Below are 68,893 nucleotides of genomic sequence, written 5' to 3' on the forward strand. Positions count from 1 at the left end.
ATGGATCAATGGCGGTGGTAGGGTTAGAATGTTGTGACAGACTGGTAACTGATTCGTGTAAAAAGAAGTAGTCAAAAAAATAACCCACGCCCGCGCCCAGGTGAATAGCTGAGCAGGATCCGAATATTATCCGCGTGCAGCCGTGTGCCGTGACATGTGTCGCGCTGAATTCGACCGAAACATAATGGCCCCACCAACCTACGCGCCGAGACTGATGTGCCCCCTCCCTGGTATGAAGATGGTATGAAGATCATGTACCGCGCCTTTGTGTGACGAAGAAAGCGTAACAAGAGCACACCCTTAAGACGATGTAAAGACGAGCACACACCTACAGTACCGTGGAGAATGCTACTCTACTACAAAACAGGTGTGTGTTATTGAAAGACAATCTTATGTTGGTGGTTTGTTAGAAACTATGCTGCTGTAGTTATCAAGAAAACTTTGATTATATTTATACGCGATGCTCAGATTTCAGCATGCTGACCCACATAAAGGTCAGCCTGCCCACGGACAGTGTATAGATGCCACAGATGCCCGACCGTACACTGTACGGGACATGGTTGAAATCTAATATCCTCCCCCCCTATTGGTTATATCGCTCAGGGTACGCTAATGGGTTATGGGCCACCGTACCACCGCGTGCTGGGCAACGTGTTACTCCTCTCTGCAACGTTGGAGGCATCATTGTGTAATTGTTGTTTCATCTCCCCCTTCTGTGTCATTAGATAACTCTAATGTGCTGATGTAACGGGAGCAGTGTACGTAATATTATGGTAATTTGATAAAGACGAAATGTGTTAAAGGAAATAATTCTGCAATATTTGACTTGCTGAAGATGAGGTTGCTTTTACATGACGTATGCTACAGCTAATATAACATGAGTAGCATTGCAATAAGCTAAAATGGAATGGCTAACGTCTCTCAAACCAGGGGCGGTCCCGTGGTACAGTCGTCAACTCGTACGACTTAATAACATGCCCGTCATGGGTTCAAACCTAGAATGGACCGTCTCCCCCCGTAGCAAGGATTGGCTATCCTATCCGGCTGTGTGGTAATGAATTAAGTCTCGAAAGCCTGTACAGGCCGGCATGTTCGCGTAGGACGTTACGCCAAATCGAAGAACGTCTCTCAAAGCCAGAGTAGGTTCTAGGATTTCTTTGAATTTCTGCAAAAGGTCCAAGTATTTCGAGTATTTCGTCGCGAGGTGGTTACTGAAAATAAAAGCAATATGTTCAGTTATTCTTCTTTTTGAAGCAACAACCTACATGGTCATACCATCCTATACAAGCTTTCGAGACTTCTTGGCAAGTTCACACAGCCGGATAGTTTTTTTTTTTTGCTACGGTTTATTAAAAGATTAAAAGATTTATTAATCTTTTAGATTCATGAATCTTTGAAGATTCTTATATCTCTTGAGATTCATAAATCCTTGGAGATTCATGAATCTTAAGAGTTTCATGAATTTTTGAAGAGTCAAATCGAGATTCAAATCACTCATCACTGAAGATTCATATGAATAAATCTCATCGAAAGAGTCATGAAAACCCAGCACTAATGTAGAGCTCTAGAGAGTTTAGAAGAGCCACATTAGCAAATATATTATTGAATGATGAGAACCATACTAAAGATATATAATTTTGGCTGAAGAGATTATCTTCTCGTCATCTGACCCGCCATATTGTATCAATAAACTTCTGCAATCTGTTGAAGAACCTCAATGAATCTCGGTTTGAGATTTGAACTCAGTGCAGACATGTTGGCGATCAGTGCATTTAACGGGTAAGCTAAGTGGAGAGCTCTTGTTGAGAGCTACTAATTGGCTTCACTTCTTAGCGTAGAATACGATATTAAAGAACTTGAAGTATTTATGTGAGTTGTGTTGTATTTCTACCCAACTCTTCTGCACTTTAGACGTCAATTTCTGAGCACAATGCCATCCGAAACGAAATAACACTAAAAAGATATAGCTCATTCCGATCGTTAAGTGGAAGAGCGTACGGAGCCGCGATTTCCAATTTCCGCCAAATAACTTCTTTTATATTTCATCCCATTTCACCCTGCCCCAAAAACTTTATGAACCTCGTACACCTTCCACTCCACCCACAATTTGGTACCACCAATCATAACTATTAATCTTCCAACGCAGTGGAAAAGGTTGTTGCCGTCGATCGTTCGCTTTTCCCCCTGTGCACTCCTTCGAAACAATGGCCACAGCCACTAATTAAATGTGCTTGATGTCGTATTACTCGTAAAAATGTGGGAGTAGTAGCTTAATTTTCCTTCCATTTACCAGCCATTTATTATCGCTTCGGCTGTGTAATTCGGAAATGACTTGCACATTGATGACACCGGCACTTAACTGGTCGGCCACTAAAGCTTCATCGCCATTGCCTCCCGAATATTCCCGCCCCGTAGTTACTAAGCCGGCGTGGGAAGTTGGGAGCCCAAACCCTCACCACCATAGTGCTGACCCAATTCCTCGTCATTCGCTCAACATAATAGCTATTCAATCATACTCGGTGTGCCGTTGATGAGGAAGGAATGCGAATTTAATGCGCTTCCCACTTCCCAATTGCACTCAAATGCCATTTCCCTTGTGGGGTTTAGCGGTAGAAATTATTCTGCAGTTTATGCTGTCGCCGATGCAGCTAGCTAGGATGGGACAGCTTAGCTGGGTTGGGGCGGTTCGTTCAACGACCTGGAACGAGGAAACTGCACAACGGAGGAACCGCTTCCAGAACGGAACCAATGACACCGGGGAGAGGGGTGGGCAACTTCCACCCCGGTCGCAGTTGTGCAATATTTATTAACAAGTCGCGGTGGGTTGAATTGATTTTTTGCCATTCTCTGCTTGCCGTCAGCGTCACTCCTAGGGGCAGTTCGGCAAGGGGATACACAGGGGATCTATTTTTAAGCAGTCACGGTTTGAAGACGCTCGCTTTTACTGCTCCTTTGGCACCACATTTAGGACACATTCCAAAAATCGAATCAATGGACCACCATCCCATTTGCACACACCACCAGCAGCAGCAACGAAAAGCTCGCCGATCGCATAAGATATGAACTCAACACACCGTCAGTCGGATTCGTTCGGGTTGCAGTTGGCAAACACTTGGTCACCGCAGCTTCGAGCGTCTCTGTATGCTCTTTCGAGTGCGTGTGTGTATTCTTCCATTCTAAAATGGATGGCAGTCGTCCCCGGCCAACGACAGTAGCCTTCTTCCTTCGTCCTGTAGAATCGGTAGGAAAAAAACGACAGAAATCACAGCATGAGCTCATGTTCCGTGCTATTCTACTTTCGGGTTCCTTTCTCTCTCTCCCTCTTACTATCCTTCCTTTGCCACCCAACCATCCAGCCGATGATCATTGCATAGCAATGATGGCAAATGCTCTTGGTGACAAAACTTTTGCGTCAGTCAACTGCACGACTTCAGACTTCCAGGAGCCGTGATGGTGTAGCCCTTTCCCTCTCCCATACTCGGGGGTAGGAATTTTATACACTCTCGCGCCACATCGCTGTTGCTGGCCGGCGTGTGGCGTCTTGCACAGCATAATCCACGCCACACACACACACACACACACATGTGCACTCGCACACATAAGGGACACGTACACGCAAAACGATGGGGGACATAACGAATTCATTCAACTTCCGCGCGTCGCCAAAATGGAATTGATTTCCGAGGGTTGCTTTCCACCAGTGCTGGGGTTTCTGTTTTTGCGACGGGACTTGGGGGTCGGAATGAATTGATTTGTCGTTACGAAAAGCTCACAACTTATTAGAACCACTTATTCGCTTATTTATGGGTTATTATTATCAGAGGAAATGCTTCAATGAGGGATGAATTACTAATTATTTTCGGCTTTTTTACAGTGTTGGTCCTTCGACCATGGTGCATTACGACGTTAAATAAGAGTATATTTTATTTTAATATGTATATGCAATCAAAAAAACGTTACAATTGAGTTTAACTTATTAGCAAATAGTTCAAAATTAAAAAGTGCACCAAATGCGTTTCCTTCCCTAACTGTGGCTCTGTGAGAAGCTCAAAACAACAAAATGCACACCTGCCTGTGGTTGACGGGGGGAAATCTAGTTCTTGCGGAAGCTTTGCAAGATTGGGTAAATGTTTTCTAAGCTTTCGTGAATCTCTCGCTGATTTTTAGCACCGGTAAAAACGATCTTGCCATTCACGAATATTAACAGCACGACGCGCGGTTTCACCATCCGATAGATAAGCCCAGGGAACAGTTCCGGCTCGTACGAGCTGAACTGCCCGTGCACCTGGTTAAGGTTTTCCAGCCGGATGGGAAATCGCAGGTCCGCCGTCGCTACCAGATTCTGTACCTTAAAGTCTAGGAATTTGACGTCGAACCCGAGCTTCTGGATGATGCGGACAAACTTGCGCAGCCCGAGATGAGCCTGCTGCTCGTTCTTCGCCCCGGTGCAGATGACTTTGCCGGAGCGGAACACCAGTGCGGTGCAGCGTGGGTCCCGTATCCGCATGACGACACCGTGAAATCGGGACGGGTTGTACTCCGAGTTGCGCGTGCGGAAATTGATCGTTTTTAGGTTTAGCTCGCAGCCCACACTGACCGTCGCGACACAGTTTCTGTTTAGGGGTGGGGTGGGATTTTAATATCATATCAGGTTTATTTGGAGAGGAGTTTACGTGTAGTGAAGGTATTGCAAAACGGAGATAAATTGGAAAGGGATCCATAGAAAAGGAAGCATTATGGCTGCTGTTCATGGGAAATGGTTAGAGTTATGTGTTTAACACATGGTTTTGTGATTGAAGATGTTAGAAATATCTTAAAAATGCTCACAAAACAGTGTAAAACGATTTTATAACTATTAGTACTTCAGCAAAGTAACCAGAAATATTACCTTACAAGCACCGAGTTGATTGCTTCCTGCGGTCCAGTGGGTACGGGAGTTTGCATCTGTATGCCCGCTTGTGGAGGTTGCTGCAAATTAAACGACAGATGCAGATTATAAATGCTCGAAGGAAAAACCATTCAATTTTGGAGTGTTTTTCACTCAGAACATGCCACTTACTTTCACTGTCTGCCCGATTGATGTGCCAGCCTGGCGTGGTGCCGAGCTGAGCAGCATCTTCAGCGGAGATTCGGGTGCCGATTTATCCATTTCCGATTGGTAGAATACTCCGGCCAGTTTTCCGCAAGCTCGATACCACCTGTTTTCTTTTATTGCACTAAATTATTAGCAACATTTAACCGGCGAGCGTACAAAACGAACGCACGCACGGTTTTTTTGCTGTGGTTTGTTTATGTCGTAGAGAAGAAAACAACTCCAAACGTCAATCATGCAGCGGTGTCTACACGTGCATTGGCGGGAAGTGGATAATGTTGTGGAAATGTGTGCAATTCTTTTTCCTGAAAAAATTGAAAAATTTAGCTCTTTTGTCGAAATATGATAAATCCTTGCTTTAAGTATTCATTAAATTACGAATTCTTTCACATTTTCATAAATGAGCGCTTCTACAACTGTCAAATTCATGGCACCGTGTAACTGCACATTAACATCACCAACTGTCAAAGGAAGAAAAGCAACAAAAAGAAAACTTGTGACGAGTTTACTGCCACGACGATTTCTTCTCGGTGAAAAATCCGTGCTTTCCGGTATTTACCATCGGAAAAGCTTACCGCCGTGCATTTTCGTTTGTGTCTGGCAGCTGGCACTACTGTTGTGTTCGTCGTTTCAATCCGCACAGGACTGCACACCCGTTTCCCGGCCGGGCAATCACGTGTCGGGTAGTTGGCAGCAGCAGCGATTCTCCCGGGAGTCCGGCGTACAGCGATGGTTCGGTTTTAGGGTTTTTTTTATCGTATGTGCGTGCGTGTGTGATTTCGACTCCCCACCGTCGGAGCAAATCCTTCAAAACGTCGAGGTTGTGACAAAAGTATTCATTTCCCCTCAAACCCACCGTGTTAGCACCGGTTGGCGGACGGGGCTAGTTTCTTAAGGCGAAGGTGTCCGCACCATCTGAAGGAAATCTCACCTGCCAAAACCCACGGAAGGACCACGTCACGTCCACCATGGGTACCGGAACGAAGCGTCTAACAGCCGACAGCGGCTCGCTGGATGAGCTGGTCCAGTATGCAACGATACACATCCCGCTGCCGGTGGTGCTGAGCGGTGCCGTGATGCCGTTCATGGTCGTGTACGCACTCTGGCTGTACCTGTGGGTGTTTGTTTACGGAATCGAGGAGTACCAGGATGCCGGGCTGCTGTTTCTTGCCGGCATTGGCTTCACGCAGATCTTCGTGTGTCTGTGCTGCTTCTGGAGCGTGCACGTGCAAACATTCCTCAACTGCCGCCGAACGAAAGTGCCGTGTGCCGGAGCGGTCGTGAAGGTTGTGCCGACCGAAAACAATGGCTCCTCGGAGTTGGTGCGCATTCGCCAGACGAAGGCGGAAGGAGATGCGAAGCTGGACGGCGAACTCACGTACTGGTTTTTGTTTCAAAAAACCAAATACATCTGGGACCCGAACAAGGCCCAGTTCCGGAGCGTCGAGTTTCCCATCCACAAGACGTACGAGGAGTACTTCGAGTCGAAGGGCCACCTGGACGATGCGGACGTAACGCTCGCGCAAGCCACCTACGGCGACAACGAGATGGAGATGGTGGTGCCGGAATTTCTCGAACTGTTCAAGGAGCGTGCCACGGCACCGTTCTTCGTGTTTCAGATATTCTCCGTGCTGCTGTGGTGCCTGGACGAGTACATGTACTACTCGCTGTTCACCCTCTGCATGCTCGTCATCTTCGAGTGTGTGCTGGTGCAGCAGCAGCTCCGCAGCCTGTCGGAGATCCGCAAGATGGGCAACAAACCGTACCAGATCAACGTGTTCCGCAACCGGCGCTGGCGTCCGATCAGCTCCGCCAAGCTGGTGCCGGGCGATCTCGTGTCGGTAACGCGCTCGCAGGACGAAAACATTGTACCGTGCGATCTGCTGCTCATACGCGGCTCGTGCATCGTGGACGAAAGCATGCTTACCGGCGAGTCGGTGCCGCAGATGAAGGAATCGCTCGAGAACAACACGGACGAGCACGATAAGGTGCTCGACATCGAGGCGGACGGCAAGCTGCACGTGCTGTTCCGCGGTACGAAGGTCGTACAACATTCCGCCCCGAGCAAGGGTGCGATGCGCTCGCCGGACAATGGGTGCATCGGGTACGTGCTGCGCACGGGTTTCAACACATCCCAGGGCAAGCTGCTGCGCACGATTCTGTTCGGTGTGAAGCGCGTCACCGAGAACAATCTCGAAACGTTCGCGTTCATTCTGTTCCTGCTCGTGTTTGCGGTTGCCGCCGCCACGTACGTATGGATCAAGGGGACGGAGGATCCGGAGCGCAACCGGTACAAGCTGTTCCTGGAGTGTACGCTCATCCTTACGTCGATCATTCCACCGGATCTACCGATTGAACTGTCGCTAGCGGTCAACACGTCCCTGCTACAGCTGTCCAAGGTGTACGTGTACTGTACGGAGCCGTTCCGCATGCCGTTTGCCGGCAAGGTGCAGATTTGCTGCTTCGACAAGACGGGAACGTTGACGAGCGACAACCTGCTGGTGGAAGGTGTTGCCGGTCTCAAGCAGGACACCTCGATCGTACCGATCGGTGAGATTCCGGAAGCGACGGCCCACGTGCTCGGATCTTGCCATTCGCTCGTACAGCTCGACGAAGGCCTGGTGGGTGATCCGCTTGAGAAAGCCACGCTGACGGCGATCGATTGGAACCTTACGAAGGGCGACTCGTGCGTGCCAAAGCGTGGCAAGTTCAAAGCGCTACGAATCTACCATCGGTTTCACTTTTCCTCCTCCCTGAAGCGTATGTCGGTGCTGGCCGGCTATCTGATGCCGTTCTCGAACGAAACGTGCTACATCGGCACGGTAAAGGGAGCGCCGGAAGTGATCGTGAAGATGCTAAAGACCGTCCCCGAGCATTACGAGCGTACGTATCTGGAGTATTCGCGCCGTGGTGCCCGCGTGCTTGCGCTCGGCTACAAGAGCTTCGGCACGCTGGACAACAACACCGTGCGGGAGCTGAAGCGCGATGATGTGGAGCGTGATCTTGAGTTTGCAGGATTCATCATCATCTCCTGCCCGCTGAAGCCGGACTCGAAGTACGCGATCAAGGAAATCATACAAGCGTCGCACAAGGTGATGATGATCACGGGGGACAATCCGCTGACGGCGTGTCACGTCGCGAAGGAGCTTCGATTCAGCCGGAGAACGATCGTCATTCTTACGCCACCGGAAGAGCTTAACGGAAGCACGACGGGCGCGGGCGAATGGCACTGGGAGTCAATCAACCGGGAGCTACGACTGCCGCTAGATTCACGAACGGTTAAGGAGCTGTACAAAGAGTACGACTTTTGCATAACCGGCGAAGGGCTGCAGTATCTCGGTCGCGAACGTCACGCGTACCTGCAGCAGCTCATACCGTACGCGACGGTGTTTGCGCGCTTTGCCCCGAAGCAGAAAGAGTACGTGCTAACGACGCTGAAAAAGCTAGGCTACTATACGCTCATGTGTGGCGACGGAACGAACGATGTGGGAGCGCTCAAGCACGCGCACGTCGGCGTGTCCCTGTTGAGCCACATGCCCTCGCGCTCGGAGCGCAAGCAGCAGCGCGAGCAGCAGGAGGAGAAGGAAGAGAAAAAGAAGGCACTGAAAGCGAGCGGGCCGAATGCGGGAGCGATCGAGGATGGTAGCAATAATCGGCGGCAGCTAACACCGCGCGAACGGGCGATAATGCGTGCGCGGGAAAATCAGAGCGCGGCGCAGGAACGGCTGCAGAAGGCGCTGAAGGAGATGGACGAGGAGCAGGTGCAGATAGTGAAGCTGGGCGATGCGAGTATTGCGGCACCGTTCACGAGCAGGCTGACATCGATCAATTGCGGTAAGTGCGGATGGTAGTAGAATGGCATGGCAAAAATGTGCGTTTTTTTTTTTAATACAAAAATTACTCCCTTCCAGTGTGTCACATCATCAAGCAGGGACGATGCACGTTGGTGACGACGTTGCAGATGTTCAAAATCCTTGCACTGAACGCGCTCATCTCCGCCTACTGCCAGTCGGTGCTGTACATCGACGGTGTGAAGCATAGCGACGCTCAGCTCACCCTGCACGGCCTGCTGACGGCGGCCTGTTTTCTGTTCATCACCCGGTCAAAGCCGCTGAAGGTGCTGTCGAAACAAGCGCCCCTGCCAAACATCTTCAATCTGTACTCGGTGACGACGATTCTGGCCCAGTTTGCGGTCCACTTCTCTGCCTTGATCTACATGGTGCACGAAGCCAATGCGCGAACACCTCCACGGTAAGTTTCTGTGCAATAGATGTCCTTTACAGATTCTAATTAATGATTTATGTATTGTTCTCTCCACAGGGAAGGAAAGGTGAAGCTAAACGTGGACCTAGCACCGGACGAGAAGCAAGAGTTTGAGCCGAACATCGTCAACAGCACGGTGTACATTATCGGCATCGCGATGCAGATCGCTACCGTAGCGGTCAACTACAAGGGCCATCCGTTTATGGAGAGCTTGCGCGAGAATCGTTTGCTGTCGTACGCGATCTTTAGCTCGAGCGCAATCGTGTTCTGCCTGGCGTTGGGCATTGTGCCCGATCTGCTCGAGATGTTTGAAGTGATTGACTTTGATGCCGATGTGAGTGCTTTTAACCCCTGCAGTACAGGGCTTTCCAAGCCAAGCTTTCGAATGTGCACATCATTATGCATCACCTGCAAGATGTTTTTCAACAGCTCTCAAATCGGTGTACTCAACTGTCAAATTCAATCCTGCTTGCTGGCGTGTTGAAAATCCCAAAAATACAACATTTGACATCTGTTGAAAAACATCTTGCAATCAATGAAAAATGTTGTACACATTGGAAATTGAATCGCTGGAAAACCGTGTAATTCTTTTTGGGACTGCATTTTTAACTGATTGTCGTCTTTTTTCTTCCAGTTCCGGCGGATACTCGTTGGCGTGCTGATAGCGGATATGGTGCTGGCGTACCTAGTCGATCGCGTTTGCTCGTTTCTGTTTGGTGAAACGCGTGGAAAGACGGACATTATTACTTAATGCGCTTGCCGTTGCGGGTAAATAAGATATGGCGGCAATTGGGGAGGCAGGATGGATCGACGACCATTCAAAACATCTCCTGCCCCCCCCCCACCTCATGCCAAGAGGTTGCACAAGAGTTCACAGCAAATACTGCGCACCACCCGATCGTTGAAGAGCAGAGTTTGATTTTGCAGCCAGGTTTAAACAACATTGGTTTCGATGTTGAAGAATCGTTCGTTAATATGTCACGAGAACGGTCGGGAAGGAGAGCAATACGGAGCTAGAATTCGAATCGAATTGCAATGTAGGTAAGACAGCTCCCGGGGCACATTAGAATAGTTTACTTTAGTTGCATTTACGTACCCCTTCTAAGCTGCTTGTTGGTGTCACGTGGGTTTAAACGTTTTAAGTGATTTGTTTTATTTCTCCATTGAATCCATTTAATTGTCGAAACTAGACTGCATCCAATCATTGCGGGAGTGTTTGGAGTGAAAAAAGGGGTTCTTCTCTATTCACAAGCCAAACCGCGGAACCATTTTCAATCATCATCGGGAATGTGTGGCGAGGGGTTTAATTCATTAAATTATTCTTGAGGCCAAGACGAGCTTCGGGATCGTGTCGTATGTGTTTGACCGGTTAGAATTGTGTGCAGGGAAGAACAAACAAAAAAAGACTTATCCAACATCCCATTGCGTGAACGGTATCGAATTCAATGATTAGGGGACGCAAACGGAGACTCGGTCAAGGGAGCTAGTAGTGAAAATGATAAGCTAATGATAAAACAAACGATACAAAGTTGTGCTCCGTTTTCTTGCAGTGTGTGTGTAAGTTGAGCGGAACGAAGGGACGCGACAAAATAGACACAAATTCCAAAAATAGATCATTTCTTCTTTGCTTTACGAGAAAAAAAACAAACACACAGACATTAGATTATCACGACATGACCCATACAAACGCACACTTCCTCAGTGTCGCTGTCTGTAAGGATACGGTATATTTTCAAATCTTGATTCTGAATCTGTTGTTTCAACCGAAAAAACGCATCGCAAACTCTAGCTAAAATCATAAAGGCTGGAAAATACAGAAAGTTGCAGTTTGGTGGTGAGTCTAAGATTTGCCTAAACGATGATGGAGAGATGTCGCTTGGAGAAGGCTATCTATCGAAACAGCGTCAACCGCCGATTGCCCGGAAACCGTCCCTCGTTTGCCAGTGCCGAATGGATGTCCTTCACCTCCGGAATGCCCTTAATCTCACCGCGGGCGGCCAGTGCCGGTGCAGAGGAAAGCATCTTGCGCGCAACGTTCTGTACGTCTTCTGCGGTGATTTTCTCTGCAAAGAACAACACACAGTTAGGTATCCTGTTCATAGGGTAAAAACTTGGGGTTTGCTGCTTACCAATTTCCTGTATGAAATGTTCCGGTCGACGACGCTCTCCGGTCGCTAGTACCTGCCGGCCAATATCCTCAAACACGACCGGTCGCGCCTCCAGGTTCATCAGCAGCATCGACTGCAGTTGCGTTTTCGCACGCCGCAGCTCCTGATCGCCAGGCCGGGACTGCATCGTGAACAGTTCGCGGGTAATGACCTCCACCAGGCTGCGCACGTGCGTCGGCGGTGCGGTCGCGTGGATGCAGAACAGTCCCGTGTCACCGTAAGCGTGGTTGTACGCGGTCGCACTGTACATCCAGTGGTACCGGTTCAGCACGTTCGTGTAGAGCCGCGTGTACATGCCCTTGCCGGGACCACCGGCCGAGAACGAACCGCCGCCTCCCATCATCATGTTCAGCACGCAGGCGGCAATGAAATCTTTGTCCTGATGCGAGCAACCCTTCAGCCCAATCACGACGTGTGCCAACTCGGGCAGTCCTACCGCCGCGTACACCGGGATGGCACATTCTTCCAGCTTCGATCCGCCGGTATACTGCGCGATGGATGTGTCCACGCTCTTCGGGTTGGACGAACGGCTCTTTTCATTTTCCCACGTGGCCGACCCCTGCACGAAGTAACGCTCAGCCAGCCGGACAAGCTCATCGTGCGGCACACCGACGCCGGCCAGCACCATCCGCTCCGGGGTGTGATGGAGTCGCAAGTACGACAGCAGCGTATCACGATCAATCTTGGGCACGTTGTCGGAAGGGCACAGCTTGGGAAAGCCGAGCGTATTATCGCGGTAAGCGGCCGCGTGCACCATATCCATCACGATCGGTTCCTGTTCCGGGCGCATTCCGAGCGTCTCCAGATCGAACTGTACCGCCTGCCGGGCCAGCTCCACCTCATCCATCGAGAGCTGCGGCCGCAGCACCACCTCGGACAGGATGCGCGTCACCGACTCCAGCCCCCGGCTGTCCGCGCTGGCCGCGTACACGAACGTATCGCGCGTGCTCTGGCAGTCGCAAATGCCGCCGTGCCGTTCAAGCTCCCGGAAGATTACATCACGCTCCCCGTACTCGGAGGTTGACTGAAAGGCGAGCTTCTCCAGGAAGTGGGAAATGCCGCTCGGGAAGGCGAGCTCGTACCGCGGCCCCGAGTCAATCACCACACCGACGGTGCAAAACTGTCCGAAGCGGTTCTCCGACGCCACGCGCAGCCCATTGCTGAGCCGTGTGACTTGCGTTACGTTCTTCTGATCACCCGGCCGGGCGTACTGTACCGGTGGCAGGTCGGGAATGGGCTGCGATAGGGGCGGGAGTGGCGTGACGATGTCTTTCGACGGCACGTTCACCGTCGTGCCGGCCGGGTCGCTTGCCCGGCCGCCCGCCGTTTCGCTCGCAAACGTTCGCCACTGTGAAGCGATGCTGTGCGGGGGAAAAAAAGGAAGCAGAAAACATTATCGCATCATGCAGCCCAGGTGAAGTGAGTTTGGAATTCCCCTGCCCCACACACACACACACACCGACTGTGGGGACGGACGGTGTTGTCGGTTACGTTACCATTTGTTCAGCAGTAGCCGTTTGCCAAGCGCACGCAGATTGTACGGAAGAACCATTTTCCGGCTGTTGCTGTTGCGACCGTTCGGTAGGGTGATGTATTTTCACCGCAATTAGTAGCACAATTGCACGGTCGATAACGTGCGCAACTTCTGGACTTTGTTTTGCAATTTCAAGTGCTGAAGTCGGGCCGGTATAAACGCGCCCGACCGAGCTGTCAAATTGTGACGGATGTTGGGTTTGTGTGGGGAAGCCTTTTCACCGGGGTTTGTTTACATTGCTGCGCAGCGCCGGCATGCTTCGGCTGGCTCCGTGTTTTTGCAAAAAATTAAGAAAACTCGCGTTTTTTGGGATAAAAGTGGTACAGTTTAAGTGCTACAGATTTGCTTTAAGTGTTTAAGTAGCAAAATAGTGGAATTTCATTTCTCAACGTTCCTATACCACATCAACAATGAACCACCAAAGACCGCCGAACTATTCAGCACCGCCACCACCACCGCAGCAGCGACAGAACCATTATCTGCCCCGGGGCGGCCACACTGGTATTCCTCCGCCCGGGGAAATCGCAAGTGGCCACAGTAACGCTGGATTCACCATGCCAAACTTTAACTTTCCACCGCCGAGTCTTCCGCCTGCCATGACGCGACCACCTCCACCAGCACCGTACTACGCCCGGGAACGGCCGGAGAGGAGCCACTCCCCAAACACTAGCTCGTATCATTCCTCCTCGCAGCAACACGCGTACAAGCGCCATCCACCACCGTACAAAGGCACGGGTGGGTCACAATACCCCCCGCAGGGCAGACGCTACGGATCACCGAGCAATAATCCCGTTCCATCGAACACTTCCGGTGGGACTGGGTACAAACATCCCGGCCATTCGTATTCTTCGGCAGGACAAAAAACTGCCTCGTACACGCGCCCTTCCGCACCATCCAGATACGCACCGTCGGGAAGATCACACTCTGTGCCCAGCAACACGGACCGGTTGGGCCGACCGCCTCGAACGGATCGTTCCGCTTCCTGCCGGCGTGATTCGGACAGCAATTCTTCATCGTCGGAGCGTGCCAGTTCGAGACATTCTCGTTTTAAAGTGGTAAGCCATTCGCATTCATTCGATTTCAAGCACCATTATGACGCTCCCTTTCTTTTACGCAGGACACGGAGAGGGCTGAAATCCTATCAAAATGGTGCCGCAACTACTGCGAAACGTCTGAGGACATCGCGCGCAAGCTGGCCGAAATGGCCAACGATGAGGATCGCACACTTTGGGTACGTTCCTCTCCGGCCGAGCTGTACTACAAGCGCGTCTCGGACAAGGTGGTCGAATCGACGGCCCGACTCGACGCCCTTTGCACGCTGTTCGAGGAGGAGTTGATCAAGCGGGCGGAACGCATCCGTGCCACTCAAACGCCGTACAATCCGCCACCACGCAAGCGCAAGATGAAGATGTGCCGCCACAAGCACGACAAGTGTTCGTCCTCCTCCGAGTCGTCCGACGAGGAGATGGAGTTTGAGGATGAGTGCAGCATGGAGGAGCTGACGGCTAAGATTAAGCATCCGCTGCGACTGCACGTGGATCTGTGGTACAATGATCCGGGGGAGATGAACGATGGACCGTTGTGTCGATGTTCGGCACGATCGCGGCGGACCGGCATCCGGCATGGGAAGTATCCGGGTGAAGAGGGTTTCCCCAAGTGCATTCCCAATTCCAACAATGCCGATAAGCTGTATCATTACCGGTAAGGTGCTTTACATCCGACCACTTGATCACATTCTTAATTGTCCTCCCATTCTCCCTGGTTGTAGCATTACGATCTCTCCCCCAACGAACTTTCTCACGAAAACACCCACCATCATCAAGCACGATCAGCACGAGTTCCTGTTCGAGGGCTTCTCGCTGCTGGCACACGAACCGATCGGCGAGCTACCCACCTGCAAAGTCATCCGGTTCAACATCGAGTACACGATCCTGTACATCGAGGAGCAAATGCCGGAAAACTTTACCATCCGCGAGCTGAACCTGTTCGATCGCTACCTGTTCCGGGAGCTGCTCGAGCTCGTTGACTTCACGGTGCAACCGTCTGAGTCGGGTGAGGACAGCTCCTGCCCGTGCTATCACTTTCTGCCCCGGTTTGTGCGCGATCTGCCCGACAACGGGAAGGAGGTGCTGGCGATGAGTGAAGTGTTGCGCTATCTGCTGGACAATTCGGGACCACTGGTACCGCCCGACATGCTGAAGGAGATGATGGACATGAGCCAGAACGAGTGGCAGGACTATGTGGACTACGTGAAGGGCATGGTGGTGTCGAATCCGGGCATGAAGCCGTGCTCGGTGCGGGTCGATCAGTTGGATCGCAATGTGGGCGATGTGCCAGAAGCGAACGCAATCGACGAGAACGGGTTAGTTCATCCGGTGATTGTGCACTTTGGTATCCGGCCACCGCAGCTCAGCTACGCAGGCAATCCCGAGTATCAGAAGGCGTGGCGTGAGTACATCAAGTTCCGCCATTTGATCGCAAACATGTCGAAGCCCTCGTTCGAGGACAAGCGGAAGCTGGAGGCGAAAGAGAACCGTCTGCTGGAGATGCGCATGCAGGGACGGATGAAGCGCAACATAACGATCGCGGTCAGTGCGAAAGCGTTCCATCGCACGGGCATTATGTGCGATATGGTGCAGCACGCCATGCTGATACCGGTGCTGACCGGGCATTTGCGGTTCCACCGGTCGTTGAATGTGCTGGAGCGGTACATTGGCTACACGTTCACGAACCGTTACACGCTGCAGCTTGCGCTGACGCACCCGTCGTACAAGGAGAACTTTGGCACGAATCCGGACCACGCACGGAACAGCCTAACGAACTGTGGCATCCGACAGCCGGAGTACGGTGATCGTAAGATACACTATATGAACACGCGCAAGCGGGGCATCAATACGCTCATCAGCATTATGTCGCGGTTCGGGAAGGAGCACGAAACGGACAGCAACATTACGCACAACGAGCGGTTGGAGTTTCTGGGCGATGCGGTGGTAGAGTTCATTACCTCGATTCATCTGTTTCACATGTTTCCGGACCTGGAGGAGGGTGGGCTGGCGACGTACAGGGCGGCAATTGTGCAGAATCAACATCTGGCCGTGCTGGCGAAGAAGCTACATCTGGAGGAGTTTATGCTGTACGCGCACGGGTCGGATTTGTGTCACGAGCTGGAGCTGAGGCACGCACTGGCCAACTGTTTCGAGGCGTTAATGGGAGCTCTGCTGCTCGATGGAGGTATCGAGGTGGCAGATCGTGTCTTTGCGTACGCACTCTTCCAGGAGGATGACACGCTGCGCGGCATATGGGTGAACTATCCTTCTCATCCGCTGCAGGAACAGGAACCGCTGGGTGATCGGCATCATATCGATTCGTTCGAGATGCTTAAAACCCTCACCCGTTTTGAAGATTCCATCGGTGTACAGTTCAATCACATTCGTCTGCTGGCACGTGCTTTTACCGATCGTTCCATTGGGTTCACCAATCTAACGCTCGGGTCCAATCAGCGGCTCGAGTTCCTGGGAGACACTGTGCTGCAGTTGATCTGCAGCGAGTATCTCTACCGGCACTTCCCTGAGCATCACGAGGGACATTTGTCGCTGTTGCGCAGCTCGCTGGTAAACAATCGTACGCAGGCCGTCGTTTGTGACGATCTCGGCATGACGCAGTACGCCGTCTACTCCAACCCGAAGGCCGACCTGAAGACGAAAGACCGTGCCGATCTGCTGGAAGCGTTCCTGGGCGCACTGTACGTCGACAAAGGGCTCGAATACTGCGAAATGTTCTGTCACGTGTGTCTGTTCCCGAGACTGCAGGACTTTATCATGAACCAGGACTGGAACGACCCGAAGTCGAAGCTGCAACAGTGCTGCCTAACCCTGCGCACAATGGATGGCGGTGAACCGGACATTCCCGTGTACAAGGTGATCGAATGTACCGGGCCCACGAACACGCGCGTTTACTCGGTGGCGGTGTACTTCCGCGGGAAGCGGTTGGCGTGTGCCGACGGGCACAGTATACAGCAGGCGGAGATGAACGCGGCGAAGCAGGCGCTGGAAAACTCGAAGGATTTGTTCCCCCAGCTCGACCATCAGCGCAGAGTGATTGCGCAGAGTTTGAAGCGTCAGAAGGTGCCGCGCTCTGCCGGGGGACCTGGTGGTCGCGGTGGACCAGGAGGTGGGGGTGGGGGTGGTGGTGATGGTGGTGGTGCCGCCGCTGGAGGTGGATCTTCCGGAGCGAACGGTGAGCAGGAACCGGGCGGAGAGGATGAGCTGGAGGAATTCGAGGGCACCGGTGAGCAGCAGGCGGAAGGAGCGGCAGCAAAGCGAACACGGGAGCAAAAGAATGCGTCCGTCTTTTTGCCCGAATCGGCCCGGCTGCCGAAACAGTACCAGATCAACCGCCGTTCACGGTCGTCGGATAGCAGTAGTAGTAGTAGCAGCAGCAGTAGCAGCGACAGTAGAAGAAGGTCTCCCAGCAAAGAACCTCCCGTGGCCGCCAACGCGGTCGAGGGAAGTGACATTAGCTCCGATTCCGACGTATCGATGACTTCAATCAATGGGGAAGAAGATGAACGTGAGATTCGTGGCACCGAAGAAAGACCTTTGAAACGAACCCACAGCGAGATGGAACGAGAGGAACAGCCCAGAGCGGAAGCGGCGGACACACCGCTGCCGGAGGTGATAAAAATGGAACCGCTCGACATCAAGGAAGAACCGTTGGATGCGTGCGATTACAGCTCCGTGTCGGAGGAGGAAGACTTCGGGCTGGACGACATTTCCGAGGGCGAGGAACAGTTTACCGCCGATATGACCGATGATATTAGCGAGGAAAGGGATGAGGACGTTAAACCGAACGTGGAAGAGTTAGAGGCTGCTGTTCTGAAAGAGATTAATGACGAGGGGAATCGCACTAACGATGAACAGGATCCACCGCCGGGTGGTAGTGGTACATGCGGTGCCTATGTAAGCATACTGCAGGCGTATCAGTTGAAGGTAGAGGGCACGGATGAGTTGTCGTCCGATTTGGAGGCAGGCGAGATTGATTGAAATTACTATTCTTGTGCGTAATAGGAAATATCCGCAAATAGCTTCTAATTATTATAAGTATTGAGAGCAACTAAAGAAATTATCGAATTGCTGTACCCATTGGTCTTGAATCTATAATAGCTGACTGTATGCCATAAAAAAGTGTTTCACAAGTTTCTTTGTCAATTGCATAAGTTGCAAAATATGCGAAATAGAATAAAAAAGGAGAAAAAGTACAAAACTCCGATTTGAAAAATCCGTTACATCTTCGCCTTGTTAACGCATTGTCCAGCTGCTGCCTTGTCGCCTGGGTACTGTCAGCAGAACTGTCAGTTGAATAAACGTAAACAAAGCAGCTTTGGCGGCAACCGTATCCAGCTGTTTCCAGGAAGTCCTTTCAGAATCGTAGCCTTCTACGATCCCTTGCCAAGCTGCATGTCCCTCAGACAGCTGCTACAGTGGCTACGTGCACTACCGGGGATGCCTTTCTACGCCGTTGCCAAAGGACGCCAGGTGGGCATATTCTCCACATGGTAAACCATCTCTCCGCAACAGCATTGCTTGGAGTAAAAAGTGTGTGTATTTTACTAAATGGCTGACCCATTTTCATTCCAGGCCCGAATGCCAGGCACAGGTAACCGGATTTACCGGTGCTCGATTTAAGAAGTTCCCGACCGAAGCAGAAGCAAACGCATTTATAGACAACAACCGTGATGGTGGTGGTGGTGGTGGAGGCAGTGTTCTCACCAGCAAAAAAACACCGACAGCGCCTAGCTGGAGCGGGAAGCGGAGTGCATCTACGAGCTCGACTGGCGGAGCACTTCCACCGCCTAACAAGCAGGCGAAGAAAACCATCCTACTCGACAAAGCTCCTTCGGCGGTGGCTAAGATGGTAAAGTACGGCGAGTACAGCTTCCTGCAGGATGAGGACGGATTTGTGCACGTGTACACGGACGGCTCGTGCGAGGGCAATGGGACGGCCAGGGCCGTTGCCGGGCTGGGCGTGTATTTTGCCGAAGGACATGCACTGTAAGTCTTCCAACGTTACCAAATTGTTTGAGTGTTAAGTACAACGATGTTCCTTTCATTGTAGAAACACAGCCAAACCGGTCAGTGGCCGGGCGACGAACAACTGTGGTGAAATACAGGCCGCCTCGCTAGCGATCCGGCTCGCCCGGCAGCAAGGCATCCGGCGGTTGGTCGTTAACACGGACTCACAGTTCCTGATCAACGCCATCACCAAGTGGCTGCCCGGCTGGAAGCGGCGCAACTGGACGCTGGCCAGCGGTGGGCCGGTGAAAAACCAGACCGATTTTATGGAGCTCGAGCGGGAGCTGAGTGCGGGCGATATCCAGATCAAGTGGAACCACGTGGACGCGCACTGTGGTATTTTGGGCAATGAGCGGGCGGACCAGCTGGCACGCAAGGGTTCTGAGATGTATCGGATGGCAAAGCGACAGGGATGACTGATTAGTAGAATTGTTAAAAGTGCTGAGAGAGCAACTTTGACTGAGGAATTGAAAGAAAGTTAAATTGGATAACAAAAACGTGATAATACAGTGAAAAACAAACACTACACACCAAAAGGCAATGAGAAATTGTAGTTAAATTTTATTAAATAGCGCCTTCACCCAAACCCCCCTTTTAATGTTTCACAAACGCTGCTTTTTCCCCCTTTCTCCGTCCCTCTCTCTCTGCAGTTCCCGTAGAAGTAGTGTTTCCATATTTAGCTTATGTTTAAATGTTTTTTGTTTTGCTAATAATTACTTAATTAATGCTTTTTGCTTTGCTTGCTTATATCTTGTTGTATGACGATACTTCTGCTCTCTCTCTCTCTCCGGTTTGCGAGCGTATTGATCTTGACCAACTGGAGGAGAGAAGCTGCACACTTTTCTGCCTTCATTTTCCACGTAATCATATGCTTAAAACAGCACATTGGGCTTTTGTTTTGTTTAAATTTTATGCAAAAAAGCGTTCCATTTTTGTTTGCGTGACTCTTAGTAACTATTAACTTACTGTGTAGTACGCAGCAGACTACAACAGCAGCAGCATGAGCAGCAGCTTTTCTTCCTGTGGTGTGTTGTTGTTTTCTGTTCTCGTTTACTACTCTTTTGCATCACTCGCTTCTCGTCTTTTGCTTCTTTAGCTTATTATTGTGGTTTGATTATTTTAAACTGTTCTGTTATAGGTTTTCTACTTTCCCTGCAAACTTTTGATCTTACTAACTCTTCTTGCATACTGCACCTGGTCCTGGTGGCTACGTTCTGGCACAAGTCTCTTGTTGTGTTTGTTTTGTTTTTTTTTTTTTTGTTGTTCCGAACCACTTTCCAAAACAAGCCCTATGACTTTTATTGTTTTTTTTTTTAATAAACTGGATTTTAAATATGAAAAGCATCGCATGATGGCATTTTTGAAAGTAGAAAACACCGTATCGTTTTAAACACACATATACAAAAACACAACTAAATGGATAGTGGATCAATGAAACTCGCCTTTTGCATGCACGACGGTCTTTCTTAATTCTTTCTTAAAATGTTAAAAAAAAAAACAAATACCCAAGGAAGCTATCATTCGAGGTGATTCATTTTGTTCGTAATAATTCGTCCTGGTTAGAAATTATTGTACGTCGATCGGAAATCGTTACTGATCGGAAAACGCAATTGATACGCATCCCGCCTTCCACTATTACTAAACGTTATTACTGGCTTTGACGCACGCGCACTGCAACACGTCCACACGTGTGCTAGGCGCCTTTGCTGCACCTCGCACATATCCTTCCCTCCGCTTTGGCTTGGTTTAAGTTTAGCTTTTTTGTTTTTGTTCAGTTGCGTTTTTTTTTTGTTCACCCTGATCGCAATTCCTGCTTGTGTTAATGATCTTATCTTACTCCTAATCTACCCACCTAATTCCTCCCCTTTTTTTAAGCTACCTTTATGATGATCGAGCTACGCTAACGAAACGCTTCGGTCGTTGTTTTCGGTTGTCCAAAACTGTTTCTTTTTCAAATATCCGTATATTTAGAGGGGGGGGGGGGTGTTTTGTTGCTGTCTGCTTAGCATTCTAGAAATCCGACCTTACCTCCTCTCTCATTATCCACCTGTTTTCGTCCATTTTGGGGGGGTTGTTTTACTTTTTAAACTTTAATAACAAACTGGTCCGCCTAATTTTCGTTTTCTTGTTCTCTCTTTCTCCCTCTCTCGTTCTCTAGTGCGTGTTAGGGATTATAAACTTTTTCTTTTATAGTACGTTGGCTAGGGGCAGCTAAAACATGTGTAACACGCACATACATCATCATCATCATCATCATCATGGGTTAAATTTACGGCAGGGGAATCCAAAGAATCGTCTCTTAATCGTTCCGCCAGACTGTTGGTAAGAGATTCTTCTTGTTTTCTGCGATTTTACGTTACTTTTGTTTGTAAATGCTAACGATAAGTTAATACCTCCCCCGCCCTTATCCAAACCATCCAGGGCGTTCTGTTTTGTGTTGGTGCTGTTTTCTTCTATACCAAATTTGCTTACATATCTAACTTGCGCATTCATTGTTTAGGGGGTATTATTGGTTTTGTTTTTCCATGTTTTTTTGTTTGTTTGTTTGCTTGTTTGTTTCGTTTAAGCTTTTAACCTTTTCGTTTGTCATTTTCACTTATCGGGGGGCTCGCTTTAATGATTACTTTCGAGTTTTCCTTTTTGTTCGCATGTATGTTTGGCTAGTTTTTCACGGTACGGTAATCTATTACTGTTTTGCCTTTTCTTTTTGCTCTTAATTATTAAAGCTGATTTAATTAACATTTCCTGTGCTTTTATGTTGTTCTTATTATTTATTATTTTCTTCCTTTTTCGTCTTGTTCTTCTTTGTTGCTCATTGTTCAATAGTGATACTACTGTAATGTCTACCTTCGTCGGTTGTAGTAGTAGTAGTAGTAGATATGTTGAATGGTATGTGTGCATTTTCCCGGGTTAGTGGCTTTAAACTAATTCAATGCTTCTGTTTTCCTGTAACATTCGTAACGCGAGTTGGTAAGTTTTCATGGTTTGGGGATCAATTTTTACGTTTCTTCTATTTCTTTTTTTTCTCTGCAACTGGACCTTATGAGTATTTTTCAATAGCGAATGTACCACACATTGCAGTACGTTGTTTGTTCGATACAGGAGCAAAAGCAGTGAGTAGCAGCAAAACCGAACCATGACGCAAAACTTATGCATTTATCATATTCCTCCTCTCACAAGAGCTTGGTCGTTTTTGTTTATCAAGTAGATGTAGAACACTAACACTTTCCGGCTTATATTCACTTCCCGATCACAACTCCGAGCACCCTGTCCCGATAAAACGATAAACGAGTTGCACAGTACCAGTACCCACACGGAATCGAGTTCTTCGCACAAGGACGTAAATCTCCTGGACCCCGCTTCTTTTGTATAGTTTTAGCGTTTAAGTAAAGAAATTCGAACAACACAAAAAAAGCACAATAGCACGATAAAACCATTAAAGCAAAGCGCATAGAAGAACGTTGGAGAAGAAAATTGCAGCTGGAACTGCACCGCTTCCTTCTCGAATTCTTCCTAAGCTGGAGTGTGCTGGACGGTACCACAATCAATAATATTAGTATGTATCACAGGAAACCGGTAAACCTGTTATCCATCGTCGAAAAACCATTGCACACGCACACACACGCGCGCACAAGGGTGAATGTGAATCAATGCTTACGATATCTGGTGATGATGAAACCCTTTTTCAAAAGCAGGAATGCGCGATCTGTGGTGCCCTTTTACTAAACCGGGTTCGGGCGATCATGACTAGACAATATTACTTATGCTGATGCACAAAAACGCTTAGGCGGCAGCAAACCCCAACCCAAGCAAGCAAGCAAAAAAAAAGCGCGCTCACTACACCTTTATACACTACTATCGGGAGGATAATATCGCTGAAGAGAAGCCAAACACGCACCAATCAGCAACAGAACGAACGGGTGTGCTTTATGATTATCAGAATGAATGTTTAATGAAAAAAAAAAACAAACAGAATGTATGATTTTACAGCATGCAGCAGCTGTGCGGACGCGACGTGCGAGAAGTTTAGCCATAATCGGTTGAGTATTTCGATAAAATCATGCCCTAATTACATGCTGCACCACAGAGGCTCTACTGGCACCGGGGGTGGGGTTTGTTCAATGTAGCGGCTGTCATGAGTGTGAAGCAGAAACGCGCTGGGAGGCGTGTGTTGAAACGGTTCAAAATGATTGTCAATTAATCGGTGTACGTACGTAGGATCCTTTGGAGGGTGAGAGGATGCGTGTAGACGACATACGACGACGAGGATCGACGACTATCGCTGGGGCGGATCTGAGAGTTTGTGATGTGTTTTTATGGTATAAGCATTTTAAAACAGTGTTTGCAGTTACAACTAACGAGTGAGAAACTAATCATTATCCCTTTTACTGATTCCAATCGATCGATCCTCGTTACGAGTGGTTCAACTTTTTGCCACTTCCTTGTCTTTCCGTGTTTTCCCTGTTTGGCGCGACAGCTACTCTTAAAACTGCAGTTTAAGCCATTTCCTTAGAGCGATCTACACTTGATAGCTGTGATTTTATAGAAAAAAAAAAGATGCAAATGTTGTCTGTAATTCCTAGCGATAGTGTAATTCACGTACTTTCAATGCATCATTTACTGCAAACAGTTCCCTTTTAGTACCTGCCTGGAAGCTGGAACCCGCGACAGTGACTTTCTTCACGCTCTCTAATCACGATGTTATCACCACCTTTACCTTTCTATCCTGTTCTTACACATTTATTCTCTTATCATAGTATCGCATTTTAAGACGCAATGCAATGCCTTACGTTTTGCTTACGTGTAAACGAGTAAACGCAACAAAAAAAGCAGGGAACGTACATACAAAGCATATACAGTTAATTATATACATATTCAAGCCGCGTTCGAACGAATTATTACTGCCTACGCTCCCAAGGGTAGGGGACAACAAAAAACAACAAAAAAGCTATAAGACGGCACCAAAATCACATTACATCCCCATGGATTGGAAAGAAAAACCCGTACCTAAATTCTACTACCACTGACCAATGCATTGGCCGAAGCTCGTAAGCTGATTCGTGTGCGAGAAATCCTATCTATTCCTGAATTCATCCGTCACTGCTCTCTGCTACAGAATCCCTTTTCCATCTGCTACAGTATGTTTAGCTCACCCAAAGAATTCAAACATGAGAATACATAGAGTCGTGTCGTGGAGTAGTGGAGGCAAAACAAACTCTCAAGCACATTGATTGATATTTCCTGCACGGAAACAATGGACCAAACTACGCACACAGCGCGCATATCATAACAACTATAAAGCACAACAAAATTCTTACAAAATAATAAGCAACTCCTTCTCCCATTTTCCCCTACCTTAAGATCCGTATCCCCTCCTCGCGCCTTCTATCAAGTAAGTGGTTGTGGGTGTTTATGAATTTGTGTGTGTGTATGTGCAACGTTTAAGGGGATACAAGTGCAATTGAAGTTGTGCTTTGAACGTATTTACAGCCACACATTGAATATCGCTTACGTATCACCCTTCCCTTCCCTCCCCCCACAGGTAGCCTCCCCCCCCCCACAGCAAGTGATGTATTTTTAATGCTTTTTGCTTTTATATGTTGCTGCGGGCACGGTTTCGTGACGTGATGTTATCATTTTTGCTCCCAAAATTAATACTTTTTGTTATTTCTTTTCCATTTTCTTGTGTGTCTGTGTGGGCCGATTGCTTTCGAGCAAGCATGCAATCACGCACCATCACGTACCTATTTCCTTGGGAAATTTCTTATTAATTGTTCATCGAAAAAAGGTCCAACGTGTTCTTCAGTTCAGCAGCAGCTCGTAATTGAATATTGGAAATTGCTTTCTGAGCGAGTGTGTGTGTGGGTATGGCATTTGTTTGCCGCCACCCTTCCGGCGATATCTGTTCGAAATTTCCTACAATTTGATGAGATACCGTGACGTGGCTGGATGGTGGAACACTCTGAAAATGCTGAAAATCAAATTCGAGGAAAAAATGCGTTCCTGCGCTATTTTACACGCTATATGGTCGTTTTGCTTTGACGGTGGTGGAGAGTATGATGAACAAAAATCTACCTCAGTACGACGTACCCACAACAACAGACAAAGGGGCAGTGACGGGCAGCGCGGCCTCCAAACACGCTTACTCCTCCGTGAACGGATGCTCCGAGGTGTCGCTGATGTTTTTGCGCCGATTCTCCAGTATCTTGGTCGCCTGCTCGAGCGTTTCCAGATAGTACAGGTTGGCGAGGTCCAGGTTGGAGTAGTTGCTCTCGTCGTACCCGAACGTCATGCCGAGGATGATGTTGAACGCGCACGTGTCGTACTCGTGGCAGCCGGAGTACCGGTACAGCGGCTTCTTGTTGTACTTGCAGCCACCGGTTTGTGCTCCTGCAATGGAGGAATTACATTTTAAAGAAAGGAATTCTTTACCGCTTCCCACAAAAACACACACACACAGACAGAACGACCACATACCAATCGGATGCAAGCACTCCAGCGTCAACGCGCAGCGCACCCAGGGCAGCAGCACCTTCTCGTTCACCGTCGCACTGTTGCGGAAGAACACAAACTCGAGCGACGTCATCGGCAGGAAGTAAAAGTTGTCCACCGCAATCTCGAAGTACTCGAACATCTTCGGATGCGTCCGGCTCGTTACTGGCTGCTTCGTCGCACAGCCCAGCACCCCGGAGGTACTGTTTTCCGCCCGCAATCGCACATCCTCCAAGTCGCGCACCACATTGCTGCTACCCCGCAGCCGCACACTGTTCTCGGTGAACAGGATCAGCTTCGACCGGGCCAGCGCATCGTGGATGATGATCGGCCGAAACGCGTGCATGCTCCGGTCGGCCACGTGCGCCGGCAGCCGGCTCATATCGTACGTTATCACAGTGCAGTGCGTGGCCGCGGTACTGTTGCACGAACCCTGCAGGGTGTGCAGGTCCGCCTCTGCCAGCCCGAGATCGTACACCAGCAGCGGCTGGGCGGGCAGCTTCATAGCCACGTGCTGGACGTACAGCAGGGCGGACGCAATGTCCCCCGGCAGGGCGTACGTGACGATGGTGAAGTTGGCCCTCGCGCTCGCATTGTACAGCGGTTGAGTGAAGCCGAGCTGGGCGAGATACTTCGGGTCGACCTCCGGCCGCGGGTCACCATTGGATTCACGGAGATTTTTCTACAATGATAGGGAAAAAAGGAAGAGAGATTTTGAGTAACGTCAAGGGGTTTGTGCTCCAAAGCTTACCTTAAAGTTGCGAAACTGCTGATGCGTCTGGGAGACAATGTTCTTGAGCGAATCATTCTGCTGACCGGCGGAACCAAACAGGATCAGTAGAAAGGTGGTCATAAGCACGCACGTCAGTATCAGCAGGAATGGTTTCGTTCTCATGGTTCCTGCCGCGTTGATGCCCCGTTTCTACAGTTGCCCTCTCTAAGCACACGTCCGGTCCTGTCCGTTTGTTCTTCTTCTGTTCGTTTTGTTGGCGTTTTTCGTCGAGTTTCGCTAGGAAATTTGTTCTTCACGCTTCACGGGGATGTTGTGATGATTTCGATGATGCGCAACACGCGCTTCTCTACGACGGCTGTTTCAGTTTTACAAAACACGATGACGACGATGACGGCAACGACAACGCTTCAATTGTTGCAACAGCAAACGGATACTGCAGGTTCGGTTTTGGTGAGTGAGAGAGAGAACATGGAAATAGACCAAAATGGGGTGAGTAGAAGCAAAAATCACGGCGGTAAGCGTAACGATTAATAAAATCAACATTTACACTGTATATCAGCAGGCAAACACAACATTTGGTGATAAAGGCGTGGAAGCGCAAAATTTCGGAACTCAGAGCATACGCAGTGAAGCATTGAGGGTACATTGGACGGATGGATCATTGCTTTGAAGTAAGAGATGGTTACTTTGATAGGAAAAATGGAAATGTTTTAAGTTTTAGCTGCTGAGCCGTTTATTTGACGATGCTCACACGACACGTGTCAATGGCGAGACGTGTGAAATCCGTGACAAGACAACTTCATGCCTAGAATATCCACAACGGCATTAGCGGGGGAAAAAAAACCCCGATAACACCGCATCGGAACATCCTCCCACCATCGAGCGATCATGCAACCAACAACATCAGTTGTGTTTATCCTCTTAACCACCAACAGTGCACACATCGCAAATGCATTTTTAAAACAGTCCCCACCATACTAAAGCATCAATTGTCTCATTCTAATAAGCACATCGGGCAACATTGTTTCCCTTTGCACCATCCTGGCGCTTGTGTCGTGCTCCCCTAAATCACGGCACAACATCGCGGGTTGGACTTTCCCTGTTGGTAGGCAGAGACAGGCACGACCGCGATGTATCGGAAAATTGTAGGTGCGTGTCAACCCGTCATCGGGTTTCATCATCATAGGGCACAAATAGACAGGACGGGGGGGAAAAACAACGACTTAGGCAGGTTGGTGTTGGTCTCCACCCCGTCTATTAACGCTTTAACAGACTCGGCGGCCGCAGACTAACAGTCCATTTCCATGTGTCTGGGAGGAGGTGGAGGATATCTAGTGCCGGCAGCCTGGAGGACGTGTCGGAAAATGGCGATTTAATGTTACATTATCCGATTGGAGCGATTGGCGCGCGGGCGCGCGTTCGACACGGTGTGAACGAAGGGCTTTAGTAATGCTTCTGTCTGCCTGCCTGCCTGCCTCGACTAGTAGGCGCTGCCGGCGATGAGATTGAGGTGAAAGCGATATGATAAGACGAGCCAGTGTGCTTGCTGCGGTCGAACCAAGCAATCGCAGTATGCGGCCTTTAAGCGCGACCCGGCTAATGGTAATGTTGTGTTGGATTTTTTAATGCACACAAGTAGTATCACCAAACGAACGTCGGAAGTTAGCACGCGTATCTATATTAAATGAAGCTCGTTCAAACACACACACACGAACAGTTTGATCCAGCAGGGGTGTGTTGTCGTTAATTAACATGAAACTGAACTATGATAACAGGCAGGCGCATCATCATCTTCCTCACAGTTGCTAAGGTCAGAGCGGCGGGAATTCAACACCCATAAAAAGCTAAAGTTTATTAGAAGAACTACAACTTCATGGCTTCCTTCTCTTCCCCTAACCACTTCAGTACTAAGCAGAGCGATGCAAATTGGACACGTGACCCCCCTCTTCAACCCAGTACAACCTTCTCGGGACGGGTTGATTTGGTTTCAACCTTTGTTTTCTCCCTCCTTCTCCTTTCGGGGGTGACCTTACTCCGTGTCTGGGCTGGTTGGTAATTGATCTAAGGGTCTCTCCCTCCACCTCGCTGCAGTGTACGTTACTCTCTAGCCCGGATAATTAAATGGCAGCTAATTCCGAACTCTGTGTCGCAGTCTGTGTGCGATGTGTCGCATTCTTTCAATAGTATAAGCTGCTCGCTTTGTGCTCGGTGATAGCATCGTTAAAATAGATACTAACAATTTATTGTTCAGTTTTTTACGGAACGACCGCATCACCATCGGGTGTCACACAGAAGAATGAAATAACTATTTTTAATAATGACACAAATGCATCTCCCAGGGAAGTGCAGTTTTGCAGCTGCTTACTTGCCCCTTCTTTTGTATGCACTTCAGCTCCCAGATATGGCACAGGTTTTTGGGGGGTTTAGAGTTGGGACGACCCAATTCTACTGATAAAACCCGATACAAAGCGTCGGGAATGCTACTTCGCTGCTCCAAACCCTCGTCAGCCTAGAAGGATTTTATCCAAGTAAACCGGAATTTTCCAGGGTCTAGACGCGATAAGCAAATTCCAACCAAATGCGCCGTGTAGCGGAATTTGGGGCAAGTGTGCCATACGGGGCAAGAGTGCCACCAAGCATTTTTCCTTGAAAACTTTAGTTTAATGATCAATTTTGTATACAGTTGGTTGCTTTCCAATGACTGGGTATACTGAGCCAAATTTTATATAGATCAATCGATATTTCCCATTGTTTTGAACTGATTTATGTTGAGTTTCAAAATTGAGCAGAATATTATAATTTTTTAATCCAACCAAATAAGCTCTTAAAAATCATGCGAACAATCAACCCAGAAAATATTTACACCACCGCATAGCCTAGAAAACGTGAAATTTTTTGTGGGGTTAGTTGAAAAAAACTTTCTTTTTGTCACTGAAAAATTCAATTTCAAAAAAGTTACAACTTTTGGGGCAAAAGAGCCATCTCTGTTTGGGGCAAGTGTGCCACCATCTTTCATAGGCGCGAGCTGTCAAAAATGTAAACATTGTTGTAGCGTGTTGCGGTATGGTGCGCTTTTACGAGCGGATTCTACTCCGGAAAAACAGACCAGCAACAACCCATATTGCGATACAGTTTGTGATGAAAAGGGGTTCATTGGTGACTTAAGACATGTAGGAATACATACACTAGTGGTACAAACGTAATGATTTCCAATTATCTAAGAAATACGGTTATTTTAACCAGGTGGCCGTCTTGCCCCATACGAGTGGCACTCTTGCCCCATACGAGTGGCACTCTTGCCCCATAGCCCAAAAAACAACGTCTTTTTGGACCCTTTTTAAAACGCTTCAAAAACTGTTTTGTTTGCACTTTTTTCAAGCGAAACTCAGTTATAAGTGAGGAAATAGATGTAAAATGGTTATGAGATTTAAATCGGCTTTTGAAAAACACGTTTTAGTGAGTTATAACTTGAAATGCTTAAGGTGGCACACTTGCCCCAAATTCCGCTACTCCAATACTTATTGCCTGGGATAACACACAGGCTTTGGTGGATAAAACTGTAACCACAGGTGTAGGTAACATAAAACGGCACACAGCAAAACACCCGTTTGTACCGGTGTTTACCTGGTTCCCTCCCCTCGAGCGAGTTAATTGACTTTTTATCGTACTACTAAACGACAACAAGCGCCCCGAGCGAGACCACACCACAATGTCCCAGAGTTCGGGTCGGTGTAGAAACAAACGCATATTTGAAATCCCGCGTAGCTTATCAGCTGAGTGGGAATGGTACGTACTCGTGCCGGCCGACGAGACTAAACCCTTTAAAAACATGTGTTTTGCGCTTCCGACCGTGGCGCTTATCTGTATGGGGTGGCTGGCTGAGGTGTACTTGGGAGTGTACCTCATTTGCTGGCCGAATTCCCGTGCACTGATACAATAATCTGGACGCGTGTACATATCGGGGTAAACAAACAGTTAAGCCTGTTCGTTATTCCCAAGACAAATTGTGAAATTTCGCTTCAGGAAATAGCATACTCTTAGTTTTTACCCCTTTTTTCATTTGTAGGAAGCGAAAGGACGTCCCAAGTAGCATTGAAACAGTCCTTTTTATCCAACACGACGACAGTATGAATCACACAAACCAGACACAATGTTATGGCTCCGCTTCTGCCTCTGGCAAGCCGGCTACATGGAAGACAGGGGGGCAGAATTGATTTCCAACTGCGGCAAATGAAACAATATCTCCGCTCCCCCTTCCAATCACACCGGGAGGCCCGACCAGTGCGCCTCCGGGGGGGCTGGTACACACGAAACACCCTCCCCCCCCCCCCCCCCACCCAGCCGTCACAAGATGTCACAACAATCCGGGGCCCGAAGAATATCCGATATCCGGTGGGTCCTCCCCGCCCAGCGTGAGGCATCCCATTACAACAACAAAGAGAAAATAAGCGGGCCAAACCGAAACCGTATCGATTGACGGCGAAAGGATTATGTAACTCCTCCACATCATCAACATCATCAGCGTCAGCAAGCAGCATGTTCTCCCACCCTTCCAGCAGCGCCGGTTCTCCATTCAAACCCGGGGGCGCCAGAGGTGGTCTTTTGGCCTCGCAGGAACTACTGCACACAGCGCCCGGTGTGCAACCGAAAACAGCCACTATACGAACTATACGGAAGAGAGAGAAGGAGATAATATCCTTTTTCTGGTTGGGATGTAACCAAAGCAGGCAACATATTAAAGAAGTGACACGGATGAGACCGGCGAGGATGGAGAGTCGAGAAGTGGGGGTTTGCTTTTCTCCAACAAAGCACGCCGCGGCCGCTTCCTTTACAAACTATTGACGGGCGTAAAAGCAATCTAAGCCAGGCGAGCGAGGACAAAACCACTAAAGATTGCATGTTGGCCTTCCTTTCGGTGGTCGGGGCCGTGCGCTACCTGATGAAACGTTCTACAACGGGACGTTCTCGTGGCACTTTCGTGGCCGTCCAATTTCACTTGACTGCAGTGCGTCAGCGAGCGAGCGGGTAATTGAACTGGGGCCCGCCAAACCGTCGCCCAAACAATGTTTCCGTTTTTTTTCGCCTACTTTGCCATCCTTCTTCTCTTCTGCTTCCCCACACACACACACAATCATACACACACCTGGTGCCGACCGATTGCTGGTCCTAGTAGGCCGTGATGTAAAATGGAATTCGGTATTAGATTCGGTTTTTTTGGTTTGGAAAGTCACGAAAGGCCACGACATAAGTGGCACCCGACGAACCGGTGATTTCATTTATTTTTATTCTCACCACTAGTAACCGCGATTTAATTAGGTCCTCATGTCCCACCGACTGACGATGAAAGAGGGCGTCGGTGTGTGTGTGTGTGTGTGCTGGATTGACAGGGTCGCAACCGGTGTGACCGGAAGATGTCTGTCCGATCGAGCAAAGGGACAGTTTTTCGACAAGCATCCCAGTAGGCAGTTAGTCAACAAGTAGTGCAAAGGCAAAGAGCCCCGGGATCAACGGACGTGTCGTCTGAACTTTGGATCAACTTAATTAACACTTTCCTGTACACACACACACACACACCACAACGGTGTACACGGGCCGTTTTCTATCTCTGCACAGCTTCCAAACCCTCAAACCTTCGCCTTCCTGTGGCCGGATGCGATGTAGGGTTGGAGGAGCAGAAACAAAAAACTCTGAAGCGATGTTTTCTACTGTTGCTCTAGACTCGGCGGTGGTTGTGTGGCGGGGGAAGCTAGCTTTGCGCGCGAGTGCAACGTGCCTTGGCGGAGGATGGCGTTTTGTGGACTCTTCTCCGTTCTCTATCTGATATTTCTGACGCCACAGATAGGCCCACACTGCCCAAACACACGGAAACAGGATCAACACAGGCCCTGGTGGGTGGGTGGTGAGCAACTTCCAGTGGCAACAAGATTTAATTATCGCGTTGTGGTAGGTGTGGAGGAGGCAGCAGTATCCCTACCACCGGGGCTGTGCTTATCTGTCCTCTCTCGTCCAGCGTGACTCAAGTCGTGGGTCCAATAAAAAGGCAACACTGTCGCTCGTTTTCATTTATTGCTATCATGTGTGTTTCGAGAGGGTTTTTTGACAGTAGTACTTCAAGCCTACTTTGGGTCGGGTTGTATGAAAGATGCTTTGGGTTTGATAACTAATCTACGGAAGGAGGCTGTTCAGTGTGTGTGTGTGTGTCTTGCGATTAGAGGAAGCGATTGACATCTTCATGCGTGTAGCGTGAATTGACAGGAATTTCTTCGAGTGTGTCCTATGATTAGACGACATTTTACAGCTCCCGAGCATGCAGAGAGATAATGATGATGCAGTACGAAGCATATTTTTATGTATGTTTCAGATTAAAACTAATCCTGTCAATTTAAACCTAACTGTAGACATTACGTAAACCTTACAGGGTTCTCCAGGGGTTCTCACAGTTGTGGGACACCTTCCTTGACTCTTTCTTATGGGAAGTGCACTTCATATGATGGATATCGCACTCTATGGCAACCTTGTTGGAAATTCTTATTGGATTTGTCCAACAAGGGTGCTATATAGTCCAATTCCCATTACATTAAGTTCATTTCTTGTAAGAAAGAGTCAATAAAGTGCTCTACAGCTATGAGTACTCCTGGAAAACCCTGTATTTTAAAGAAAAAATGAAAACTCAATGCCCTAATCGAGACTTGCCGTTCTGCACAATATCATTCCGCCCCACTACAACAGCGAGCTGAGCGAAAAATTAGAACGCAGTTTTCCTTTGTCCAAAACCACCCACCAAAGAAAGGTAGCACGAGGGGGGATGAAATGGGGGGGGTGAAAAAAATGTGCTAATCATCGACTGGTTCGAATATTCTCCACCGTCATCGATGGGGATTATGTAAACATACACACACACACCCGGCCCACGCGGTTTCTCGCTTCTCGGTGTCTGATTATGGTAACATGTTCTAAGTGATTATTCACATGCCCTTCTCTCTCTCTCTCGTTCTTTCCACCAACCCTCGGGCTCAAAACAATCGCACAACCCACCACCCGCCCCTTACAGTACATATACCAGGAAGCGCTGAGGGCTGAAGGTGAATCACAAACACACATCAAGGCAGCCCTGCAGCCGGTTCTAGTTAGCAGCGTGCGTTGGGGGCTCTACTACATATGTCGCCACGGCTACCGAGAAAAGTTAAAGACCGACACCGACCGACCGACCGACCCACATGGGTGGGGGAGGATGGTGAGTAAAATCTTCTGCTCGTGAGGAGGCAGCAGCAGGCTCATGCAGAAAGATAAGAAAAAGCTCACCATGCTGACCTGGTCGTAGAAACAGACACACAAAAAGTGAAACCACCTTCGCTGCTGATGCTGTGACAACACACCGACGGGGGCGGTGGAACCTTGGGGTATGCTAAATGAGGTCGGCGGTTGGGTTGAGTCGGTTTTGCAGCAGGTGGAGAGTATAATCTCACCCCCCACCCTTCCTTTAATTAAACACCACCACACGAGCAGGGCCGAGGCGCGGGATAGAGAATGGTGACGAGTCTCAGGGCAAGCCATGAAACGACCTGGGCGGTACAGCAGCACCGGTTGCTACACAGCAACCGATGTCACCCGGGGTTGACTGCTTGGTTCTGTGCGATGTGCCCGAGTTGACAGAAAATCGTACCCACCGCAGCACGGCAACCGCACGTCGTCGTCATCGTCGTCGTCGCTTGCACAATTCACAATCATGTGGAAATTTCTTTTACGCCCCGGGCATCGAAGCTCGGTGCACGAAAGGGGTAGTGGGTTGTTGGGGGGGAGAAGGGAGCCAGGGAAGGTATAACACACTGGCTCTCGCAGTGTCTAAATCTGTGCTGCGAGCTGGTGGAAAGGAAGGATAAACGCACTCAAGGCTGAGTTTTAATGTGACCGTTTCCTACGGCGAGATGTAACCCGGGTGGGAGAAAGAAGAAGGAAAAAAATCTACAACGCCCCCTAATTGCGCCCTACCTCAACTGCCCCGTTAGTGGACCTACCTGTTGGTGGTGGTGTTGGTATTGCAGCCCTCGGTGAAAATCTGGACGCTCCGTTAGGCACTGCATAGTGCCGCAAACCCGAAACCGACCGCGAAAATGCTGCTATGCGCTCGCGTGTGTGTGTGTACGTGTATGTATGTATGCGGCGGCGGCGGCGTTGGTGGTGGTGTGATTTTCCCCCAAAATTATGCTTTCCGCTGCGTTTGTTTCCTTTTCTTCGCCGTTTTTTCCCCGTTGACGGCGGAGGGAGGTTTTCTCTAGTTAGCGTATTTTCACTGCACTTCGAGCTTCACCAAAAAAACACACCCACAAAACGGCCACATTTATTGCTTTATGCTGCTGTCACCTCGCACCCTCTCTCTCCCTCTCTTTTGACCGATAATGAAGATGATGATATTTTCCACTTTTCGGCTTTTCCGCTTGCTCGCGCGCTTCAAATGACACGGATGAGACGAACAATCACACACACATACAATGCACTCACACACTTACACAGTGCACCACCACCCAGCAGCGTTTGCTACGATGGGCGACGAAAACCGCGTCGATGCAACACACCAGCCGATCACCTGCCTCCCCCGTCCGGCCGAGGATGCTATCGTTCAGCCTCGAGCTTTCCTTCAAGCGCCTTTTCCCCGCTCATCGGTAACGGCGGCGGTGCGCGGCCGGGACGACGACGGTATTACGGCAACCAGTAGCGGCGGAAAACACCAGAAGCATCATCGTCGTCGTTGCGTGCACTATCATTTTCACTATCACGGGCGGGTTTGCGCTTATTGGTTTCCCCCCCCCCCGGGCCCCAGCCCAAGCCGAAAGTGGGGTGGAAAAACAGGTTGCTGCGATTGCAATGTGTGCAATCTCCCGTCGACCCCAGTAGCACTCGTTTCACCTTTAGCGAGATGTTGCAAAAAACGGCAATTCACCCACACACACACACACGCACACACCGAGAGGAAAATGGAAATAACGCAACCTGTTCACCAGGCGATCACGAGCAGGGCGGCACGAAGATTTTCCGCGATAACCAGCGGCCGACGGATCACGGCCGTTCACGGTCACGGGATTTTTTTGTTGTTGTCTATTCTCCCTCCTTTCTTCCCAGCTTTCGCTCGAGTGCTCGCTGGGGCTTGTTGGCTTTCCTCTGCAGGAACAAGCGAATGCACTTCTGTTGGTCTCTGGCACGGTGAATCCTGTGATGCTGCCGTTCCCACGGTAGTGTGGCACAGCTCTCGGGCTCGCTGCTACCGTTTGCTGTGCGTTTTTCTTCGCGGACCGAACACCAAATGCAGCGCGAAATGGGGGAAAAGATGGAACAATATAAAAAAACTGTACGGCTCGCTTGCGGCGTTGACAGTTGGGCGTGTGTTTGGCCCGTACAACATGGTGAGCGGTTTTGACATTCGAATATTGCTGCATCTCGCTCATTTTCTCTACCCGTCCCTTTACTTGCCTATTCGTGCTCGTTTCAAAGTGAGCCCCCCCTCTTCCACTTCACTTCGAACGCTTCGTCCACCCTTGACCATATGCCTTTCGTTGTGTTGGTGACCGTGGTGTATGTGTTCTCGCTCGATTTTGTGGTGCCGTCTCTTTCGCGCATGTAGACGCGTGAAACAATGGAAACAAATCGTGAAGCTGATGTGAATTAAAAGTGCTCAGTTTTGTTGATTATTTTATATGATATCATTCAATAGAAAATCGGTACACGTGTTATTTTATCAAAATCTGAAAGGGTTTGGATTACTGTGCAACGCATAGGATCGTCGTTCAAATCGGCCGCACGCGTTCAGCAGCGCGAGAATGTGGCCAGGCATAGCCGTTAAAAGTGCTTTACCGGCTTTACTCGATTCCCTCAGCGGTAAGGTCACCAGCGAATGAAGACAATAAATGAAAAGGTACTACCGGCTGATGCTGATGCAATAGCAAGTGAGACAGTCGAGCGAAGATGATAATATGGCACACATATGAAATGAAGGACCCCGTGGGGTCAATGAGGGTGAGGTGGAGGAGTGGCAAAATGTAATTATTTTTTGGTTATTTAATTTTGGTCCACCAACACAATCGCACACCAGCGCAAGCTTTTTGGCGGCCATCTTGAACCCTCAAAAACCCTCCCAACCACTTACAAAAACGCTCGCCAGCGACGGAAAATCGCACCGATTTGGAGCTCGTGAAATCTGTTTTTGCTCTGCCTTCGGTGGAGTAGGGTGTAGCGGGGGGTTTGGAAATTGACTACGTTCAAAGTGGTGGGTTGAGGAGTTGGCCATGGACAACCGCTTGAAACGAGTTTGAAATATTTCCGTTAACTTTTCACAGCGCGCTGAATTCGTTGAAATTTGGCTACTTTCTCTTGATTCCTTTAAAAAACCGCAAACTTTCTCTCATTATCTGAACATTTTATTTACTTATAGTACAATTAAACCTTCGCTAACTGTGGCGCTCGATTCGTACCAATAGCTACGTTGGGAAATAAAGAAAAAAAACATCATTCCATAAGGTCAGCTTACTCGCTATACTGATTCCCGTACGTTCGTTGAATTTCGCCGCACGCGTGCAACGCGATCCCGCTTATCCGGCTGTTCTCACTTGACTGGCACAAACTGAATGGATTGTTTAATTCGTCTAATAAATGACACCACAAAACCCTTCTCCGATTGTTTCTGCTCCATCTCGATCAGCTGCTTGCAGAACGTTTCGTTAAACACGCCGATGAGCGTCTTTTTCAGCGCGATAATGTCCTCGTTCGACACCCGCCAGCTGGAATCCGTTTTGTCGGATTGGAAGTCTGCAAACATAGGACAAACATTAGTTATGGAGGGTTTTCAAACGGTAAAAATCAAAATGACTCACTGTGCCCGGTAAAGGAAGAGCTTCCGACGCGATTGTTTACGGGCAGGACGCGCAGCATGAAAAAGTCCAGATGCGCCCACAGGATGTACAGATAGTGCTCGATGATGAACACACTTCGCTGCAGTTCTTCCTGCTTCGCCGTTACACGCTCAGTTAGCAGATTAAATTGTAATTGAACTGCAAAGAGAACAAAGCATTGTAATTTCAAACTTGCTTCACGAGCCTTTGCCAAGCTGTACTTACTATTTTTATCTAAATCGATACTCGGCAGTGAGTTGCGCTGTTGCTGTAGGCTTTCCAGCACGTTTCGCTCCTTATGGTAAAACTCCACCGTACACCGGAGCTGCGTAATCACGACGTACAAGCTGTGCGGCACATCCGACGACGATGTTTCCGTCGCCGACCGGTACGTATCCTGACGCAGCAAAGCGGTCGATCCAGCCCCAGAACCGATTGTTTTGGTGGGCGTTGCCGCGCCTGCCCCAGCTGTCGTACCATCCGCGTTGTAGTGTGGCGAAAACAGTACATTTATCGTCCGATGGTCGACCACGTGGTTCGAAATGCAGTTGCGTGTGTACAGGGCAAGGTTGGCGGCCACCTCGAGGAAGTATTTCACGTGCTGCGAGCGTTGCTTATGGTCATTCCCTCCCGCCGGGTTGTTGTTGAGTGAGCCGCCGTAGTTTACGCTGCTACTAATGCCCATTCCACCGCTCGCGTACGGTTGCACGATCATGCTGCTTTGGTGCAGCTCCTTCAGCGTCTGCTCCGAAACGATGAAGCGGGGCAGCAGCGCCAACATGAACTTCTGCATCCGGTACAGCTGCATACCGAAGGCTTGGTTTGCGTTCGGGTCGGTTAGTTCGTAAATTTCCTGATTCGCCGACCGGGCGATTAGGTTCGTGATGCCGGCCAGCTCCTTCAGCAGTCCCAAATTCATGCTCGGCGAGCCCGCCCGCAACACCGTTTCAATCATATCGCTATGCGACAGGAAGAAGTGAATGATCTGGCTCAGTGCGGAGTTGTTCTCGTGGCCCAGCGTCGACAGGATCGCATCGCAAAGGTTCAGCGCGGGAAACAGGATCTGCTGAAACCGTGCTTCCACCGGCGGGATGAACGAGGAGGACAATGAGGCGGACGCTGCTGCAGCTGCCACTGCCATGGCCGAAGCGTACGACTGCTGCTGTATGCTGCCGCTGTTCAGGATCTGCACATCGGGGTGCAGATCGTACACCTTCATGCTTCCGAGCACTCCAAGGATGTGCTCTTCCAGCAGCATTCGCGCACCGATCTGGCAGCGGGCGAGACGCGTCAAGAGAGCCATCTTCGACTCGTACACGTACAGCGCGCGGAACGTGCTCGGATTGGTCTGCAGGATGTGGCACAGGTCGCCATCCTTCTTCAGCAGACTGTTGATGATGTGCGAAAGATAGCCGTGCCGGGCGATAAACTCCACTATATCGATCGATGCGTCCATGCTCAGCAGCATATCGAGACAGGACATGGCCAGCATTTTGCAGATATCGTGCCCGGTCGTACAGTCCTGGCAGATCACGTCGATCAAGCTGTCCCCGAACGAGTTGAATATGTCCATTATCATGTTCAGGTGCTTGTAGTCCTCCGTCTCCGTGCCGTACGGTTTGCGGCCCGCGTTGCTAATCGTTCGGTTCAGGAACGAACCACCGTCGTCCTTATCGCTGTCAAGCTTCTCACTTCGCTCGAGACTGTCCCGATTGCCCTTGATAATGTACATGTAGTTGAGCAGCGCGACGTACAGGTTCATCTTCAACTGTGGCGACCCGTCGCTGCTGATCAGCAGCCAGTCGAGAATGTTTTTCAGAATAAACTTCAAGCTCAGCGCATTCGCACGCTCCAGATAGACGTACGCGCCCTCCTGCCGCTGGTGGGCGGTGCTGTTCATTTCACCATTCAACCCATTCCTGCCACCGGTGGAAAGCAGACTCGTTCCGTTCATGCTGCCATTCTGATGCCGCTCGGACAGCATGTGCAGTGACATCTGTTCCGATTTGAGCAGGAAGCAGCTGCGCAAATTCACCATCAGCAGCGAAATGGTGGACGACGCAATGTTGCCCAGCTCGGGGATGATTTGGTTCGGCACCGCCTTGCTCAGCATTATCTGCAGTATCTCCGTGATGATGATCTGCTTCGTGTCGAGGGACATGATCATGGTGGGCGTAACGCATACCAGCACCTCCGCCACCTGGCCCCACGCCTCCAGGAACTTTATCGTCGAAGCGCACAGGCTGCGCTGCGTGTTCAGGTCCACCGCGTACTTCAGGATCGTCTTAATTTCCTGCACGATGTGCGCCCGCTGGCCGGTTGCGATCGATTGTATCGAGTCGAGCTCGTCGCGCAGAACGTCCTGCAGCTTGCGCGTATCGATCAGCCGCATGCGAGCTTTGAGCGTGACGGGCATTTCGCAACTTTGCAGCAGCTCGTGCAGTACCGTACCGTTGAAGTAGTTCCACTGCGGTTCCTCCAGCTGCTTGATGGTGAAATCGACACAGTCGAGCAGAATGCACAGCAGTCGCTTGGCCGTTTCGCTCGATTCCTTCGTGGCCGCGATTGCTGTCGTCGACATGTCGGCGGTGGCATTGATCGAGAAGCTTATGTTCGTGTTGGTGTAGTAATCGCCCAGCCCAGACGTCACCGGATCGACCGTTGGAGTGTTGATGATTTTGAGCAGAATTTTGCAAATCGTTTCGAACTGCGTCGCTTGGTTGCGCTCACTGGTCAGCTTCAGCTCGATTACGATCGCTTTCAGCAGGAAGGTCATCTGGTTCAGCAGGAACGGATTTTTCGCATCCGGGAAGGGCAATGACGTCGTGTGCCGGCAAAGGAAATCGTTGCACGAGCGCAAAAAGCGCAGAAACACTTCCGAGGTGTGATAGTTGCGGCAAATTTGGTACAGCAGTCGATAGGCGTACTCCATCAGCTTGTTGTAGCTCGTCGACAGTGCGTTTCCGGTTCGTAAATGCTAAAATACAGGAATATAATTATTATTTTTGATTTTTGACAAAAATGAAAACAAACGACTTACCTCCAAATGTTTGTCCAGCAGCGTGATGAGCGATTTCGAACAGTGGCTCGGGAAGTTCATGATGCCCGGTTGCTGCAAGCTGGTCAGATGCAGATCCTTCCCCAGATCGAACCCTAGCAGATAGTGGGCCAGGTTCGGCACGACGGGCTGCTGCAAGCACTCCTGAATCAACTGTATGACCGCGCCTTTGATGCTTGTCGTGATGAACGATTCGTTGGTGCTCTTGGACGATGCTTCGTCCTCCATCGGTCCAACGCCCATCACCCAGGCCGTATCGTTCAGCTGTTCCAACAGTGGCAACGGTTCCGCCTCCTCCGATACGTTCAAATCGGCCTCCAAACACTCCACAAAGCCTTGCCGTATCTCGTTCTTCAGCTCATCGGTTTGGGTCACCAGGCCGAGTATTAGCTGGTTCACGTCCGGCAGCGTCATGATGATCGAAAGGATACGCAACGCCACCAGGCTATTCCCTGGCAGCCACGTACTGTACGTGATGTGCTTCATTATGTTCAGCATGTGATTGGCCGTGCCGCTGCGGGGATTCACCCCCAGCAGCAGCTTGTTGATGCCGTTCAGATTCACCGGGCTCGGTGTGCTGAGATGCATGTTGAAGAAATCTTCCTGCAGGTTCAGCGCCTTTTCAATGATCTGCAGACACAGCAGCGATGCGGCCTCGAGGGAACTCTTCCCGGGGAACGGTGTGTACGAGTCAAAGCACACGATCGACTCATCGATAATGTGCAGAATGAAGCGCAGCAGATCGGACTTTGTGTTGAGCTGCAGCATAATCCGGTAGGCCGGTGGCGTGCGGCCCTCCTTCAGCTCCCTCATCTGATTGGCGTTGGCAGGGTTAAAGTTGAAGCCGTTCACAAACATGTGCACGATTTGGAGACACTTCTGTGCCAGCTGCCACTTTTCCGCACCGTCCTTGTAGTTACGGCTAAACAGTCGCAGCAGCACAGTGTTGACCACGTACGAAAGGTACGGATGGATGCCGGGCGCACGTGATCCCTCACCCAGATCGTCCGGAATGGCGGTCCTCATGAGCGAGGCGAGCAGATCGAGCATGGCCTGCGTGAGTGGGAACGTTTCGTTGCGACTTTCAACCTCTTCCAGCTCGGAAATCACGCCACGCGTTTTGAAGTTGCTCGTCGATGGGATCGTATTAACGATCTGCGAGTCTTCCAGGTTGTGCCACAGCTTGATCGCATTCTCTAAGCTTCCGGCCAGCGACGCAAGGGTGCGCACGATTTCCGCCTTCAGTTGAATGGGCACGGAACAGCTGATCAGCCCAACCAGCACGTTCAGTGGCGCCCATTTGTCACTTTCACACAGCGCGATGCGAGACAGCTCGTCGTGTTTGGCGACCGCTTGCACCACCTGCAGCACAGCCTGCAGGCCGAGAATTTCCTGCGGGCTGATGCTTTTGCAGATCATACGATTGCGGTACACCGTTTCCGACTGCGGGTTCTGCTCCTGGCGCAGATTGAAGTAGTACTCGCTGAGCGAGTTGAAAAAGTGGTCCCACGAGACGGTGCTGCTGCCGGAGTAGGCACTGCCCTGCTTGAGCAGGTTGAACGCGCTCCGGGCGGCCTGCACGTTGCAGCTAAGCCCGGACAGCATCTTGAGGTAGGGAATGAAGAGCGTCGGTGGCAGCAGTTCACCCGCGAGCCGAATGAACTTGAACAGGCACACCGAGCGGGATGACACTCGGTGTCCCTGGAGGCCGTGGGCGAACTCGGTCGGGCCCCAGTACTCCATGCTGAGGTTCAGATGCAACCGATCGTTGGCGTAGAACTTCCCGACCGAGAGGAGCAGCATTTCGAAGTTCCTGCACAGGTTGGCCGGCGGCTCGATGCCCTGCTGCTGGTAGACCTGCACCGTTCGGGCCGTTTCGTCCGCTCGGCCACGCAGCTCCGTCACCTTGGAGTGCATCAGCTCGATAAAGTCGGCAAACAGCGTGTGTAGCCGGCGGTAGAAGAACTCCGTGTCGAAGACGAGTTCACTGTCGAGGAAGGTGTAGTACAGGAAGTCGAACACCTTCCCCTGCAGCGCTCCGTTCACGAGCAGCTCGTCCTGGTCGATCATTTTCGAAGCATCCTGCACGAGCGTTTGCGGCGCTAGTCGAAGTGTCGCAATGGACAGCCCAAACGCGAACAGTGTCAGCGCGTGCAGACCATCGTTTTCCCAGCTGTTCGACAGGGCGTCCATCAGGAAGTCGATGTACAGATCGTCCTTGATCATGGGCAGCTTGCGGACCAGCTCCTCGCCGTCCTCTCTCCGCTGCAGTACGCTCAAATCCAACGCGTACAGCAGGCCCATCTGCAGCGTGACCGTCACGTCATCGATGCCGCCGCTCGATTCCGTGCACTTGTACCCACGCAGGAACTGCACCAGCTTCATCGTTACGCCCCTCGGTAGCCCGGACTGGGCGGCGTAGTAGTAGATGCACTGGGCCAGCAGCAGCCGGATTTCCTCGAACAAATCCAGCACCTGCCGATGGTGGCGCGGCGGCCCCAGCGCACGGTTCGTCGTCAGTATGTCGAGCTCCTTGGTGATGTCCAGCTCCTGCAGCAGATCGATGATGCGCTCAAGCAAACCGTCCGCCACCAGCCCGTCGGTGTAGTTGGTCACGATCTGTGTCACTTCCGGCGGCGCGTCCGTGCACCACGACACGCCGGCACGCGATTTGAGCAGCTGCTTCAGGCTGGCCACGAGCGACTTGCGCCCGTCGTAGTACAGCAGCACCGCTACCAGTCCGCGCGTCAGTCCCGGATGGTTGATGGTTTGCTGCTGCGAGGTGCACAGCAGCTCCAGCGCCACATACTCGTTCATGTCGAACATGTCCGACAGGATGATGCTCTCGTCGACCAGCTCTTTGGACAGGATGGTGTGACCGAACTCGGGCAGCGTGATGCCCTCGGTGATGCCCTGTTTGATCGCCTCCCGGCATTTCCCGTTCTTGGGTGGGTTTTTCAGCAGCGAGAGAAAGTTTTGCTTGTGCTTGCGGAGCAACGCTTCCAGCGCGACGGCGTGCGTCGTGTCGGCCTGGTCGGTCGATGGAAGCAGATAGGTTTCGACGTTGTTTAGCAGACATTTGTACGGTGTCCACAGATCGTCCGGCGTGCCTACAACAGAAAAAGCATTACCACGGGGAACGGAATGAGCGCCCGAAAAGCGTTTGTTGTTCCGCGCGCTACCTAACCTCACAATGCCGGTTCGCACTGGATAGGGGCTGCGATCCGGCGCACACACACACTTACCATCGGCCATTGTGTCTGTACTCCACGGTAACCACAAGCGGAACTGTACGGCGCACTCGTTAGAGCTCTTTGGGGGTGTTTTTTACACGGTTGTGGACTTATTTCACTGCGAAAAGTGTCGTTTTGCGGTCGAGCAGCAGCCGAGACACAAACAGGCGGCAAACGAATTCTTTTACTTGTTTTTTTCCTCAGTTCTATGTTTGTGCTGTCAAACTGTGGCACAACGGGATGGAGCTACGGTCACGAAGGGAATGCAAACGAAAATTATGCGAAAGAGAACAATTGAAATCAGAAGTAAAATGGATACTTGTGATGATGCAGATTATTTTTCACAAATTTTAATAAATATGCGAGATGCAAGAAGCAAAATGAATAAAATATCATCCAAAACTACATAAATATTGTAAAAACATCGCGATGAGGTTTGCGATGTTTTTAACGTTCAAGGGGGATTCTATCTTTCAAATTGGAAAAATTGCTCAAACACGCTATCTCGTGCTCCGTTTGGCCGTTATGCAGTTTTTAGCTGATATTAAAAAAATAAAGAGCTATTTTATATGCTTCATGCTACACGTAAAAGTTAATTTCTATACCCTACTGACCCAGATCTAGGCCAGCACAATCCCAAAGACAATAAAAGTGTTTTAAATGTTTGCAATTAAACTCACTCGATTCCATCCACGCAAAAGCCAGAGCATACAGTAGCATAAAATAGTGCTTTCCATAAGATCGATGATAAGCATCGGCAGCATCGGGGCGCATCATGAAATCCATTGCACTCGCTTGCACACTATCATCGCGCGCGTCCCGTCCACACGTCGACAGCGCGATTTCATCAATAAAAGTCATCGTTTATAAGTGCTGATTATGTAAAAATTTATCGCTTATCGCACGGATATAATGTCAGAGAATCAATTAAAACCGCGCCATCACCGCAACGAAAGATGCGTCCCGAACGAGGTTGGGCGCCGGTTTCTGCGACCGTTGCAATCGGTTGCGCGTGGTTCGAGTCATCTTGCGCCCGTGCAAACGAGCGCTACATGCGCTGCAGGGAAGGATGACCGAGGGGTAGAGATGATCACTGAATCACGATCCTTTTCTGGCGGGCTGGATCGATAGATGATGGCCACAAATATGTTTATCCATCAAACTGTCAAATTAATAATGAATCTTTCAAATGAAGGAGGTGATATTTGCTCAACTCGTTGCTCCTCGCTGTTGCGTATTTGGTTCATGTGAAAACTGTGAATTGAATAATGACATTACTTCAGGATAACATCGCTTCAAACGCTGTGTGAACTTACATTACATAAAAGCCGTCTAGAAAGTGCAATATAAAATACAACTTTAGCCTTTACAAGTCCTGGCTACTTTCAGGATAGCCTTTTGGTGCTATTTATTGGGCATGCAACATGATCATAATTGCAATACTGTACCAAACTGAACGATCGACGCTGCATCGCCATATTAGACAGCACTGGTCATCTGGAAGATGGTTGTTGGCAATTTCTTCACACCTCAATTGCCTGGGCTGAACCTCAATTTCAAACATTTCGGTACCACTTGCTTCACCAAAGCCCCACTCGAGAGAGGTTGGGGTGGTTAATCATCCCAATAACTCAACGCTACTACCCCTGGAGGGCTTGCCCGGTCTACTGCACCGGCAGGCGAATATTTACGGTCATTGAGGTGGTTTGCAGATAAATCTACCCACCGGGAGTCGTTCGGACTGGTGGCTGAGGTAAGAGTCAAAAGGCAAAATTCGCACCGAATACTAGCGTGAAGTGAATCGTTGGTACCGTCTTACGAATATTTTTGCACCTGGGCACTTTGGTAAAGGAGCTGTGTGAAGATGAATGAAACGAAATCGCTTGTCGCAACATCGCTAGGGAGGGTCGTGAACGATCGAAAGATTGGGTCGGTATCTTTCGTGAAAGGTGACTCCCGTCGAACTACTGAATTTATTCGCCGTGCGCTCCGATTAGTCCATAAGCCAAAGGTGAGGCGATAGATCTTGCAGGTTCGATGCGCTGCCCACCCGCAAACCTTTTTATAGCGGGTAGGTCAATGTGCATCAGCGATCGTTAATCAATTTTCGAGTGGAAAGCGCTTTTAAGGTAATGAGAGCTCTCAACGAACAATCCGGGGAAGTTCTAATCGAGTTGGGTGAAGTTCACTATCATTAAACCCAACATGCGCCCATTACGATCACTAGCTTATGTCATAACATTCAAATTCCCGTATTCCACCCGAAACACCTGCACTCGAATGGAATGCAAATGCAATTGCATGTGTTGATGCATATCACCATCATAAGGCATTAGTTGGACATCATAACAGCCGGTACGTTTGGATGCTCCAACAGAGACGACCGAACCTTAACAAAAACCTCATTGCACGAGTAGTACTAGCACCTCCGTAGTCTCGAGAGAGATACATTGGACCTACTGCAGAAGCAGCCGATGATGTCCGACGATAAGGCACGCTAGTGTTCAATTTCAAATGATATTTATAAATGTCACTTTTCTAATGGGCACGCAACTCAATATTGCCCGGTTAGTTGCATGACTGCAGTCGACCGAACTGCCGGCGGATCAGATACACACTCATAACTGGCGTGGGAATGGAGCTCTTTCTCTTCAGATAAATCCATTCCAACTCCTATTGCACAAAAGTTTGCAGATTGGGACAGCTCAAGACACTTCAAAACTGCCCAACCGACGAAAGAGAAGTCATAGATTAATGATGAAATGTGACATTTGTTGAAGTTTTGTGCTTCCTGATAGCATCTTCCGGTACCATCACTCAACCACAGTAGACAAAATTAAGCAATTAACACTGTCCTCAAGTAATGGCAACCGAACTCTTGACGCAGTCTCTAAAATATGTTGCTATAAAACGACAGAATTTGATAGATAGTGCGACCTCCTTCGGTGCTGCTGGTGATGAATCGTTTCCACTCTCGCGGACAGAGCTGTATACCCAAACGTGCCCGGTAAAAGCCACCCGCGGTCATTGCAAAAAGCTTTTAAATTAGACAAAACACATAAATTGCAACCACTGCCAACACCTGCAGCCTGTAGACAATGCAAAATACAGTGTTTTGTCATATTTGTGACAGTCCCAGTCACAAGGAAGTTTGCACTAAAACTGGTACCGGCGCTAAACTTGGCGAATTGTATGCGCAAATCCCCCTGGCTTATCGTGACGCGCTCATCAAACAGAATTTAAATTCTAATTTATCCAACTGCCGGTGGTGTGTGGTGTACCCTTTTGTTTGCAAAAGTGGCATAATTCATTGCACTGCGCCCGGGCGAAGATCAAAACCGTCACACCTCTAATGCGATTCTGCTGCTGTTGGTAGAAGTCATAATTATGTTGCTCCCCTCCTCTCCCAGGCTGTAACGCAGAGGGGGAGAGCAAAAACTGGGCAGTTTCGCACGGGATAAGTTATTGTCGTGATTGTTTCAACAATTTGGTGGCACACTCCCAAACGTCCGTTGTTGTGTCACCTGTCAAATTGTTAGTAATTCTCCAACGCTTTTTGGCAAGTTAGTGCACCCAGTTGGTTCCAATTCCAATGTGCTGCATGCAGTGGTGTGAATGAGGGAATTCAGGTCTACTTTTACATTTTTATAAGAGTTGTGTGTGTGTGTAGTGTAGCTTTAAGCAGATTACGAAAGGATGTTGTGACAATTTCTCTGCTATCTGTTTGCAGCCTACATTGTAGCGCGAAACAGGAAACCTTTCATGTCAAAGGTTTTATCGTTCACATGCCTTCGATGCGGGCTTATCTCGCCTGAATCGTGTGTCCGCTGAAAGGTCTGGAATAAAAAGACCACACTTTAAAAAAACGACCCCTTCCCCACCGAAAAAGGACTGCAGGTGTGTGCATTGCGCTCTGCTTTGCGTCCTGGTGAATCACTTCTGGTGCACGAAGGCGAAGTGCAGACGACGAACCCCATTAATCTGCCCACCATGTTGCGGACGGGTTGGAGAAAGATTGACGATCGTTCACGCCATCGGAAATGGGTAGAAAAGAGAGCGACCACACTCACTTACGAGCAATTAGCGTGACATCCATTGGCCAATTGATAAGTTGGCAAATTTAATACACCAAGCGTCGGGTGCAGCTTTCCGATGCACGCAAAAGGGTGGAGTTGAGTCAGGCGACTAATTTTTTTTGTTGGGTTTCTCTCTCTCTCGCACGATTGCCTTCCTGACCGGGAGCAATCAAATGTGGATGGGTCATAAAATGAAAATGAGAGTGTATAAAATTCGTACGTTTTCGTGAAATGAGGCTAAAATTGAACGAGTTTTTAAATGATACGATCGTACGAAAGGTGCTTGGAATGCAGTTTTTTTGGGATACTTCGACTTAAACGATCGTATCGGGAACATAAATGATCGAGAAGTGGAGAAACGCCCTGCTGCAAAGTTAGGATAATTAAATTATATCATTCGACATTAAATGTATTTAGCCCGTTAATAGCTGTTTTTGTTTGCCCATGCAATACTTCCTTTTTCCGATTTAAAACACCAGCTAGAACTGGATGCAACCCAACCGCATGGGCCGCGCTTGAGTGTTTGGAACTAAATGTGGGACAACTTTCTTTTCCCCTCTGCTCTGCCACCAATTTAATGTTGGCACTTTTTTGCGTATCACCATCAAAATGCACTTTGACGCCGTTGTCGATCACGCCGGTTGTTGGGATCGAAAGAGAAAGAGAGAGAGGGAGAAGCCTTTTTATCTTTTATCCATGGGGTGGTGAAAAATGTAACCACCTCGCGCTAAATGCATGTATGCAAATATATTATACGGATTGGCGTGTTTTTTTTAGTCCGGGGGATCGTTTTCGGGGTGGCTTTCTTTTGCAGTGGCTTTCGGGCGTCAGGATGGGGAAGTCGTGTGCGAACGGAAAGGAAGGCACACCCGACCGCCCGACCAAAGGCAAATGTGTGTGTGTGTGTGTGTGTGTGTGTGTGTGTGTGTGAAGGATTTGTGGTTGCATAATTGTTGATTGGTCAAACAAATTAGGCCAAGCTTGTCAAACCACACGGACGTGTCGGGTGTGGGGGGGTACGGGTGTCATCTTCGACGCCCGAACAGCAACCGTGACACGCAGGTAGGTAAAGGCGCCCGCCGTTTGGCCTATTAGTGGAGGAAGAGGTTCAGCCAAAGTGAGTAAACATTGTTGGAGTTGTGGAGGCCTCCCAAGGAAAAAGAGAGCTCAGTCGGTCCTTTATCACTCGTTCTAACTGGATGCTGATTGTGCTTGACAGAAGAACGAAGATCAAAGGTTAGCTGAGTAATTGAGTCATTACACCGACTGACGCGTTAGAAAACTCCCATACCGTGATGTTAATTGGGGTTGATTGACGCATTCTTTTCGCTTCCTCATCGTTAGATCATCCGCGAAACGAACTACAAGAATAATATGTTTATAGCTTAGAATCATCATCTATCTTCTGTGTGTTTCGTTTGAAAACAAACTTTCTGCAAAACACAACAACGCAAATGTAAGCAAATATCCATGGATATCTGTTGGATCGGCTGTTCGCAGTCTTTCTTATTCTCTCTCTCTCTCTCTAGTTCCATTCCGAACAGTGTGCCCAACAACCGAAGGCGTAATACAGGCAGCCCCCCCGTGATGATCACATAGCGATCGGCTCCGGCTTACAATTCAGGTTTTTTCGGGAGTATTCAGGTTTTGTTTGCGCGGGATAAAGTTCTCCGTGCGACTACGACTCCGGTGGCGTCGCCCATTAGCCCACTGCACTGCTGACTTATGGATTGGGCGATATTTCAGCATGTTGTCGCGCACACTGATCCGATCATGCAATCGGGCGTTGTAATCCGTCGGGAATCGGGAAATTTGATACGCCACAGTGCACAGGGGGCTATGGTTGGTGGTGCAGGGGTTTGTAATGAGGCATTGGACGTTCGTTGCCTACTTCAACATCCGAAGCATTTAGGGTTGATTGAAAAGTAGAGATGTCTGAATTTCAATGCTGCCCCTCAAATCAGAAACAAACTTGAGGAACTTCAGCATCGAAAAACAAGTAGCTGTTTGGCCTCACTAAACGTTTCTATCATTAGACTCACCCTCGCCAATACCTTCGCTGACAGCGATAAAGCAATCCGATAATAAATTATGATAGGGGATTTGGCGACGAACCATCTTACCAAGTTGGCCAAAATAAATCAAAACGCGCAATTCAATACTTCCGGCCCTCGCTGGTATTGTGACAGCCGTGCGTCTGTCTTGCAGCTACCGTGCATAAATGGCGAAGAGATGGCTAATGATTTCCTTCCAGCTGCGGTCGTGAATTGTGGCCAACCTTGAGAGCGGAGTGCAAAATTGTTTTTCCACCCATTTGGGAGGATTACCCCGAACGGTTAGTGGCCGAAACATTAGCGAAAAAACGGTGGTTCGATTCATTAATCATCGTAAATCATGGTCAAATGGCTTCCAGGATGTTGCGGAGCTGCTGAAAGCTTTCCAAAACGGAAACTAGAGTGTAGACACGAAGACGAAGGCGTGCGAAAGAAGATCGTTTCGCTAGGATGGCATAACATTGCATTGCTTTGCAAATAGAAGAAGAAAATATTTAAATAAATCAATTAAATTGCATTTTAAGGTGACTTTTATGTACCCGAAATGTACAACATCATTCGATTTCAATTTAAATTCAAAACAGATACTCTATTCAAACGCCCTCTACTGATGTTTCGCTCGTTTTTTTTTGGGGAGGGAAGGAGTGCACTAATCCTCCTCCGGCTCATAAAAGTGGACTGCTGTTGCACATAAAATAGTATTAACTAAAACCCTCACTTCATTACAATCGATCGAGGACCGTGACGAAAGGGATACAAAAGGGAAGGAAAATGGTTCGATCTCGCCCGATTTCAATCAAACGCAATAAATTTGAGCAACAATATTAACGCGCGTGTAAAAATGGTAGTAAAATTCCACCCATGCTACCACACCGCGTTGTGGAACACAGCTCAAGACATGCATTTCGATGCTGCCTTCGATGCTACTGCGATTGGAAATGCATTCCAACACAAACAGACAGAGTCGAACCGACACCTACAGGTCGAATGGAACGGTTTGTCAATACACGACCTCCGATAAAGGTGCATCCTCTAACTCGAAGTTGTGTGTGTGTGTGTGTGCGCCGTTCCCGATGCAAACGAAACCGCGGTCGTGGCGTGTTGATTTTCCTCCTTCCACCATCCCCCATTTCGTGTCAAAGCCCAAATGTGGTAACAAGTGGCCAAGCGAGCAGGAACAGGTTACTCGGGAGCATCGTTGCATTCGCTTTGGTCGCACATCATAAATAAAGAGAAAGAAGAAGAAGGAGTAAAAGCCACGGGGAAAGGAGGAGCAGGAAAGGCGAGCGAGGTCGGCGCTGGAGACGATTATCGTCCGATCACGCACCAATTCAACGCACGCGTGTTTACGCAAGCGTCGCCGGGCGCAACATTAAATCCTCCCGCTTTTTGGCCCACAACCGTTTGGCACGGGACTGTCGGAGGGGTGGGCAGAGGAATCCGTCTTTGGGAGGGAATCCCGAAGATGAGTCGCTGTAGCAGGATGGAGCATAAATTACATGTCGTCGAGAGAGAGAGAGAGAGAGCGAAAGCATAATTAATGTTCGCAGCGCAATCGTGCACATGTGTACAACGGCATGTGTTGGGCGGATTTGTTAGCTTTGGGGCCGGTGGTTTGTGGTGGTTAATTTCGGCATCGGTCTCGTTTTTTTCAACCTAAGCCGACCGGTGTCAAAGGTACCGGGACCGGGCTCATCTGCAGCAACAAACCTGTCCCTAAAAGCTTGGCGCCGCTAGCCGGTTCCTCCGACTTTCTTGTTTCTTTTTACGTTTGAAGGTGATTGATTTTGAACTCCCTTTTGGCATCGACCACACGTGGGAACGGGGCAAGGAATGGAGGTGTTGAGAAATGTGTACAAACCATCCTCCATCCCCCCTCCCCGCCCTCTGCGCAGAAAACAAAATGTCTATGATGTTACTAAACGTGACCTTCAGGCTGCCATTCGTTTGGTGTCATTAATTATGAACCGAACCGAAGACTGGATTCATCCTTTAAGCAGCGGGAGAAAAAAAAATCGGAACCGAACCCTTATGGAATGTACGTTGCGCGCTGCCGAATCGAATCGAATACCAGGGCACCGGGGAGTCCGAGTGAAAAAGGGCCCCAAAAGTGTGTTCGATGCTTTCGAATGCAGATTTGGAATGTTTTCGGAGGTACGCTTTGAACTGCCCGTTGGTGATCATTTTTCATCCCCAAAATCTAGCGCGCCGAGGTGTTTGACACTCGGCCTGGGCGTACAAATAAGGGCGTGCGAACGGCGCTAAGGCCCTGTACGGTGGCAACAACCAACAGGCACACGGTGGCGCCCGGTGTTTTATGGAATGTTCATCGACCGGGAGCTTTGAGCCCTTTTGAAACCTGACCATTTAAAACCAGTGACTATGGAGCAAGGGGTAACAATAATAGAATTATTAATGATCGATTAATTAACGATAAACTACCCCATACACCGGACTTGTGATTATTAGATTTCAACAGACAATATTTCAAACGCAAATTTCCTTTTTTTTTTGCTTTGTCTGTCGCCAGTTAAAAGTGAATCATTTAACAAAAAAAAGAAGCCGAAATTTGTGTCAAGGTCGAGAGAACGAGTCGATCCAGCCTTTCCGTCGGCACTGCAACCGGCACTACCCCGCTCAAGGAAAGCAATGTCTCAGCTGTTCCTGCCTTATCTTCTGAACATTTCCTCAACACCGCTCTGACCGCCACTATATAACTCGATCCGAAAATACGAAAATATTTACATAAAAAAGAAATTAGATTAATGGGCGATACCGATCATTATCGTCGCTTTGTCTGGCGCGCAGTTATCGCATAATTTATTTCGAATCCGATCGAAATCGCCAAGTCGATCCAGTTAGTTATTGTTTGCGGCGCGGAGGTTAACATAAATGTAAATCGATCGAGCAGTGAACCGTAGACGTATTGCAATCGTTCGAAGGGATGTGCTCCTGGGTGACGGTTGGTTGGTCAACTTCTGGTCGATAGGATTCGCTTTCGCGGTTGATCGATTGGAAGGTTCGATCGTGTGATGGGTGAAGGGTAAGCTTTTTGATGGTGCTTAATTGGGTGTTATATTTTCAAATGCTACTAAACCCATAAAAGATAGACTTTTAAATGGGCTAACTAAGCTAACTGGGGCGATGTATCTGTTTCTGTGCTTAAATTTGCCTTGTTGTTGCGTGGACCAACACCGCACCGAGTTTAATTTATGATTATATGACTCCCGGGCAGTGAACTGACCTTTGACACCTTTGTCCATAATGGCCAATAAAGCTTGCTACTCCTTCAAGCTTCCCACCAACGGTAATCGAAACAATCGTCTAAATCGCCTCCAGTTAACACCAAAACCGATCACGATCACGCTCACGGAACATCGAATAAAAACTAAACAACAAAAACAGCCTCCAATCGATCATCGCTATTATGCTCGCCATTATCACACATTATGTTCGACGACCGGCTCCCCCATCGCCATTATCACCTTTTGCCAGGCTGCAAATGCCGGGAGGAGTCGGGATCGTTGGGTACGAACAAAAAAAGAAGAACGCCCCCGAATGCCAGCGCCATTATGCGGGTGGCCGATTGGGGGGTCGAATCCTGGAAAATTCGCTCACCGTTATGCAAACGTCGGACGGCGGGGTCGCCTCACAGGCGCCTGGACACGGTGAAGAATGGGTGCTGCCAACACCATCACCATCATTGGCCAACGGTTTCGGATGGAAGCGTTGCAGATGTGCGGCTGTTAATTTTCCCGCTATCGATGGATTACGATTACGTCCATCATCGGGCAGGTCTGTCAGGCGGGATGGACGGATTCGTCGTGTTTTTTTTATGACGTTAAGCTTTCGGTACTAATTTGGCACGGTTTTGGAAGGTTTTTTTTGGTCTTCTCTCGGTTAGTCTCGAACTTAAAACGCTTTAAGGAAAGTCGGGATCGTTCCGGAGACGAGCGAGCGAGGCGGGTGTTTAGCTAATGTGTCCGATCCGTGTGTCCACGCTGCCTGTGAATGGTTAATCAGGGCGAGAAAAATTGCCACTCACGAGTCGCGTCGAGTAGATTGTTATGGAAATGCCAGCCAACACAAACGCACGATAAAGTAATCCTTAAGCTCGTCCTTCGATGTAAGCCGTGGTTTTATCACATCCGGGGGATGCCTGATATTGATTCTTAGTACATATGGTCTAAATCCGGATAGCTGCTCAGTGTGAAGATGCTAATCGGCGGGCTATTAATAGCGCTATTCTAACCTGCACACCGGACTAACAATGGACAGTGAGTGATAGAAATATCTGCCTTCGAGGACGGCAAAGCGATTGGAATGTTGGCGCGCTCCACCGCCAAAAAGGGAGCATAAAATTTAATCAGCGATGGTGAAATTCGCTCGCGCGCGCAAACACATTTGCTTTTAATAATCCTTTAAACGATCCGATTTACATATTCATGTGTGCCGCGGGCGAAGCTTCGGCGCTCACTGGCCACACGGCTGTCATTCCGATGGCGGCGACGGCGGCGACTCGATTCGAAACGCTTTTGCTGCCTAACAGCCATCGACAGGTGACGTGACGGGGTGGACAATGGGGAAGGGTTGCATGCAGCACTATGTTGCTTGCTGGACAGTCTCAGTTGAAGTCTCCTATTTGCTCTTTCTCTCTTTCTTTCACAATTGTTGGAGGTGGCCATCGAGGTCGTTTTGGACGACGCCCTTCGGTAGCATCAGCAGGGCGTCCGCCTCAAAACAGTCTCTCAACGTTTAGTAACTGCGCTTAACTAATTGGGCGCTCCGGTAATTTAACGCTTGTCCTCAGGGTGGGCCGAAAAACACCGCACTGAAAGGGAAAAGGCACGACAGTTCTCCTCCATCCCACCAAAGGGTTCAATGGGTCATTGGGTCGCTGGGAGGGCTCGTACTCTCTCGTCTAGTTATGGCAGCGCTGTGTGCATTGTGTTCACACCCGAAGGCGGGTGAAGAAGCGTCCGTAGATGATCTATGATGGCGCATTTCCCGAAAACTGTCGAAACAGCAACCTGACACAGTGCATGGCAGCCCTTGTGTTCATGCGGGGTGAAGGGTTTTTGGCCCAAACTGTACCGTGCTGGGAATTGATAGAGTGAGAAGAAGAACGCAGCGCACGCTAAAGTGACGCGTTTCGGGAGGGCAATAAAGCATAAAACAACATTAAACGATCGAGTGAAGATGTAGCATAGTGTTAGGTTGCTGGGTGCGTTTTTTGTTGTCTGCGGGGCTATTATTATTTTAATGCTGTGCCATGCTGTCATGGCATTGTGGGGTTGAGCTGATGCTTTGCTAGGGCTTAGTGAAAGGGGATAATAATAATAAGATAATACGTTTGATTGTTATTACATCAATGTCACGCCCGTTTTAGTGGATGTTGCGAAACATGAAAATATTAGATATGACTGTAATGTTCCAGTCATACTTATACTTAAAAAGAAATAAGACGCAAAGTCTATTCGGTGTTCTTAATACAATGAAAGTAAAAGTATCCAACACAAATTATCCAATACAACGATGTCATCTCTTCATGAACTTTCATCCTACTGCCCCAGTTACAAGGGCTGCCCTGCCAGCTCAACTCAATGCGTACACTACATCACAGAGTGCCAAGGCCACAGCACACGCAACGAAGATGATACACCGGTCCCCGAACCGTCCCCGGGCGGGTTGTGACGCAAGCGACCATGCGACCGATGCTCTCGCACACACAACCGATGAATGGATTTCACCAAAGATGAAACACACAATTCCCACCCACAATGGCATTCCGGGGCGAGAGTTGTTTTTCCTTCCCCGAACCTTTGCCCGAGCTAGCTGGCTTGAACTTGAACCTTGGCCCGCTGGCTCAATGGTTGTGGGTGAGCTTTTAATTAAAATTACACTCGTTCTATTGCTCCATATCGCTTCCAAATGGTGGCAGATTCCTTTGCGTCAGCAGGGCGGCCCGTTGCAAGCCTGCAGCCCCTATGCTGCAGCGTCCAAGCGTAACCAGTTGCGAAGAGGGTTTTGTTTTTGTGCAGTAAAGCGTTAGGGTGTTTTTTTTATTAATAAAGCTCTGGATTTACTTTAAACGGAGAGAAAAAAATGCATTTATGACAGGTTTAATATGGTGTACATTACTTCTTCAGAGGTTTTTTTGGATAATAGATATTTGTTAAAGTGAGCAAATGCTTAAGAAAAACACTCTCTTTACTGCCGATTTGTTCCGCACTACTCAATGCCAACCGTTTCCCTTAAGCATGTTCTTAAACACAAAAAACACTTATGTCTTTCCAAAACGGTTACACGTTCCACACGTTCGGACTCCTTTTTATGCTTTCCCATTGTTTGCTTTCGGCACAAAAAGATGACTGCCACCGATAGAAGCCACCATACCACTGCACCGTGGCCTCACCACCGCACTGGTCGTAATATTTTCCTTAATTTACGATTTGCCAGCTGCCGTCTCGTGTGTGTGTGTGTGTATGTGCACCCTCATTAACGCGATACGCGAAAACGTTCGTAGATGGGTTTTCGCATCCACCGATACCGGGTCCACGCCGAGCTTCGAGTTGCCGGATACGAATTGCCAAGTGAGAAAGTAAAGGTATATAATTGTGATCGCGTTACGACTAACCCAAGGGTGCATATGCCCAAACAATATCCGAGCCATGGTAGCTGGTGCATTATTGCAACTTTTGCTTTGCTACGGCCTTGTTACGGACGAACGAACGGACGCAAACGGGCGTGAAAATTGAGCAGAGATCGTACCGCGATGATAGACCGAAACTGGGGAAACGATTGAATGCTCGCTTCCACCCACCTGGGGTGAAGATTGCGTTCTCTGTTGGCGAGTGGAAGAGGAAGCTCTCCGGCAGGCAAAAAGAAAGGTGCGCGTAGGACCCTGTTTTTCTCACCTTCTCTTTAGCCCGTTAAGGGGCGAAAGGAATGCAAATTTTTCTCCACACTCCCGCTTGTGCCTGTTCCTTAATGCGAAGTATCGCTTTTTTTGAGTGCAAGAGCTGACGCACAAGAGTGTGGCCTGATCCCAACCATGAGTTGTGGAGAAAGGGGAGGCAGAGAATGAAGAAACAAAAACGATAAGGAACAGATGGAGCATCCATTGCTCGAGAAAGTAGCAGAAGCTTACCCATGGCCCCTGCGCGGTATGCGATGCAATATTACTCAATAATATTCACACCATTGCATAACAAACGCTTTTGGGGGAGGTGCATACTCACTGGTAGGATGCAACGAATTGGGAACGGTGCAGTATAACAAATGGAACAACTTCGAAATGGGTTTAAAAATTGCTCATAAAATACACAATAATTGTACGGTGTATAATAAGGAGACACGTGCCTCAGCTCTAATTGAAACGCACGAGCGGCGTCCACGATCGGCGTCCACCGATCGCACGTCCCGATAAGATGCATTATTTCATTTTACCTCTTTTTCATGAACCAATCTCGCATTATGATGAACGTACATTCTTCTATTCCTTTGCATGTGGCAATAGCTGCACGTACATCTCTCCTCCCGGGCAGCGTTATTTACACCACCAGCGAAGCAAGCCCGATAAGGGAGTCACCGCGTGATTGCTGAAGCGGGACAGACATACATACGTGCCGAGATTAGGTGACCGAAGGGGCAGCCAACAGCCAGCCCAGGACTACCAGCCGAAGACGAGCACGGTGGCGTCGTTTTGCGGTAGCGATTATGTAAATTCTCGACGTTCGCTACTCCCGCACTGTTTGACCAACTTTTCATCGATCGTCCGTTTCGGTACGGTATCAAGCGCCCGGTTGTGTATGTGAGGACACTTTTTCTCTCCCCTCCCCCCCCTTCCCCCGTTCCCGAACCCGAGTCCGACATCATTCACTTTCATGCTCATCACCCGCGGTCCCCAGCCTCGGGAACTTGCAAAGCGCAAAACTGCACGAATAGGCGGGTTCGTGTCCGTCCCGATCGCGCAAGTCTTTCGATGCGCTAAGACGTATCGTTTTTAATTTAGCCCCTTTTTTCCTTGTGTGTGTGTGTGTGTGAATGCTGCGGCCGCGCATAAGCGAGCTTTAGTATAATGAAATGAGGTGAAGCCTGATACGTTGATAGGATGCACATTTGATGGTTTTGATAATCCTCTCCACCCATTTCTTCCCCTTTTCCACCAGTTAAATCCTTTGTCACAGGTTGCATGATTTTGCGTACGGGTACGGCGCTGTGCGAAACCTAAACCATGGTGGCCGCTGTCTTGGTGGTGCAATTAAAATCGATGAATCAAAAAAAAGGTAAGTGCAGCTAGGCGAGTCTGAATGATAGCGAAAACCCCCTGATTTCAAGGAAGATCGCAACGCAACGGTCTGTCCTCATCCACTGCGTCGTTATCGTTCATTTAGATACCTTTTAATGTTGGCACACACGCCTTTGCTCACGGTGGAATAATGCGCGTGCCTTATAATTTTGCAAACCTCACCGACCCGATGACGAGCAGTGCGTGTGGGAAGGGAAGCGGGAGGTTCTTTTTATGTTAACGCTTCGTTAAAAACACGCCTGGCAAGAGGGGTCTGTAAGTGATGCAATCGATAGACGCATACACAAAGGTACTACTACGTTGCCCACCTTCTTTGCGCGTAGAAAGCGGCTCGGCATCCCATCTTCTCGGCGGCTGCTCACTCACCTGCGGTACTTGATGTCAAGCTGCACCAGCTGAGTGTCCCGAAAACAACGGTCCAGGTCGCGCGAGTGCAGAGTGTGGTAAACAAACAAATTAGTGTCGTTTGAAGGATTTGTTTTGGGAGGCAAAAAACACACACCTTTCGGGGTGCGGGTGCTTTCTTCTCGCGGGTTGGGGCTGGAGTACTCTCCAGCAAATCGTTGATGCGTATTGGCAAATGATAGGCACAGATGAGCTACAAAATCTGCTACCGTGGGGATGTGATCATCGCCGCCAGATACGACCGGGTACGGTACTGGTCAGCGCGCAGTATCGTTAGGTATAGATTATACGGCGATACGGCTCGTCGATGTCAAATTAACAAGCCATTAAATAAAATTAAACTTTAGCGCAAGATGGAGTGCTAATGCGCGGCGGTTAAGAAGAGTTTCATCATTAAACTGATGATTTGGAAACATATGAATACGGTGGCAAGACGGTGTTTGTCTCTGTGTTGCATAAGGATGTTGGAATTCAGATGCAGATTGCGCGTTTAAATTGTGATGGGGAAGGAAGAGCGTTCCCCATTTTTATAAATATAACTTCTAGGTTACGATCTTGACCGAGATTCAGTTTGCACATGCTAATCCGCGAAGGGGCAGATTATTATACTTATTATTCCACAGCGCGTGCTCGACAAATCGCTTCCTCCATTGCGGCAGCGAAGCAATATTTAAATGAACACAATGTCGCCGAAGTGGGTATTGTGCCGCGGTAGAGACATCAAGGTCACTGGGTGAGCATCAATAATAGTGTGTCTTTGAAATTAATAATTACCTATGTCGCGCAGGCTGACATATTAGAATTCTAGGCATCCAAAATACCATTCTCTTAGATCACGGGGATGCGATCATCGTAACTCACTAACGCACACACCCTACTAGCGATCGATCATGCACTACGCAGGGCGACTAATCCATCTTGCGACGAACGATACCACCAGTGTCGTTTTTCAGCTCAGCGTCCCGGCCAGCTCGGTGCTGGAAGCGTAATCTGCATAACCTTATTGCCGCTGCACAAAGAAAGCCGGGGAGGAAGGCATTGATGATGATTAACTGATGCACATCTTCCAATGTCACGCGACAAGCTATCGATTACAAGGACTGGCGTCTACCACAGGACAGGCGGAGGCGAATGAACGCTCTTGAGCTCGAACACTCCCCCTCGAACAGTTTCGTGAAAGCTGTACGAAAGTGTGAGTTACTGTTGCAGTTTTCAATTAGGTCTCAGCTGCTGAATTATAGCTCAATTGTTCGTGCGCCTCAAACTCATTGAACTGATCGATTCCCTGCACACTCTGAATGAATGACTTCATCAGTAGTGGTTCGGCTTTTTATCAATCGCTTGCGATCGTGGCTGCATACTCAGCCGTCACTCGCTCGAAGGAATTTGTTTCTTTCGCCGCAGCGCTCACGTAAGATTCTCGATCGTGTGCGCGCGTGCGCCTCTACTCCCGGTACGATCGTGTACCGGCTCATCAATTATTATTTCACGCATCGTTTCGCGATGTCATCGTGTCCTTACCCCTGGGGACGCCCCGTTTGCCTACCACTCACCAAGCGACGAACCTGCCTGGATTGGATTCCTTCCGCTCCCGGGGGCCACTTCCTATCTCTGCCCTCGTGGGACGCAAAACGTGCGCTTGTCCTGTTCGCAGATTATAAATTTTAATACACCGTGTGTGTGTGTGTTCGCTTTTTTTAATGAACCAAGCACCGAGAATGACTCCGACGCTGATGCAAGGATGCCGAGCTGCGTGCGTGGCGTGTTCTTTTTCTTCATCGTCCGCTCTGCCGGCTTGGGTGTTAAGTGAGTTATTTTATGGATATGATGCAATTTCATAATTTTGCCACGTCCACCGCAGTCGGTCAGTCAGTCGATCGGTCGATCTTCGGGTCTCCTCAGCGCCTGGGTGGTACGGACGGCGCGAGCCGCAGTGCCTAATAAAGTAAGGTGTTGTTGTTTTTTTGCTGCTTCGCGGAGAAAAGTAAAGCGACTTAAGTCTCACTGCACAGTCGGATACATTTCTTTTCGCCAAACCGTAGTTTGCCCGATGATTGAGATAGCAAAAATTTGTCACTAGTGAAGTAATAGTCGTAAAATAAGTGTCACGCAAAAGTTCATAAGACATAAAAGCCACTACAACGCAAGTCTTCGAGATGGAGAGCCAGATTAAGTGTATTAAAATAAATTTCAAAACTACCTCTCGGCTGAGCTTGCTTTGCTGTGCCGTTAAAAATTATTTAATGTGCTGCGCCTGTGCGCTTTAAGCCCACGATGTATGCACACCACCCCACCGTGACCTATTCGAGTGTGTGGGAAAGGGAAAGATTTTGCTTTCAATACGATGTGGTGTGTAACTCAAATAACTGTTTGTATCAAGAAAAACCAAAAAAAAAGGACGCATTCAGACATGTCAGTCGAACGTGTCACTGTACTTGTCAGGCAAGTGTAGCCATAAATAATCAATTATGCATCTTGCTGTATCGATGAATCGTTTGTACGGCGCAAAACAGCCCCGTTGTAGCTCCGAGAACATCTAGGAAAGGGCTCATAAAAATGAGGAGGCTCTCCATAAGAGGATAATCCACAGCACCAAACCGAACTGGCACTGATCGTGAAAGCATGCGCTAGTGGCCACCACCTGAAGGGCCAACGAAACTTCCTCCCCCCGCCTGGGTGGTGTTATGGGACGGTGGATGTTATGCAACGGACGCTGGGCGACCTTCACACCGGTGGGACTTGATCGCAACCGTAGTCGGCGCAAAAGGGAATAGTTTTCCGATAAATTACTTTATTAGCATTTAATGTGTTACGGCTGGGATGGCGAGGATGCGCAACCGGTGGTGTAATTTAATAATAAAATCAGTACTTTGGTGCGTCCGGCCGGGCCGCGTCTGCTGAGCGGAGGACGTGATGCTTTTGCCGTGCGTCTGTGAGCGTCGTGCTGCGGAGGTATCATCTGCCATTAGTTGTGGTTGGTGTTCGTGAACCGAGGGGCGCACAGTGCGTGCCCGGACCTCGTGCGCTGTGCGATAGCCGGCCCTCGTGTGCGTGCGCAGTGACCTTGGTGGCCAGCCAACATCCTTGCCGTTTTTTTTTGCCGGCAGGGACCGTGAAGGTAGCACAAATAAATTACGCTTCTTACCCGAGGAGCACTGCGTGCTGGTATTTTCGACCATTCCCAGTGTCCCGGTTGGGCCAGAAGCAGAGGATCCACTCCATGCTTTGGGGTGAGAAGTGTTGTGTGTTTGTTGTGGAGTGGGTTCGTTTTTGTGTTTTTTTTCGATTATTGCTATAATCCAATCTGCACAATGCAATAAAACAAAGCGCACCAGAAGCTGGCACGGTAACGGTGGCACCAAGATTCGGATGGGAGTGTCCTGTACGGGCAAGTGTCGAAGGGAGCGTGATCGCGTGTCAAATGAAAAACTACTTTCCCACAGGCGCCCATAAATCATGGTGACTGCACTGGCGGCTGCAGGGCAGGACAGGGCAGACGGGCAGACAGGGAAAGTGAAGCGTTATGTTGGTCGCCTCCGTTCGTTCCTTCGCGATCGGTGAAGGACGCAACTGGAGACGATGTTTTTTACGATGTTGTTGTGGCAGAATCGTGTTTTCTGCTCCTTACAATGTTTGCCTGGGGGTCTTCTTTCTTTTCGCTGGCAGTGCTGTACCGGTCGTTCTGAGCCTTCCCTTCTCGGAGGCCTCGGGCCCCAAAAGTAAGTAATGTAAGCGACGTAAGACGAAACCGGCGCTTCGCCTACGTGTTTGCAAAAAAAAAAAAAAAACCCGCGGGTGTCGTAAATTAATGCAAATGAGGTAAAATATCGATTTTTAATTGAAGACCGTGAGGCTATTATGTGGGCCCGGAAATTGCCTACATTAGTAGGTCGAACGGCGGCAAAACAGCTCTGGAATAGCTCCTACGAGGAGGTGACTGTTGGTTAGGGAGGGCTGCAGCGTTACTGACCCACACAGCTCATCAGGCTAGTCGAGCTCCTTTGGGTGATTACTTTTATTTTCAAGGAGGCTCCGTGCCTTCTTTACAACCGTTAAGCATGTCGTGAGCAAGGCGCACACGATCTCCGTAACGAGTTTGCATGCTTGCAGGCGCACGCCGCTAGAAGTTTGCGGTGGAGGCGTGTTACAAAATTTCGGTTTTAACTAAGCGCCGTTCCGCTTGCGAGTGTATACGAGCACGTCGTTCAAACAATAGGCACAATCAAGGGAGAAGTATGGAAAACCAGTGTGGAGCTGGAACCGACAAGCAATGGCCCCGTGAGGTGACGGGGAGTTTGAAAAATATATGTATGTGACCTAGACCAAGGGGAATAAAAACTAATCAGCACCGAGCGCTTTTGGCTCTCCCCGGCTCGCCCTGGGCTGAGTGGGCGATATTGGATTATTTTCGCGACATTCGCAAAAAGAAAGGATCGCGGTATCGTGCCGCCAGCCTCGGGTTGACCTTTGCGAGGAAAAAGGTAATTTGGTCAAAAGTATCACGAGCTTATACGCTGATTAATAGAGATTGCGTTGAAATGGAAAAAAAGGGGAAGAGTGGTGATGTTGGGTTGCTGTTGCAATGGGTGGCACTGGAATGTCCCCGGCCAATGGAAGGTATCTGAGAGCCAGAAGACACGTCAGCTAATGTTTATGTGAGTGGAATTAGATAGCAGACAGTAAAAATATTATTTCAAACGGCTGTATCGCGCTAAGTGCAAGATGAATGTCTCGTAAATGGCTAATCAGCTTCTTATCTTCCTTCCAATACAGCCGCAATATTTATGTCTAGCCCAATAAATGGTAGTAATTAGTAGCTCTCATCAGTATCGAGCCTCGCATACAACCGTGATTGCAAAAAAAAACCGTCAAAAAGATGTTTTCGTTCCAACCGTCCACCGTCCTAACCCTAATTGCTGGTGGTTTTCCTTGTGGCTTATGCGCATCTTGCCCGCCAGCAGCCGCTTCTTACGCTCTCAATCGATCCGTCGCTCATTAATGCTGTCGAAATGTGAGTGAAATGTGTAGAAAAAAAAAGAAGCGTTAAAGGCGCCAAAGAACGAGTGGAACCAGCTGAGAGCGGGAGAACCATGCCGTCAGCCCAATCGAGTTGCAATTAAAATCTTCAACACTCTATTGCCATCGTGTGCCCGGGCGCCAAGCAGCACCAACCCGTTTGGTACCTCGATACTGGCCTAGCCGAGACGCTTCACCGTCTTCACGCTTGTGTTCCCAATTTGTTTGGTGCAGCCGTTTGTTTATGTTCAGGCCCCTGAATCAGGCTGACCTTCACGCCCCAAACCACGATGAGTCGTGAAAGGGCTTTTTTGTCCTAATTTGTTACTAATCGAGCCTCATATTCATGTTTCAGTTCCTTCAGCAGAGAGGAGCGAGAGTGCGAAAGCACACAAACACAAAAGGTTATATCGCTGTTGTCCTTATGAAAGCCCTTTCAAACATAAGACAAAAAATCAACTAAAGGATGTAACGCGAGGCCCTCCATTACGGCATTTGCCGCAAGTGGGAACGGAATTCCTCCGGTGGCATAATTGACACGTGAACGACAACCAGCTGATGCGACCCCTTCGTTGGGTACGGATCATCATCGACGGCGATCGGGGCCGAAAATCCATCTTTCTATTGGCTCTGTCATCTCCGTGCTTTCTGATCGTACAGATAATGATGGTGGTGGTAGTGGTGGTGGCAGTAGTCACTGAAATTATTATCTACGCAGGGTTTTATTTTTTACAGTAAAAAAGAGATGCGTAGATGATATTGTTTAACAACTGCTGCTGCTGATGCTGCTGCTGCTGTTTGTTGGTTGCACCAGGGACCTTGTCAATTTGTTGGACTTGAAGGGCAAAATCAGCGGCCAACGGCTTCTCAGGCGCGCTCGTCAGTCAGTCTCGTTCGTTTGAGATGCTTCGATTGAAGATTACGCTAATTGCAGTGCTAAGCGATCAACGGGGAAGCTACAAAAGGCCAGAAGCAAGCATAGCGGAGCCGGTTTGGTAAGGGAGGCTGATCACTGAAGTAATATATATAAAAAAATAATAAAAACATGCTACAACTATTAAACTTCGAAGCAGAGAAGAATGAAAACTGTTTGTTTCTTGAGCAGTACATCGTCGTTTGTCGGTATCTCTTAAGTTAGTACCAGGCGTTCCCAGCAGAGGGCCTGTCAGTGTCAGAATGCCTTTTTCTTTTTCGAGGGAGTAGGTCATTGAAGCTTAAAGTACCCGTGGCAGTGACTTTCAACGCCATCGTGCCGACCCGGCGCAAGCAGTATCCCACTGGGCTCTAGGGGGGTGACCTTGCTAACCTAAGCTTCCCGCAGCGATCAATCGGTCCAGCGTTCTTAACAGCGTTGTGATATTGATTATCGTACAGCATCGCTTGTAGCATCGCTGGACAACGCACGCAACGCACGCGAATCGAGCTCATGCCGAAGCAAACCAATTAGTCGAATAGTTCTTTTGCGGGAGGGATGACGGGTGCCTGCTGGGCCCTGTACGTCTGCCTTTGGATCACCAACTTTAACATCTTCTTCGTGGTGAACTGCAGTAGCCGGTGGCCTGTCGGATCGGTATCCGGTGGGCTTGATTTAGTACACGCGCGTTGTGATTGTGTTTTGCCATTCTAACATAGTGTTTCTCGTTCTTTAACCTATGTTGAGTGGAACGTTGAAGACAAATGATACGATCGATTTCCTGCTGGTGTAGTTTTTTTGTTGCTGTGGTAGATGCTCTAAATCACATCACATACAGTCTCATCAATATGATTGCTTCTGACTGTAGTGTGACAGGGTTGCTGGAGGCTAGTGTTCCGTGTTTGCCGGCAGCCGAATTGGGAGAGGGTTTACGAGCTCGTCAGGAAGTGCTCGATAGTTTCATTCGTTGACAGTTGAGAAGCAATTAAACTTCAATCTGAAGACGCGGTACAAGGATAATCGTTTTGCGGCCCCTGCTGTCCGATGCCATTTGGAATTTGGAGGACAGAGAGACTATTGGAATGTTGGAAAAAATTGGATCTTAGATTGATTGTTTTTCACACACCGATCGATGTGTTTGAAACAGTGTAAACTGATTATAAACAATGTATTTTACGAATTAAAATAAGAAAACAAAACTTCAACAAAGACAATTCATGCGCAACCTTGTCAATCATCGAGCAAAGGAACAGCATCGAAAGATCAGTACGCTCACGCGGTGCACAACTCGAATAGCTCCATTCGTGTTGTTTTTTTTGCGTCCCCATCCGCACATCTTCAGTCATGATCTGCCCGCCCCGTAGCATCTCTCTGCCGGGTCTCTCGCACATGATATTTAGCACAAAACCCGGCAATGATTAATAGGTTCCACTCGAAGTCAATCGGAATTCGATTTGTTTGCATTAATGTTGGCCAGCTGTTTTGGGGGCTGTGCGCTGTTGTTTGTCTCGTGTGTACGCGTGTGTGAGTGTTTGTGTCAATATTTTTCTAATCTTTACAGTTCCTCTTCCATCACATTCCAAGAAGATCGTCTGTAGCAGCCTCGCCTCTCTATACCGTCCAGAGCTACAACCTGGCTAGCTCAAGAGAGGCTTTGTGGTGGAATATTTTCAAAACGGCTCGTGCGGAAACAAAAGACTACTCGAGAGGCTGCCGAATAGGCGACGAACCTTTCCCGATTAGGATTGGAAGGGTACCGAGTGGCTCTTCTTTCGGAAACTGAATTGAAATTGCTTTGACTTTTGACTATAACTATTGGCACACTTGGGCGAGCAGTGTGTGAGCATCATCAACGCGTGGTAGCGTCGGCCCGGTGGGTGGCCAAAGGATAAGGTTTGGAGCCACCGAATTGAGGCTGGCTCCTCGAGTTGGTAGCATCACAATAGCTTCGTCGTTGGAGGTCCAGTCGAAGGTGAAGCTTCGTAGCTGGGTTGGTATTCGCGTAGATTGATTGATAGTTTCATGCGTTTGCTGGATAGGGTTCTATCGATGCTACTCTGTTATCAGACGCATTTTGTTGACCGTGGGATAGGTAACTGAAATATAATTGTAAATTAAGGCTTGGATGGCGGGAGGAATCCAGGGTAGCTTGATTGGTTTATTGCATGCTTGGGGTAGAGAGAAATAAAGCAATCTAGCAAATCAAAATTCACATTAGTAATACTACTGCTATTCCGGATGTACGTCGAGCACTCTGAATATTTTCAAGATAGTCTACCAAATTCTTTTAAAAATGCCTTCATACCTTAAAATATTCGATCTGATCACACATTCATTCACTGTTCTTACGATCGATAAACTTCCCATCATGCGAACCCTACAAGCAGCGTCTCTTCCACGTGGGAGATCCGTTTATCATTCGTTCGTGAGAATGCAATTACTTATTCGCGTGCATGTTCGAAATACACGTGTGAGCAACTGGCGCCAATTTGCTTTGCACACAAAATAAAAAAAAAAAACTGTTTCACTCTCTTTGCGTTTATTCCCTCGCCCAAAAGTCTTTGGTCGTTCGCAGTGTGGGTATATGTTGTACACATGTTGGTCATGTGTATACCGCACAATTTACATGCTTCATTGTTGCCTCGCCTGTCGCTTTATGTTTTGACTTCATATCATGCGCATTATACGCGGTCTAAATTTGTGTATCGTTCGTTAAATGGCGATCTAAACTGTTTGCCTTTTGTTCGGGAAGGGTGCATGAGTTTACACGCAGCACGATGGGAGTGGTAGCGATTAGCGTTTAATATGCACTTATTCGGCGTACATGACACTGGCAGAGATAAAAAAAACCACACGAGGAAGAATACGAGGCTGAGAATTATTTAGCTGCAGGTTGATTTTCCCATAGGTTTTCACGTGCCCCAAAACGGTTCAGTGACATGAGTTATAGAGCAATTATTGCCAATGCGTTTCTTTTTACCACAAAGGGTGGTAGCGTTTGGTGCCCTTGGGCACATTTGCAACGAGAAAAGAAACGTGCAAATAGACGAGAGGGTTTTCATATTTCTTCTGCAACGGTGGAAATAGCTCGTTATGCGCGGTAGCGCGTTCGATGTCGCGAATAATTATACGCTAAGGTGCATGCATGCGCTATGCGCCTAGGACATGGTGCATCTTGGCGTATCTTCTTCTGCGAACGCGCCAGATTGGGTAATAGAGATTGCCGAGATCGTTTGGGTGAGTATTTAGTTTTGACATTTATTGATGGACTCGCAATCGTTTTCGTCGAACGCGTTCGTTAGGTAAGGTGTCGCTCGCTGGAAAGGTTTGAGTTTTCGAGCCGGCGTTTGAAGGATGTGAGAAATAATGAGCAGACATAAGAGACGAAGGTGAAATGAGTTCTACTCTAGCATGGGGTTGGGTTGCCAATTACGGCAGAAGGCTTTTAGCTATTTTTTAAGCGTGTAGGACTAAATAATTATTAGGATTTTATGTGTAGGACGACGAAAGGAGAACGTTCACGTACTTTGTTTAAATCGATCGCACTCGATGAGCAGCGTTTGAGTGATCGATTTTCTGCTGTTTTTCTTCCTACACCCAGCGCACAAGCGACCGAACAAAAGGATTCGGAGGGTTCGCCAACTAGGTACGCAAACAAGCTCTACCTTGAAATTGTGTTTGGAGTACGTATTTTGTTTGACTGCGCAAACAAAATTGAAAGCGATCGTTCAATTCGCAGCGTCGCTGTCGTTGTACGATCGCGTGTGCCACCTTTATGCAAGCAACACACACAACAAAAACAGCATCTCACCCTCCCTACCTCCCTCAGGACTGGCAATTGGCATTCCAAGTGACCCTCGTTTTGACCGGCTTCTTGCCCTCTTCATACCCACCTGTTCAAACGCGCAAGTGTAATGGCGCGTACGATTGCGCACATTGGCTCGCGAAAGAAATCACAACTTGAGCGTTTACAAATCTGAAGACGAACAAAAAAGCACCACAGCTAAACCCCCGAAAGGCTCATCTTTCACCCTTTTCACGCGTGCGCGCGCGTCGGTGTGGGAAGCGTACGTGTGTACGCAAGGGAGGGTTGGCGCAGGTCGAAACTATTATTTGCACGCCGAATGACAAGCCGAAGTGACACCGATTTGCGTTGTCGTCGTGCAAGGGTGGCTTTGCAATACGCAAATCAAACAAACGTTTCCCGCACCGCAGGGAAAGGAATGGACAGGAATGGAGCGCGAGGAATGTTTATAATTAAAACATAAATTTGATCTCTAACCTCTGGCAAATTAGCGAGATTTGTTCGTATCACTCGTAAAGGGCAGCTGTGGCAAAGTAGCAGAAGAGGGTTGCCGGTGTTAGGATACGTTTGATGCACAAGGCGACAAAAAAAAAGAAAGAAAGGCTCCGGTGGAAAGACGGGGAGAAAGATAGACGCGCAGCCCGGTACGGTCAACATAACAGCATCGTCGAGGTTCGTCGCTTTGGCGCGTTGACATGGCGTCAAAGTCGTTAAGGAAAACACGGCAACAGCAAAACAAAATGTATCAGCCAGACACGACCGTGCGACAGGAGGGAGGGGGAAAGGGCG

The 68,893-nt window shown here is 48.9% G+C and overlaps 7 protein-coding genes across 9 annotated transcripts; 3 read left to right on the forward strand and 4 right to left on the reverse strand.

Moving 5' to 3' along the window:
- Positions 1-3,906: 3,906 nt before the first annotated feature.
- On the reverse strand, positions 3,907-5,305 carry LOC120959829 (TBP-related factor). Its single transcript, XM_040383504.2, has 3 exons — positions 5,060-5,305; positions 4,889-4,968; positions 3,907-4,613 (listed from the first exon to the last, which is right to left on the reverse strand). The coding sequence occupies exons 1-3, from the start codon at positions 5,147-5,149 to the stop codon at positions 4,094-4,096; spliced, it is 690 nt and encodes a 229-aa protein (XP_040239438.1). The 5' UTR covers positions 5,150-5,305; the 3' UTR covers positions 3,907-4,093.
- Positions 5,306-5,557: 252 nt separating this feature from the next.
- LOC120959826 (endoplasmic reticulum transmembrane helix translocase) lies at positions 5,558-10,966 on the forward strand. Its single transcript, XM_040383502.2, has 4 exons — positions 5,558-8,926; positions 9,004-9,343; positions 9,413-9,689; positions 9,990-10,966. Exons 1-4 carry the CDS (start codon positions 6,061-6,063, stop codon positions 10,104-10,106), a joined length of 3,600 nt encoding a protein of 1,199 aa, XP_040239436.2. The 5' UTR covers positions 5,558-6,060; the 3' UTR covers positions 10,107-10,966.
- A 47-nt stretch (positions 10,967-11,013) lies between these two features.
- LOC120959827 (mitochondrial-processing peptidase subunit alpha) lies at positions 11,014-13,183 on the reverse strand. The gene is made up of 3 exons (XM_040383503.2): positions 13,020-13,183; positions 11,485-12,884; positions 11,014-11,418 (listed from the first exon to the last, which is right to left on the reverse strand). The coding sequence occupies exons 1-3, from the start codon at positions 13,073-13,075 to the stop codon at positions 11,246-11,248; spliced, it is 1,629 nt and encodes a 542-aa protein (XP_040239437.1). The 5' UTR covers positions 13,076-13,183; the 3' UTR covers positions 11,014-11,245.
- Positions 13,184-13,299: 116 nt separating this feature from the next.
- On the forward strand, positions 13,300-18,194 carry LOC120959825 (ribonuclease 3). The gene is made up of 3 exons (XM_040383501.2): positions 13,300-14,112; positions 14,175-14,758; positions 14,826-18,194. Exons 1-3 carry the CDS (start codon positions 13,468-13,470, stop codon positions 18,097-18,099), a joined length of 4,503 nt encoding a protein of 1,500 aa, XP_040239435.2. The 5' UTR covers positions 13,300-13,467; the 3' UTR covers positions 18,100-18,194.
- Positions 18,195-18,415: 221 nt separating this feature from the next.
- On the forward strand, positions 18,416-23,070 carry LOC120955228 (ribonuclease H1). Its single transcript, XM_040375909.2, has 3 exons — positions 18,416-18,611; positions 18,694-19,107; positions 19,172-23,070. Exons 1-3 carry the CDS (start codon positions 18,514-18,516, stop codon positions 19,542-19,544), a joined length of 885 nt encoding a protein of 294 aa, XP_040231843.2. The 5' UTR covers positions 18,416-18,513; the 3' UTR covers positions 19,545-23,070.
- On the reverse strand, positions 21,101-35,680 carry LOC120955227 (uncharacterized). Of its 3 annotated transcripts, XR_005751775.2 has the most exons (5): positions 34,369-35,680; positions 26,372-26,786; positions 25,606-26,302; positions 25,204-25,518; positions 21,101-25,099 (listed from the first exon to the last, which is right to left on the reverse strand). XR_005751775.2 is itself a non-coding variant. In XM_040375906.2 (4 exons), exons 2-4 carry the CDS (start codon positions 26,513-26,515, stop codon positions 25,271-25,273), a joined length of 1,089 nt encoding a protein of 362 aa, XP_040231840.2. In that variant the 5' UTR covers positions 26,516-26,786; positions 34,369-35,679; the 3' UTR covers positions 21,101-25,270. The 3 variants fall into 3 exon arrangements, 2 of the variants coding, with proteins under 2 accessions (XP_040231840.2, XP_040231841.2); XM_040375906.2 differs by having other exon boundaries at positions 21,101-25,518; positions 34,369-35,679; XM_040375907.2 differs by lacking the exon at positions 34,369-35,680 and adding an exon at positions 26,901-27,570 and having other exon boundaries at positions 21,101-25,518.
- A 1,060-nt stretch (positions 35,681-36,740) lies between these two features.
- LOC120956904 (nuclear pore complex protein Nup205) lies at positions 36,741-43,725 on the reverse strand. Its single transcript, XM_040378714.2, has 5 exons — positions 43,537-43,725; positions 40,274-43,401; positions 37,459-40,210; positions 37,216-37,392; positions 36,741-37,150 (listed from the first exon to the last, which is right to left on the reverse strand). The coding sequence occupies exons 1-5, from the start codon at positions 43,544-43,546 to the stop codon at positions 36,948-36,950; spliced, it is 6,270 nt and encodes a 2,089-aa protein (XP_040234648.2). The 5' UTR covers positions 43,547-43,725; the 3' UTR covers positions 36,741-36,947.
- Between the last annotated feature and the right edge of the window lie 25,168 nt (positions 43,726-68,893).

Source organism: Anopheles coluzzii, chromosome 3, assembly GCF_943734685.1.
Source record: "Anopheles coluzzii chromosome 3, AcolN3, whole genome shotgun sequence".
NCBI classification, from domain to species: Eukaryota; Metazoa; Arthropoda; class Insecta; order Diptera; family Culicidae; genus Anopheles; species Anopheles coluzzii.

Excerpts from the sequence above, each read along its gene's own strand:
- LOC120959829 (XM_040383504.2), bottom strand. The coding sequence starts at position 5,149 with ATGGATAAATCGGCACCCGAATCTCCGCTGAAGATGCTGCTCAGCTCG. Across the intron at positions 4,969-5,059 it reads CAATCGGGCAGACAGTGAAA|CAACCTCCACAAGCGGGCAT; the intron begins GTAAGTGGCATG and ends TTTAATTTGCAG. Across the intron at positions 4,614-4,888 it reads ATCAACTCGGTGCTTGTAAG|AAACTGTGTCGCGACGGTCA; the intron begins GTAATATTTCTG and ends ACCCCTAAACAG.
- LOC120959826 (XM_040383502.2), top strand. The coding sequence starts at position 6,061 with ATGGGTACCGGAACGAAGCGTCTAACAGCCGACAGCGGCTCGCTGGAT. Across the intron at positions 8,927-9,003 it reads GCTGACATCGATCAATTGCG|TGTGTCACATCATCAAGCAG; the intron begins GTAAGTGCGGAT and ends ACTCCCTTCCAG. Across the intron at positions 9,344-9,412 it reads AATGCGCGAACACCTCCACG|GGAAGGAAAGGTGAAGCTAA; the intron begins GTAAGTTTCTGT and ends TTCTCTCCACAG.
- LOC120959827 (XM_040383503.2), bottom strand. The coding sequence starts at position 13,075 with ATGGTTCTTCCGTACAATCTGCGTGCGCTTGGCAAACGGCTACTGCTG. Across the intron at positions 12,885-13,019 it reads CGGCTACTGCTGAACAAATG|CATCGCTTCACAGTGGCGAA; the intron begins GTAACGTAACCG and ends TCCCCCGCACAG. Across the intron at positions 11,419-11,484 it reads ACATTTCATACAGGAAATTG|AGAAAATCACCGCAGAAGAC; the intron begins GTAAGCAGCAAA and ends TGTTCTTTGCAG.
- LOC120959825 (XM_040383501.2), top strand. The coding sequence starts at position 13,468 with ATGAACCACCAAAGACCGCCGAACTATTCAGCACCGCCACCACCACCG. Across the intron at positions 14,113-14,174 it reads GACATTCTCGTTTTAAAGTG|GACACGGAGAGGGCTGAAAT; the intron begins GTAAGCCATTCG and ends TCTTTTACGCAG. Across the intron at positions 14,759-14,825 it reads GATAAGCTGTATCATTACCG|CATTACGATCTCTCCCCCAA; the intron begins GTAAGGTGCTTT and ends CCCTGGTTGTAG.
- LOC120955228 (XM_040375909.2), top strand. The coding sequence starts at position 18,514 with ATGTCCCTCAGACAGCTGCTACAGTGGCTACGTGCACTACCGGGGATG. Across the intron at positions 18,612-18,693 it reads GTGGGCATATTCTCCACATG|GCCCGAATGCCAGGCACAGG; the intron begins GTAAACCATCTC and ends TTTTCATTCCAG. Across the intron at positions 19,108-19,171 it reads TTTGCCGAAGGACATGCACT|AAACACAGCCAAACCGGTCA; the intron begins GTAAGTCTTCCA and ends CTTTCATTGTAG.
- LOC120955227 (XM_040375906.2), bottom strand. The coding sequence starts at position 26,515 with ATGAGAACGAAACCATTCCTGCTGATACTGACGTGCGTGCTTATGACC. Across the intron at positions 26,303-26,371 it reads AGCAGTTTCGCAACTTTAAG|AAAAATCTCCGTGAATCCAA; the intron begins GTAAGCTTTGGA and ends CTATCATTGTAG. Across the intron at positions 25,519-25,605 it reads GGAGTGCTTGCATCCGATTG|GAGCACAAACCGGTGGCTGC; the intron begins GTATGTGGTCGT and ends CCTCCATTGCAG.
- LOC120956904 (XM_040378714.2), bottom strand. Across the intron at positions 40,211-40,273 it reads TGCTGGACAAACATTTGGAG|CATTTACGAACCGGAAACGC; the intron begins GTAAGTCGTTTG and ends CCTGTATTTTAG. Across the intron at positions 37,151-37,215 it reads CTCTTCCTTTACCGGGCACA|ACTTCCAATCCGACAAAACG; the intron begins GTGAGTCATTTT and ends CTATGTTTGCAG.